The 72,089-nt window shown below is 35.2% G+C and overlaps 2 protein-coding genes across 2 annotated transcripts; one reads left to right on the top strand and one right to left on the bottom strand.

The window, feature by feature from the left end:
- Nucleotides 1-35,378: 35,378 nt before the first annotated feature.
- On the bottom strand, nt 35,379-61,550 carry LOC131029822 (uncharacterized). Its single transcript, XM_057960474.1, has 3 exons — nt 61,119-61,550; nt 57,597-57,651; nt 35,379-35,818 (listed from the first exon to the last, which is right to left on the bottom strand). Exons 1-3 carry the CDS (start codon nt 61,429-61,431, stop codon nt 35,656-35,658), a joined length of 531 nt encoding a protein of 176 aa, XP_057816457.1. The 5' UTR covers nt 61,432-61,550; the 3' UTR covers nt 35,379-35,655.
- Nucleotides 61,551-64,851: 3,301 nt separating this feature from the next.
- Nucleotides 64,852-65,732, top strand: LOC131029829 (photosystem I reaction center subunit psaK, chloroplastic). The gene is made up of 3 exons (XM_057960483.2): nt 64,852-65,056; nt 65,141-65,221; nt 65,375-65,732. The coding sequence occupies exons 1-3, from the start codon at nt 64,955-64,957 to the stop codon at nt 65,600-65,602; spliced, it is 411 nt and encodes a 136-aa protein (XP_057816466.1). The 5' UTR covers nt 64,852-64,954; the 3' UTR covers nt 65,603-65,732.
- Nucleotides 65,733-72,089: the final 6,357 nt, after the last annotated feature.

Here is a 72,089-nt window from a genome sequence, read left to right as displayed (position 1 = left end):
TGGTAGGGAAGGAGTTTATCATCTTTTGTCTGGTATTCATCATTGACTTGCTTTATGACGAGTTGGGAATCGCCATAGACTTGTAATTGCTTTATTTTCCAATGGATAGCCAAGCGTAAACCTATGATGAGGGCCTCGTATTCTGCTATGTTATTAGTACATGCAAAGGCTATCTTGTATGATTTGGGGATGCCATCTCCTTGAGGTGTGACCAATAATATTTCTGCCCCCGATCCATTTTGAGTGTAGGAGCCATCAAAATACAATTTCCATGTGGAGGATGTGGCAACAGTCATAATGAACTCATCTGGTAATTCTGTGAGAAGAGGATGGTCACCTGGAAGTGGAGCTTCAGCCAACTGATCTGCAATAACTTGTCCCTTGATTGCCTTTCTGTCTACATATTTGATGTCAAACTCATTTAGAAGCATGACCCATTTAGCCGTTCTGCCAGTGAGAGCAGCTTTTGACAGGAGATATTTAAGTGGATCAATTTTAGCAATTAATTTTGTCTTGTTGTTTAGCATATAGTGTCATAGTTTCTGTGTGCTGAATATTAATGCCAAACATGCTCTTTCAATGGGGGTGTAGTTGAGTTCATATCCTACCAACGTCCGACTGATGTAGTAAATGGCGTGTTCCTTCCCTTGATCATATGTTTGCGCTAGTAATGCCCCCAATGCCACTGTAGTAGCACATATGTACAAAATGAGGGGTTTTCCAGGGGTAGGTGGCATCAAAACTGGAGGTGATGCTAGATATTCTTTTAATTTTTCAAAGGCCTTTTGACAGAGGCAATCCCATTTGAATTTTGTGTCTTTACGTAACAAATGTGCAAATGGATGGCACTTGTCGGCTAGCTATGAAATGAAACACCTAACAGACTGGAGTTTTCCTTGGAGACTGCGTAGTTGTCTGAGAGTTTTTGGCGAAGGAATTTCCATAATAGCTTTTACTTTTGCGGGATCAACCTCGATGCCTCTGCAGGAAACAATGAATCCTAGTAGTTTTCCCGATGTGACGCCAAACACACACTTTTTGGGATTTAGGCGCAGCTTGTATTTTTCCAATCTTTCGAAGATCTGTTTTAGAATAGGGATGTGCTCTTGTCTTGTCTTGGATTTGCCTAGCAGATCATCCACATAGTCCTCCATAATTTTGTGCAAGAGGTCATGAAAAATTGTTGTCATTGTCCATTGATATGTAGCTCCAGCATTTTTAAGGCCAAAAGGCATGACCCGGTAATAGAAAGTACCCCATGGTGTTGTGAATGCGGTTTTATACTGATCCTCATCTGTTATCTTGATTTGGTTGTATCCAGAAAACCCATCCATTAGCGATAGCATTTCATGTCCTGCTGTAAGATCCACAATCATATCTATGTTTGGGAGCGGGAAATCATCTTTAGGACAAGCTATATTTAGATCTCGGAAATCTGTGCAAATGCGGATGCCCCCAGTAGGTTTGCCGACAGGCACAATGTTGGAGACCCATTCAATGTAGTCTATGGGTTTGATAAATTCTGCGTCTAACAACTTTTGAAGTTCTGCCTTGACCAAGAGAGCAATATGCGGGTGCATTTTGCGGAGTTTTTGTTTTACAGGTTTTGCATCTAGGCGGACGGCGAGATTGTGAACCACCAAGGCAGGATCCAACCCAGGCATATTGGAATAGGACTGTGTAAAATTGATTTTAACCTCTGTAAGGAAGTTGATGAAGTCTTGTTTCTCGATTTCGATGAGGGATTTGGCAATGAGCACATTTTTTAGAATGACTTCGGTGCCCACGTTGATGTTGTCTGTTTCTTCTATCAACAAATTTGATTTGTCCTATGGAAGGTAACCAATGGTAGGGAGGTCAAATCCCTCATCGTCAAGTGCCTTTTCCAAGTTTTCACTTTCAGATACGCCCTTTGTTTTTATTTCTTGTTCATCCAAAGGCGCCTCAGGGAGGTTTTCACCTAGGAAATCATATCTTTTTCTTTTATTATCTTTTTTGTGGATAAGGGCATTGACTTGACTACCAAAGTATCCCTTTTCGTGTAGTTGAATACCCTCAATTCTATTACAATCTTCCATATTTTGCATTGTTAGGAGAGCAATGAGAGCATTATCGTTGGCGTAGCTATCTAAAGTGGGTTTGTCTCGTTGGCCCCAGTCAATGAGTTCAGGATGGACAAGATGTAGCTCATGTGAAGTGGGAGGGGTTACGGGGGTGATGATATTGATGTAAGCGTCGAAGAAGGTATCTTTCTCATATTCATAAGGCATTTCGTGGAATTCCTCTTCGTCAACGCTTTCAATATCTGAAGAAGGACTAGAAGGGGTACCGACGATAGTAATCTTAGGCATCGGGGTGTACCCCAAGCCTCTGTTGTATCTGTAGGAGATAGGATTTATGGGTGCTTTTCTTCCTTTCTCCTCTGGTCCCAGACCGTGTCCTTTGTAACCCATTTTTTCAACTATGGCAAATGCTTTTGGGTACATTCTTTGGATATTCTTGTTGGATCGTCATCCTCTTCCCAGTACAGCCATGAAGAGATATCTGCTTCGAGGTTCTCATTATCAAGTGGGCCCCATTGCTGGAAGGTGGTGTTTTGGCATTGCATGACTGGTTTTGGGTCCTTTTTTAGCTCTTTTGGTTTGCCAAATGACTTAGGAGAGAGAGGGAGGTTGCCTATTAATAAGATGTCCTCCAATTTGTATTCTCCACAGCCATTGTCCAAGATCTTGATTTGATTATTTGGTTGGGATGATGTGGAGGCAACATTTGATGTGTCAGATGGAGGCATTGGCGAAGGTCTATTTAGTGGGCAATGATACAGATGCTTCCCCTCTAATAGTTTGCAATATTGAAAAGGTTGGGGATCACCTTTGATAGTGATCACTCTTCCATTATAGGGGAATTTGATGCATTGGTGATAGGTGGAGGGTACGGCCTGCAAGGAATGAATCCATGGCCTCCCGAGGAGAATGTTGTAGGGGAGATCAAGATCTAGTACTTGGCAAGGGGTTTCAATTGTAATGGGGCCCACTTGAAGAGGTAAGGTGATCATGCCTTTTGAAATTCTTTCTGCATCATCATATGCCTTTATTGTGATCCTTCTTGATGTGTCTATCAGATCCTCAAAAAGTCCCAATTGTTTTATCAATTTGTATGTACACAGATTAAGCCCGGATCCACCGTCTATCAGGATACGTTTGACCTTATGCTTGTGGATGAGAGCTTCGATGTGCAAAGGTTTATTATGGTCCTCATCTGCGGGAGCATCTTGGGAGTTAAATACAATGTGTTGTTGGGCAGCAAGGTTTCCAATGAGGGTTTGAAATTGGGTGGCGTTGATGTTATCAGGAACGCGTGATTGGAGAAGGGCTTGTTCCAAAATTTCTTTATGGACCAGAGAAGTCTTGAGAAGTTCCAAAATGGAGATCTGCGCGGGTGTCTTCCCAAGTTGATCAAGGAGGTCATATCGGCAGGTGGAAGACATGGGTGGGGGGTTTGGTGGGGGAGGAACTCCTTGGATGGTGACTCTTCCTCGGCAGGTAGTTGCATTACAGTCATTCTGGAAATGGGAGGTGGAAGGCGTGGCACCTTGAATGACTATTCTAGCCGGATTTAGTCTGCTTTGGGAAGAAGGAGGATTAACTCCTTGGATGGTTATGACATTGACATGATTGTCTGTAGGTTCAATGCGACTTACTAAAAAATCAAAACCGGTTACGTGATTAGCGTAGTCATAATCCATTGCATTAGATGATGAGCCTTTTCCTTTATCATGCTTTGGGAAGGGTTCCTGGTACATTTTGAGTTTGTCATTGTTATTACTAGGTTTTGCATTTGCTACCTCAATCTCACCTCTATCAATGAGATCTTGTATGTAGATCTTCAGTTTCATACACTTTTGTGTATCATGTCCCTTGATACGATGGTATTCACAATACTCATTTTCATTATACCATCTTGGTTTAGGTTGATTGGGATCAAACGGGCGAGTGATTGGGAAAACCACTATACCTGCTTGGACAAGTTTTTGAAACACCACTTCAATAGGCTCAACAAGAGGAGTGAAATATCTTCAAGTCCTGTTATTTGATCGGGGTGGTCGTCCTTGGATTGAGACATTGTTGTGAGGTTTTTGAGATTGATTTGAATTGTTTTGATTGTTGAATTGATGAATATTGGTGGTGGATTTTGGGGGAGCGGCCACGGTTTGGACCCGCTTTGCATCAGTTACACCATCATTGACCACGTTTTTATTTTTAGCCCAGAATTTTGGCTTGTCGTTATGATAAGAGGAAGAACTTTGTGATGACTTCTGGTAATGTTTCAAGGTTCCTTCCTCCAACAAGACATGTTCGAGGGTGAGGCCCTTATCGGTCAATTTTTGGAAGGATTTGATACTTTGAGATATTAAAGGTCTTGAAAGTTCAGGCACCAAGTTCTTTTGAAATAGTTCAATTTGATGTTGTTTTGGCATGTCCCACTAGAATTTTTTGATAAGATGTCGCCATCTTTGTAGGAAATTGGTGAAGGTTTCTCCAGGCCTTTGTTTTGTATTACATAGGTCCATCATAGAAACATCATTACCCATGTTGTATGCATAGTGGGCCACAAATTTTTCTGCCAAGTCTGGAAAAGAGACAATGGAACCTCATGGTAAAGATGAAAACCATGCCAGGGCGTCTCCCATGAGACTCTTGGGAAAGAGTCTACGAAGATAAAGGTCACTATAGGAGACTTCTTGGCATAACATGTGGAATTCTCGGACATGGTCGCAGGGGTCTCCTTTGCCTTCATACTTGGTGAATTTAGGGATCTCAAATCCCGGGGGATATGGTGCAACTGATATAGATGGGTCGTAAGGACAAGGGAAAAACTCTTTGAATGAGTAAGCTTTCCTTTTATTAGTCTTTTCTTTCATGTTTTTGATGATATTCTTCATGTCTTGAATTTCCTTGATGAGGTCTTGTTGTGGACTTTGATATTGATGAATTGTATTTGCCCCAAGAATTGGATGAACTAAAGAAGGTGCACCACCACCAATATATTGATATGATGAGGAGGTGGGAACGTGGGATGTGATGACTGATGTCGCTGGGGTTCGTGTGATAGTTGGTTGCGGTCCACCAACTGTTGTGACGGGATTGAATGCGGTCTAGATAAAATTTGCGACATTGTTGGGAGAAAAGGAAGTTTGTGGAATAGAAATATGTGGTTGAATAGAAGGAGGTGGTATAGAAGTTTGTTGGAGAATGGATGAGATTGGATTTGATATTGGTATGGATGGTAAGGAGGAAGAAGGCGGGATGGAGACCGTGGTGGGAGGTGTCGCGGGTGGCATTGATTGGGCTTGGATGATTGATGGGGCTGCAATTGATTGAGTTTGAATAGTAGGTGCAGCACTTTGTGTGGGAGCGAGGTCTCCTTGTGGTTGTTGGATGAGAGCGGATCTATTAAATTCAGATGGAAGTTGAGCTCCATGTTCAAGAAGAGTTTTCAGAAGTGCAGTAGGATTGTGTTTAATAAACTTTTCTATCATCTCTTGGTTATAAGAATCCGCTAGGAAAGTTTGCACTTCCGGAAAAAGTTCATCTTGGTTAACCATGTCAAGATTTTGGCTTTGATCTTGATCGCTAGGTTGCCCACTTTGTGTATGATCTTGCGTGGGATCTTCATATAGGACACCAATGTCTAGCATGCCATATTGTTGATCAGCCATCTTTTTCTTTTGGGATCAAGTTGCGACCATACACGATATTTGTGATGAAAAGACTTAGGAAAAATGTGATGAAATGACATAGAAAATTTGTGATGGAAGGATTTTAGAAACTTGTGATGAAAGGACTTAAGAAATTTGTGATGAAAGGACTTAAAAAATTTGAGGATGAAAAGACTTAAGAAATTTGTGATGAAAGGACTTAAGAAATTTGAGGATGAAAGGACTTAAGAAATTTGTGATGAAAGAACTTAAGAAATTTAAGGATGAAAGGACTTAATAAATTTGAGGATGATTGATGAAGAAGGTATGTTAGTGATGGTTTAGAAGAAAACTTGATGACTAAGTTGTGTTTGGCATGAACATGAAGGATCTATTTAAATGGCAAGTTGTATGAAGGGATATGACCACCCTGATTTGGACGATAGTAGGTGTTTCAAAGGAAAAACTTGAATGTTGACGTAGAGGATAAACTCTTAGCTTCTCTCTTAGGCTTATGAAAAATGGGACGGATGGAGTTTTGACGCAATTTTGGACTTGGTGTGGGTAATGACTTGGATAATTTGTTTGTGTCTTGACAAATATTTTTGCAAATTTTTTGGGGATAGTGATGTGTTTTTAGTCTACTCTTGGCAAGTATGTATCAAACAAAGCAAACACAATGATTAAATGCATATTATTTCAAAGACACTCATGCTCATATACAACATTCTTAAGGTTGGCAAGGACAATAGTCATTGAATCCCAATTGGTTTCCCATCTACGCTTACCCAAAGCGGACACTTAGATGTTTGACCCCACTGGCTCCCCTCCACGGCACTCACTTCTCCGGGCAGCTAAGCATCAATTCCCATGAAAACTCCTCATGGAAAACTTTGTGTCTCTACTAAGGGCCGTAAGAATATGGGCCGCTTCAGAGGTCCGACCTCTTGCACCAATGACTAGAGGGTTTTTGGCCACTATGAACAAGGTGTTTAGTAAGTCTTCCCATTAGGAGCTACCCTTTGAAGTTGCGCAAGCGCAATTGAGGCCTATAGCCCAACGAAGCACCAAAAACTTAGTAGTCACGCAAGCATGATTGAGATCTCTAGGATCCTACTAAGCACCCAATGTAAGAGTGAACTCTCATATAGCCCCAACCATTAACCCTTTCATAGTCAATGGCCTATTTATTATAGTGAGTTGGGAACCCCAGGTCCGAGTGTACTCACTTGGGTCGTTCCCCTCTTACCTTCTCAAAGAGCAAGTTGGGAGGGCAGGCCCACTAGAGGTAAACACATAATCAAACAAGAAAAGGTTGGAGGGTCTGGATTTCTGATCGTCTAGCAAGATGAGAGCATACTTTCCTACCTTTACGTTGTTCTTAAAGACACATAAGACAATGGTCCATTCCATTTTAATTAATATCTAGGTGCCTAATTTAAATAAATGCACAATATTTGGTTAAATCAGCTAGGCAACCTGCAAAACCACTTGATTAGTAGTTTGAAAAATGGAGTCTTCAAAAAGCGTCCTGCAAAACAACTTGATTAGTAGTTTGGAAAAATAGTCTTCAACAAGCGTCCTGCAAAAATCAACAAAATGACAAAAATATTAATTTTTTTTATTTTTTGGGAATGAATAGAAAAACATGAATAAAAACTTTTTTACTAATGACAAATGTGGATTTGAAGAAAGCTTTGATGGGTAAATGGGGTTTGACAAGGTTTTTACCACTTTCTAAAGGATAGGCAAGCGAAAAATGGGGATTTTGGAGGAGAGATGAAGGAATGGGAAAATTTGTCCAAGAGGGACAAAGAAGCAAAAGTTGAAGATGGATAATATGGGAAAAAATTGGAGGCGATTGGATGAAAGGGAAGAAGTTATGGCAAACCCTAAAAATAGAGAAATATGGGATTTTGGGCTTCAAAAAGTGGATTTTTGAGATAAGGCCTCCAAGGAAGAAAATGTGGAAAATAGCAATGTGGAGAATCTGGTGAAGTTTGAAGGGAAATGGAGTCAAGATAAAGAAGATATGGTGAAAAAACAGAAAAAACAAAATTAAAATTAAATTAACCCTAGATTTAACGGAATAGAAACCCTAAATTTAACAGAACAGAAACCCTAAATTTAACAAAACAGAAACCCTAGATTTAACAGAGCAGACAGAAACCCTAGATTTAACAGAGCAAATTGTCACACTAAACAGAATAAAATAAAAATGTCAAAGGTCCGGATTTCTGATTGTCTAGATAGACAAGAGCATACTCTCCTACTTTCACACTTTCCTGCAGGCGGACAGATTATATTTAAACAGAGCAGATAATAGGAAATAAATAAATTAAATGCAGACTACAGTTAGCACCTAAAATTTTCAAACAGATTAACGGAGCAGATAGTAGCACTACACAGATAGAAAAGTGTCAAAGGTTCGGATTTCTGATTGTCTAGATAGACAAGAGCATACTCTCCTATTTTCACACTTTCCTACAGTCAGAGAATACAGTCGTGCTAAACATAATAGAAAAGTAAAAGGTCTGGATTTCTGATTGTCTATATAGACAAGAGCATACTCTCCTACTTTCACACAGATTATACTAAAACAGAACAGACAACAAATCAAATAACAAATTAGATAACAGAGCTGTCGTGCTACAACAGAAATAGAAACATAAAAAAAAAAAAAAAAAAAAACAGAATAGAATAAGGAGGAGCTGTCGTGCAGAAATGCAGAGCCGCGATTATGGAACCTGTGAAAAATATATATATTCTGCAATCGCGCTATTTTGGAACCTGCGTCTCACAACTCACAAAAACGTAAAAAAAAAAACAACATTAGTTCTCAGGGACATGAGTCCCACCGGGCATGCCAAAATGAAGAGGGGAAAACAGATTTGAAAGGTAAACTTATCAAAACATAACGAAATAAACATACAGAATGCTAAAATATCATAAAAAGACCATTTCACCTTGTTATTTTACCTTCTCCTTCGGATTGAGCTTGATGAAGTGAAGGCGCCCCTTGATAATGCTCCACTTGATGTGCTCCTTTGATTGTTGGATGTGGATGGCTCTCCAATATTGTGCACAAATGATAAGGATGAATGATAAGGATGAGATGATCAAGTTGCCAAGATGATTACCTGGGCTCAAAAGGGCAGCATAAGCTTACTGGATTTCAAGATGTTTTTGAATGAAGAGATGGAACCCTATTTTATAGGAAGAGGAGAGGAAAACGGATGGCTAGGATGAATTCGAGATGAAGGGCTAAGATTTACTTGTGAGGTCACACAAGGTCCAAGAGAGGGTGTGGAGACCAAGAAATATGCCTTAAAGGCATTTCGTATCTCCACACTCTACAAGATGCATTGGAGGAATTAAAAATTCTCCAAAAACGGATATTATGGGGATTAGAAGAATAAAAAGGAATTAAAAATTCCTTGGGAGAGGGAAATGCCTAGAGGAATGTGAGATTTCGAAAATCTTACATTCATCTAGAAAAAGAGCATTTATAGCTAGTGGTTGGATGAAAGGACAAAGAGTTGACTTTGTGGCTAATCATGATGATTAGCCATTAACGACTCATTAGGAGGGGAAATAGAGGAAATGTTAGGTGGGATTTTTATTTGTAGGAGAATTTGACTAGGAGAGAGAATGAGTGGAGGGAATAAAAAATTAGAAGAATAATGTTAAGTGAGTTTAGGGAGTTTCTAGAAGAATTTATTAGGTTAATGATGAATTAAGAAGATGATTTGTAGGAATCGTGTAGGTTAACTAATTAATTGAGCTAAGAGGAAGATTTGTGAGGATTTGATTTTTTAGAAGAATAAAGAAAGGGATTGATTTATTAAATAAATCAATCATATGCTATAGTGACAATATTAATTATATTTAATTAATATTAAGAAGAATTTTAATTAACATAATTAATTAATTAATTATGTGAGGAATTAAAAATAATTAAAATAATTATTTTTAAGTGTCTACAATTACTATCAAAACTTATGATAATGCAAAGAAAAATTTTGAAGGCACAATTTCTCTTCCAATTTAGGTGAGTCTGGCATTACAACATATATTATGTCATGTGGTTGATCTTGATCTCCCATATAACATCCTCCTCGGACACCCATTGATTCATGCCATGTAGGTCATGCCCTCCACCTACTAAAAGAGTTTGAAGTTTCCTTACAATGGCATTGAAATCACCATCTATGCAAATCCCTAAACTTTTGAGTATTGTCATGCTCTTGAGGCCTCATTTCCCCATTCACATCATTGCCTCAAGATGAAGACTGTGAATCCTAATGTAACCTCCTCATTATCCTATATCAACCCTAACATCATCCTCTCATCCACCCAAGCCAAAACTATCATTGAGTCCACATTTTCTGAGATCAAGATCAATGACAAAGGTTGTGGAGAATATGAGCTACATGATGCTTTTATTGTGGGCATTATGTCCCTAGATCCTCACACCTATGGAAGACCTTCCTCCCAGCACAAATAAAAGGATCTATTGATAGTGAACTTTGGCTCTACCACATTTTAATCACCTATGACTCTAAATTAGGAAGTAATTAAGAAAGACATCAATCAGTGGATTTAAAAACATGAGTTTGAGAGTGATGATACCCTTCTTGAATATTTCAAGGAAACATATCCTAGATCACATCAAATTGCTACCAAAACATGGAATTATCATTTGAAGAAACGGTTTGAGACGTGAAGAATAAGGAATGACAGAACCCATTAAACCCATGGAAAATCTGAAACAACGAGGACTTGGGTATTTCTCCAAATCTAATGAGGCCTCAACTTTAGCTGGTTCTTCTCATAATGTCGAGATAGCTTTCATCATATGTAGATGATATTTCAAAATAGGTAATTAAGAGAGCCTTGGATGATATAGATATATCACTCTTTTTTTATAACTCCATCTTGACCATTGAACTCTCTGATGGTATAATGAAAGAATAAGCATCCGGTAGAATACTGAGAGGGTGGGGGTGAATCAGTATACTGAAAAATTGATACAAACTTCCCAAACTCAAACTCAATCACACAAAGTAAACTTATCAATAAAATATCACTGTCAAGATCAATACTCATAAGAATATTCAACACCAACCGGTTAACTGTTATAGCAATTTAACAGTAAACAACTTTAATCTTGTAAACATCCAAATGCTTAATCATATATCAACACACTCTATCTCTCAATGCTTCCAGCTATCACGCCTTATCAGAATTTAATCAAATCAACAAATAAGATCATAACCACAAAAACATTCACCACATGACACAAATGTTTATATGTGGAAAACCCAAATAGGTAAAAACCACGGTGAGATGAGACTCACAAGATAGCTATCTGAACTCTTATGAAGTTCGCCTTGTTAGGAGCCAAGTCTGTTAAATCTTTTATAATAAGTCATGTTAAGAACTGGTCCTGATAAGAATCACCCGGTTAAGGGATTTACAAATGCCTTGATAAAAAGCAAATACCCTATTAGGAGTAACCTCAGTAGAGTATTTAAGAATCCAAGCTAATGGACCACCTTGTTAGAGGATTTAAGAAGTAACCAAGTTTGTTAGAGCTTACCCGATTAGGGGATTTCAATTTGTTGTAATTGTTAGAAGACAATAGGTTTTTCTTGATATGTCTGAATAGCACTACATTTGCTTGATCGGATCCTTTTAAGCTTCAATCTGCCTTTACTCAAACTATAGATTCATTCTCCGGTTAGGCAACCACACACTCAACTGATTTTTGCCAACTCTTGCCAACACCTTTTATAAAACAACTTCATCAACCTTAAATACAAATCAATTAGGTCGGTAACACAACAAAAACCTAATTCTCTCATAGATATTACAAAAAAATCGGTTCAAATGTGACCATTGGATTTACATTGCAATCTATACACATTCTTCAAGAAAATTCCAACTGCTCCATGATCACCGCTTCATCGGACTTGTAACTCATCACACGCTTTGCATTAGATGCAGTCCACTTTGCTCATTCCCTAGACAATCAAACAAACGTGCCAAAACAATCTAAATTTATCTTCATACAATGACCACACATGTCACCATCATTACTACTCATCAGATAATAAACCAACATAACCATTTCAGCAAACTTAATCGGTTAGGGTTTAACAAAAAACAACTGGTAGGGTTTACCGGTTACATTGCATAGAAAGGGTTTAACCTTATACACCAGTTACCGATTCAACTCACATACTTGCATACCGGTTTACAACATCTTCCTCAAATCTCTTCCTACCGGTTACAAGACAATATCAATAACAACAATATCAGCAATATCATAAATACCATTATCGGTTCAAATGACATCAATGACAACACAACATATCATTAATGCAATCTTTATGCAAATGCCAACAATCTCCCCCTTTGGCATTGATGGCAATACAAATATCAATGCCTTTGATTGTTGTTGTGAATGGTGAATAGGAATCCTGGTTTACAATACCAAGTATTCACCATGCTTTGTCTGTCTTCATCTTGTCGTTGGTTTCCCTTTGCCATAATCACATAATTCTTCTCTTAATCAAATAATTCTTCTCCCCCTTTGACAGCAATGTCAAATTGAAAGTAAAACATGTAATATCAAAATTTTCACTGTGCATCAACAACATACTACAACTTGATGCTCCCCCTATGGAATACATCAACTTCTACATCAATCCTTCTAATATTTTGCAAGTAATTCAGGGACTGATGCAATCAGCATCACACTCAACTAACTTCATGAAGGGGTACAACCCCTAGTTGACTTCTAAGACACTCAAATGTAGTCTTAGGAAGAGGTTTAGTAAAGATATCTGCAAGTTGCTCCTTCGTAGAAACATGCTTTAAGATAACATATTTACTTTGAACCTTTTCCCTCAAAAAGTGATACTTCAATTCAATGTGCTTGGTTTGTGTGTGCAAAGCAAGATTCTTATAAATATCAATGGGACTTGTGTTATCACATAAAAATCTTTATAGGTTCTGAGATTTTCATCTTAAAACCTTCCAAAATGTGCCTCATCCAAATAGCCTGTGTACAATTCATATAAGCTGCAACATACTCAACTTCAGTAGTAGATTGTGAAGTGCAACTTTGCTTCTTACTACTCCATGAAACAAGCCTTCCTCCTAGAAAAAATACTGCACCAGTAGTGCTTTTCCAGTCATCAAAATTTCCTTCCCAATCAACATCTGTGTACACCTTCAAGTCAAAGTTTCCTCCATATGGATACCATAATCCATAGTCAACAGTACCTTTCAAATACCTAAAAATTCTCTTGGTTGCTATCAAATGTGCCTCCTTAGGATTCTTCTAGAATCTAGCAACTATGCCAACCGCATGGGCTATATCCGTTCTGATGTGAACAACATAGTGTAATTTGTCAATCATTGACCTGTATTCCTTTTCATCAATTGACTCAGATTCATCTTCCTTGGATAACTTACAACCTGTAACCATTGGTGTTCCAACTGGTTTACAGTCACTCATGCCAAAAAGTATTCAAAACCTCTTTCACATACTTAGATTGAGTAATGAAAATACCATTCTTCATTTGTTGTATCTGCAAGCCTATGAAATTTTTTATTTCCCCTATTAAAGATATTTCAAACTCATTTTTCATTTCATCTGCAAAATTGTTGCTTATGACATCATTTCCTCCAAATATGATATCATCAACAAATACTTCACTGACCAGTATTTCATCTCCTTCAAACTTGAGATAAATATTACCATCATCACTGATTCTTGCAAAGCCTATCTTCATCAGATGTGTATGAAGTCGTTCATACCATGCTCTGGGTGCCTGCTTTAATCCATACAAAGCTTTATGCAATCTGCATACCATTTCTTTCTCATATGTCAAAGCATAACCATCTGGTTGCTCTATTTATACCTCTTCTTCCAATATCCCATTCAAAAATGCAGACTTAACATCCATCTGGTATACCTTGAACTTCTTATGGGCTGCAAATGCAAGTAAAGTTCTGACACCTTCCAGTCTTGCTACTGGTGCAAAATTTTCGCTATAATCTTCTCCTTCTTCTTGCGCATAACCCTTGCAGACTAATCTTGCCTTATTGTGAACTACAACACCATCTTCATTTAACTTTTTTCTGAATGCCCATTTAGTACCTATAACATTCTTGTTTACCGGTCGGGATTCTAGGGTCCAAGTGTTGTTCTTCTCAATTTGATCCAATTCCTCCTCCATAGCTTTAACCCAATGATCATCACCAAATGCCTCCTTAGCACTTCTTGGTTCAATGGTGGAGACCATGCAAGAGTTCTCTCTTATTCTTCTTCTAGTTAGTACTCCAGCATCCTTATCCCCAATAATCTGTTTAGGACTGTGGTTCAATCTCACATACCTAGGAATAACATGATCATTCTCTCTATTGGTGCCCAAAACCGCAAATTGGAAAACCCAAAGACTTGCCAACTCCTTAGGAAATCCAATCAGCCTTGGCCAACAAACAGGGATGGTCGAAGACCAAATCCTGCTGCACTTCAGGCTCCACAAGACCTAGGCGGGTGTACCCTTCCCTCTCAAGCACAAAAGAGTTATTTAAATGTGGATTTAAGCCTCTAAGCAAGTTTACACAACTGGCAAATTAGCATTCTGCAACTATGCTATATCATGTGCTTTAGCTGAATACTTTGAAAACTTAAAACTAAATATGAATAAAAGTGTATGTTAAAGATATTGTATATTGAAAATGAAATGCTTTCAGGACTTGAATGAAATCTGCAAGAATTAGATCAAATAGGATATGGAAGAATGTTTCTCTGTAAGGACCTTATGCATACAAATCAAAATCTTAGAAATAAATAACAGACCGGTGCCTCTATCCAAGAATATGCATGATACTTTGTGGACAAATAATTCAATTAAACTCTTGAGACAGTTTTCAGGCAACTTGTAACACAAGACTATCAATACAGAGGTTCCATTAAGTGCTATAAGAACATGAAGAAGCAAATCTTATATTCAACTATAGCAACTTGTGGTGGCACACTGTATTAAACCCTTTATCAGATTTATCAAGAGGACAAAATGAAATTCATCAACACAAAAGTATACACGAATTCTGGAATTGAAACAACGAATCTTGTATATTAATTTTTGGAAAGTGAATGCATACAATAGCTACACTTATAGATACTCCATTACACAATGATTTCTCAAAATGATACTTCCATTCCTACAGACTTCTCCAATACAGACATCCCATAGCCCCTACTGGCAGTCTAACAGATTGTGAATTGTTCTGGATCACTTTCCTTTTTTAATTGAAAAAGACTCCCTATAAATACCTGATCCAAAAGACATATGTGAAAGGACACACCCTTTCGCATACAAGAGGGAGTTACAGACAATTGTTTTTCCAAAGGACACACCCTTTGGTTTACAAGATAATTACATTTGAATCCCTAAAATGCACACTAAATAAAGTTTTAATGATATTCTTTATAATCTTTCACTTTGATAAAACTCCACTTCCGCTCTTGCTTAAGCTCCTCATTTGCAAACTTTGATAAAAGTCCCTGCATATAAATTAAACCAATCAAGTTCCTTAGATAAAAAATAGATCATGACTTACCTTTGATTAAGTTTTGCATTAAAACTATAACTTTTCAGATACATGAAAATTTGATCATAATTCACTTTGATCCAAATATTTAACCCTTCTGGAAAATATTTTTGCAAAAATTCATACTTTGATTCCGCATAAAATCATCCCTAGTATATACATGTATCATTTATTCACTTAGGGTGAAAATATTTACAAGCAAATAATAATAACGTAATGTTAAAATATATTAGGTCATCATGAGTTAAAAACATTATTCATGGTAAGAGAACTTGCAAAATGTAATTGTCCTTATGATAAAATATATCCCTTTATAATTTCTCAAAAAAGGATAATATCAAAAGACTATCATGTCAAATGTTATAAATAAGTCTTTATTTACCAAAGTGCTTTTGCAAATGATGAATTGCAATATTAAAATATTAAATTAAAAATTTAAGTAAAGGATACTTCCTGTGTCCATGTAAGCTAAAAAATAAAATATCCTGCACAAAAAATGACAAAGTTAGTTTAAAATGAAAATATTTATATTAGAGATACATTAAAAATAGATCTTTAATAATATATAATCCCTATGTACATATTAAACGAAAATAATTTTGCCCTAACAGAAATATGATTTCACCTTTGTATATATACCGGGGCAAAATTATTCTTATGAAAATAAATAGAAAACTACATAAGGAAATAATTAATAAAATCATTTCAGTAAGGATTTTCAAGAATTAGAAAACATCTCCTTAATATCATTTATTGCAAATACTTACTATGATTTTCAAAAGTGAAAATACTATTCTGAATATTGCAAAAAATTTCAAAAAGAAAATAAAAATATTTACTCACTTTGGAAATTTAAAAAAAATATTACCTCAAGCTCATCCGGATAACTTGCACTATCGAGGAGGCATATTTTTAGTTACCCCGATGATATTCTTATGTTACCCCGATGCCCGATGGGATTAGGGTTGGGACAGTTTGAGTATAGCAACATTGGTTGTGTGTACTGAAGAAACAAAAGCCAACAACATACCTCTCACTGCACGGTCATTTTTCATAAATGCCTTCTCCCATCTAAGTCTGGTATCTACTAATAAACACCATGGATCCACTCTAATGGTAGAATTTTTATCAAAAATATCAGCTATCCAAGTTTTGGACCTTTTTGGGCTTGTCGGCATCTCAAAAACATGTAAATCTATAGCAAATTTATCTTTTAACCATGGGACAAGGTCTCGAAGCCTTTTTACCACCACAAACAATCATTTAGAGCCCCAAAACAGCTTCAAAACTCTGCTGTACAATTAAAAACGTGATTCGTCTTTTGAACAGCAACAAAATTTACTTACTTCCCTTTCTAATTACTTCACCATCATTTCGGTTATACTTTGTTTATTTAAATTATCGCCATGAAATAAAACTGATATATCAAACTGTAAGAATAGAGGAGCGACAAAGTTGTTCGAAATCCAATGGTGGATAACACCAAACTAATGGTAACTGGTCAACAAGAAAATCTTCCTTCGTTGGAACTTACCCATCCAAAAGCTTATGCCAATGTCTGATGTCTTTTACTCATTGGGCTCCAATGCATCTCAATCACTTTTTAAAAAAATTAATTAATATTTCACCTTGTAAGATAAAAACTTTTTACCTCCCTTATAATACTTTAAATCTTTTGTTTATAAGATTTGAATGTATACTCCAAAAGATGTTTTTATACTATATATTTAAATCATTTACTGAAATGATTCAAAAGTATATATTCTACCAATCAAATATTGGTACTTTAATCATTTGAAACAAACTCATTGATCCTTTTTAAAACTTTTTAAATCTTTTATTTCTTTTTGTAATAACCCTGCACATTATACAAGCTTAAAAATTGTGTTATTTTTAAAAGCATCATATAATTTCATGTAACACAAATAATTTAAATACTATAATATTAATTAGAGGAAAAATATAATATTCAAAATTAAAAACTTCCTAATTAACATTCAGCGTGATACTCCTGCAAAAGGAAATTTATTAGTATTCTACTATAATCATTTTGACAAAATTTTGAAATTGTATATTGCAAATTTGAAGAAATTGTATTTAGATTAGCCTTTTAAAACATATCAAACCATATCGTATGAATTTGAAATTTGAAACATAGGTCCTCATATATACATAAAATACATAGGAATAATTAATTTTACATAACAGAGTTCAGATGAAAAGAAGTTATGGTTCAAAAAGGCGTACCTGGCTTGATTCTGTATTTGCAACCATATACATACCTAGAAAAGTAAGTTGCAGGGAACTCGGAGTGGAATAGATATTTGATATAAATAATTGCAAAGAGAGATTTGCTTCCTGGTATGAATCTGGAACCTTAAAAGTTAAAATTTTTAAGGGTCCAACACTCTCCAGGTTCAGCTTCTTCATTATCATCTTCTTCTAAATTTATTTGTTCTGGTTGAATAAGTGCATCAGAATTTGCTTTACCGGTTTTTGATTTAACAGTTTCAGGTTTCAAAAGCAAAATGCAAGGATCTTCATCCTTCTTCTCTGAACTGGTTCCTTCTGCGACTTCAAGACATTCATAGGCCTTACTCTTGGTGGAATAGCCAAGAAATATGTCTTCATCGCTCTTATCTTCAAACTTGCTAATGTAATCACCTCTTTTAATAAAACATTTGCTACCAAATATCTTAAAATAGCTAAAATCAGGTGATCTTCCATACCAATATTCATAAGGGGTCTTGTCCTTACCTCTTTTCACCAGAACTCGGTTCATTGTGTAGACAGTTGTACTTACAGCTTCTTTCCAAAAAAAATTTGCTACACCTCCTTGTATCAACATTGTCCTAGCAACTTCAACCACTGACTGGTTGTTCCTCTCTGCGATACCATTCTGTTGTGGTGTCCTTGGTGCAGAAAGTTGTCGTTTGATACCATTCTCATCACAGTACTTAGTGAATCCCTCAGAAGTAAATTCACTGCCTTGATTTGTTCTCAGACATTTTATCTTTTTGCCACTCTCTTTCTTAGCTAAGGCCCTGAAATCCTTGAACTTACCAAAATCTTCATTCTTATCATTCAAGAATGTGACCCACATCATCCTTGAGCAATCATCAGTGAAGATCATGAAATATTTGTCACCTTGAATGCTTCATGTTCTTATTGGTCCACATAGATCTGTATGAACCAAATCTAACAAGCGCTCTGCTAAGAAGGATTGGCTCTTGAAAGTTGAAGAAGTCATCTTTCCTAACTGACATTCTTTGCAAAGAGCATTAACTGGTTTGTCTAGCTCAGGTAGACCTCTTACTATCTTGGACTTGCTCACTTTAACAATGTTATCAAAGTTTATATGACAAAATATCCTATGCCAAAGCCAGCTATCATCTATCTTTGCAATCAAACAGTTGCTAACTTTAGGATTAAGATGAAACAGATTACCTCTGGTTTGTTTCCCGGTTGCAATTAATCCACCTTTGTTGTCAAAGATTTTGCACATACCATTTTTAAACTCCTGTGGGCATCCTCTGTCATTAAGTTTTGCCAAACTCAGAAGATTGTGCTTTAGACCTTCAACCCAATAGACATCATCAGCACTGCTCTTCCCATTAAGAGAAATAACTCCCTTACCTTTAACCATATAGGGTGAGTCATTGCCAAATCTGACAACACCGCCATCAAATTCCTTCAAGGAAATAAATTTGCTCCGATCACCAGTCATATGATGTGAACAACCACTATCAATGATCCAATCATTGGATTTATCCATCCTGGATACCAGTACCTTATGATCTGATATCTCTTCCTTAATAGCTACAAACACTATATCTTCACTAGCATCATCATCTAATTCTTCGTCAATGATACCACTGTTAACCGCTATAAGACAATCTCTCTTGCCTTTACCCTTATACTTCTTGAATTTGTCTCTCTTGTGTTCATTTTCACCATTAGGACAATTAGTTGTTATGTGACCAATCTTGTTGCATGCAAAAGATTTTAAAGGTAGTTTACCCCTGTATTTCTCAGTGCCTCTAGGCAGTCGTTTTGCCAACAATGCTTCAAGCTCCACTAAGTTGTCTTCATCATCAGCATCTTTGTTGGATCTAGATTCATAACCATGACAAGAATCTCTACTTTTTCTCACAGGTGGGTTAGAGACAGAAGCTCTGAATGCAGATTCTGATTTCTGTACACTACCATCATAACTGTTTAATTCAAAAGCAGTAAGTTTGCCAATGATAGAGTCAAGAGTTACCTCAGTTTTGTCAATGGACTTTAGCTCCTGAATAGCTGCAACTTGGATAGCATAGACCGGTAGTAGGGTTCTCAGTACCTTACTGATCATCGTGGCATCTTCCACTTTCCCTCCTGCAATCTTTATTTCACCAACTATCTCTTTTATCCTTTGACCATACTGTTGGATATTCTCACCTTTGGACATTCGCATGTCATCAAACTTCCCTCTTAGGCTCTCCTCTTTAGCAATCTTAACATGTTCATCACCACTATAAATCTCTTCAAGTTTTTTCCATACTTCATATGCAGTTTCAAGACCATGAGCATCTACACATTTAGCATCAGACATGGAACCAATAATAGCCTCCAATGCTTGATTATTTTCTTGTTGTTCTTTCTTTTGATCATCAGTCAAAGTTCCAATAGGTGTAAAAATACTGAGTTTCTACATGATCCCAATACGGAATTCTCAGACTCTTGATGTAAATCTTCATTCTGTCGCTCCATATCCTATAGTTATCTTTGTTGAACTTCGGACCTTCCTTCTTCATCATGATCTACAAGATCTTTTCCTCAAGTTGTTAGGCTTTTAGATTTAAGAGGACCTGAGACGCTTTGATACCAATTGATGGTACGATGAAAGAATAAGTATCTGGTAGAATACTGAGATGGGGGGGTGAATCAGTATACTGAAAAACTGATACAAACTTCTCAAACTCAAACTCAATCACACAAAGTAAACCTATCAATAAAATATCACTGTCAAGATCAATACTCATAAGAATATTCAACATCAACCGGTTAACTGTTATAGCAATTTAACAATAAGCAACTTTAATCTTGTAAACATCCAAATGCTTAATCATATATCAACACACTCCATCTCTCAATGCTTCTAGTTATCATGCCTTATCAGAATTCAATCAAATCAACAAATAAGATCATAACTGTGTGTGTGAAAAGTGGACCTGTATCTGTAAGCACAACACTTCAATCAAGTCATTACATGCATGGTTAATCAGATATAATCAATGAATAATACCCCATAACAAATTGACCCATTGCCTTCTAAAAGATACGAGTATAAGATTGCTCTCAGATTATAAGCAATACCAGTGACTAGATAACATCAAGACGAAGGATTTTAATCTATATGAGCATGATGAATGCTAGATGGATGCAATATTAATCTAACAATATTTTTGCAATATTAAACTAAATGATTTAATCAATATGAAACAATTAATATGTAATATCTCAATGAATCTAGAGCAAAAACAGTATAATAACAATATATTCTCCAGTCTCTTTTGAATGAGAGATGATTCTAAATTTATAGAAAATTCAGAAAGAAACCAATGGCTAAGATCAACTGATGATGAGTGGTCAAGATTTTCCAAGAGGAAGCACAATCCAGGTGAATTGATGTGATTGGATGCTTTTATCAATTTTAAAAGGAAGTTGAACTAAATTTAAGATTAAAATCAGGAAAAAACTGATTTATTCTCTATTTCATTCAATTTTAATATTTAATTGTTTTAATTGCTTTCTTTGAGATTATCTATCAATTTTTAATTTGTTTTTTTCAAGATTATCTCCAATTGATTTCTTTTCTCAAATTTTTAATTCTTTTTTGTCAATTAATTCCTTTTTTGATTTATTTCCATTTTTGAAGATTTGTGCTCATAATTTCCAATTCCCCTTTCTTGATTTGTTTCCTTTTTTGAAGATTTGATGGCAAATTGATTTATTTAATTAAATTAATTCCTCTTTTTGATGATTTAATGGCAAATTGATTTATTTAATTAAATATGCTAGGATATTTAATAAAATAAATAAGATAATTGTATAAAATGATTTACTTGGAATGATTTAATTAATTAAATAAATATTTAATTAATATTGAATGATTGATTTTGCCATGTGACATTTGATGATTTTAGGAATTAATTGTGTGCTCAAGATTTATTTAATTGCCTTTGGTTAGGACCTTGGTGATGTTGTCGAGATTAGGGGCTCATGGTTTAGATGACCATTTTTAGGGTATTACATTTGCCCCTCTTTGAATTAATGTGCAAGCAGCATGTTGGTTCAAAGAAAATTTGATGTCTAGAAGATGTCAGTTATGAACTTGATTGATCACGAACTACATAAAAAAGCAAGGTGTTTAGTTTGATTCGAAGTGACAAAGCTGAATAAAGTCTGATTAACGTGATACCGTTCCAGAACTTGATTGAACTTGGGAACAATAGAAAACAAAAGATACCGAACTTGAACTTGATTGATCAAGAAGCAGATCTTACTGATCTAGAACTTGATTGAACTTAGATACAGTGAGTGATGATAAAAAACGATCTTGAACTTGATTGATCAAGATACGATGAGGATAAATAGTTCAGCTTGATAAAGAAACGAATACCGAACACCTGCTTAGATCTAGTATGATCGAAGATACTCTTTAAACCCTTGATTGAGTTTAAACGAAAAATCAGCTTGATGAAAAGCGATGGAACTGATTAACGTAAAGAGATTGATTTAGATAAAAGACAAATATTAGCTTGATATGAAGCGATGAAACTGATATGCCCCTAGAGATTGATTTGATTTAGATGATCAAGAAATCTCAACTTGATATAAAGTGATGAAGTTGAGATGCCCCTAGTGATGAGGTTTTATTTGATTGTTTTTCTTTAGTTGAAAAAGATTTTTGCTCGACTTTCGATGAAGATTTAAAAAATTTCTCGACATTTGAAGATGTGAGGTCATAAGGTCACAAGTATGCCCCCTCGGGAGCGAAATCGAAAGATAGTGAGGGTACATGATGATAGGCAATTTTGAGCGATGATAAGTTGTTTGAGCACAAATTGATTCAGAGGAATTTTTGAAAATTTTGCATTGATTGATAAGAAATTGAGCACAAAGTTGATTTGTAGAAATTAAATTGAGATTCAGTGTTGATTAATGAGAAATTGAGCACAATTAGAAGAGAGAATGATCTTTTGATGAAAAGAGCGCTAAGTGGTCCAAATTTTGAAATTGACTAGCAAAATGATCTCGATTTTCGATTTCGATCCCGAAAATGAACTCAGGACGGCCAATTTACAAGCTCGTGATTTGATTTCATCGTACTTGTGTTGATTGGTTATGAGATGTTGTTCTATATGCTTTATTCTATATGTATGCATTTCCTTTCAGTATAGATGAATGAATGCAAATGGAATATGGGTTTTTATTTTTGTTTCTTTTCATATGCAAATAAATGATAATGCAAATGAGTAATGAATAATGAGTAATGCAATTTTTTTCATTTTTCTATGCAATAAGATGAATGCAAATGAATGATAATGAATGTATGAATCTATATAAGATGCTTATGTATGCATCTAACATCTCAATACACAAGTACTCAATCGGAGAAATGATGAAAAGAGACCACTTAGCGAAGAAATGATGACACTCCAACTCTCATTCAAAAGATAAAGAGAAAGCATTGTTACTATACCGAAATCACTCCAAATTCACAAAATGCAAAATGAGATGCAACCTAAACCTAGTCACTGGATTTGAACAGCTTAATTCTCATCATTGAGCGTTTTACAATTATAGCAGGCAGATCAGAGTTCCTTTCTTTTCATGTGCAATATTAGTTATCTTGTCCGCAATGACCCTTTTTTCATTCATATCCTTGGACAAATTTCGCAGGGACCCGGATTGTACAATAGCAATTTAAGTGCCTAAGAAAATACTAAATGAATACACAATGTTTAGTCGATTCTCCTTAGGCAACCTGCAAAAACAACGCATCAATAGTCATTTTCTTCTTGATTCTTTGGCAGACGTATGTTTGATTGATAGATTCTTTGACAAGCATCATGCAAATATTAAAATACCAAAATTAGTTGCCAAAATAACATAACAAAAGATCATCAAAAGAAAATTTTATCATGCAAACTGTAAATTAAACTAATCTAACAAGAATTTCTATTTTTTATGACTATCCTAGTTGTGACAGTTTTGATAGTACTACATTCTGTCATTTATAACTTTTTAACCAACAATAATTTGCACAATCGCTTCGGTGAAAATGTGGAAAACGTGGTTTTACAAAACATATTAAAATTTTGGTTAGATCCAACGGTTATAAAAATTTATGCTCTATGAACCGAGACCATTTTTAACTGTCACAGAAAAATAAGTAAAATGACAGTCCTACATTCTGTCAATCATAACTTTCAAAATAAAAATCTTTAGGAAAATCCCTTCAGTGAAACTGTAGAAAACATGTTTTTACACAACATATCAAAAATTGGTTTAGATCCAACGGTTAAATAAAATGTTAAGTCTTCCAAACCGAGACCATTTTTGACTCTCATAGAAGAACAAACAAAAAGAAAGATTTTTATCTGCAAATTTAACACATGTTTATTAGTTATAAAAAACCAAACATTAAATTTGTTCAAGAAACATTAGAAATCTTGTAGTTGTGGGTTCAAGCCCCACGGTGGGCGCCATAAATGTGTGTGTGAAAAGTGGACCTGTATCTATAAGCACAACACTTCAATCAAGTCATTACATGCATGGTTAATCAGATATAATCAATGAATAATAAACCATAACAAATCGACCCATTGCCTTCTAAAAGATGTGAGTATAAGATTGCTCTCAGATTATAAGCAATACCAGTGACTAGACAACATCAAGACGAAGGATTTTAATCTATATGAGCATGATGAATGCTAAATGGATGCAATATTAATCTAACAATATTTTTGCAATATTAAACTAAATGATTTAATCAATATGAAACAATTAATATGCAATATCTCAATGAATCTAGAGCAAAAATAGTATAATAACAATATATTCTCCAGCCTCTTTTGAATGAGAGATGATCCTGAATTTATAGAAAATTCAGAAAGAAACCAACGGCTAAGATCAATTGATGATGAGCGGTCAAGATTTTCCAAGAGGAAGCACAATCTAGGTGAATTGATGTGATTGGATGCTTTTATCAATTTTAAAAGGAAGTTGAACAAAATTTAAGATTAAAATCAAGTAAAAACTGATTTATTCTCTATTTCATTCAATTTTAATATTTAATTGTTTTAATTGCTTTCTTTGAGATTATCTATCAATTTTTAATTTGATTTTTTCAAGATTATCTCCAATTGATTTCTTTTCTCAAATTTTTAATTCTTTTTTGTCAATTAATTCTTTTTTTGATTTATTTATATTTTTGAAGATTTGTGCTCATAATTTCCAATTCCTTTTTCTTGATTTGTTTCCTTTTTTGAAGATTTGATGGCAAATTGATTTATTTAATTAAATATGCTAGGATATTTAATAAAATAAATAAGATAATTGTATAAAATGATTTACTTGGAATGATTTAATTAATTAAATAAATATTGAGTGATTGATTTTGCCATGTGACATTTGATGATTTTAGGAATTAATTGTGTGCTCAAGATTTATTTAATTGCCTTTGGTTAGGACCTTGGTGATGTTGTCGAGATTAGGGGCTCATGGTTTAGATGACCATTTTTAGGGTATTACAATAACCACAAAAACATTCACCACATGACACAAATGTTTATATGTGGAAAACCCAAATAGGTAAAAACCACGGTGAGATGAGACTCACAAGATAGCTATCTGAACTCTTCTAAAGTTTGCCCTGTTAGGAGCCAAGCCTGTTAAATCTTTTATAATAAGTCATGTTAAGAACTGGTCCTGTTAGGAATCACCCGGTTAAGGGATTTACAAATGCCTTGATAAAAATCAAATGCCCTATTAGGAGTAAACTCGGTAGAGGATTTAAGAATCCAAGCTAATGGACCACCTTGTTAGAGGATTTAAGAAGTAACCAAGCTTGTTAGAGCTTACCCGATTAGGGGATTTCAATTCTGTTGTAATTGTTAGAAGACAACATGTTTTTCTTGATCTGTCTGGATAGCACTACATTTGCTTGATCAGATCCTTTTAAGCTTCAATCTGCCTTTACTCAAACTACATATTCATTCTCTGGTTAGGCAACCACACACTCAACTGATTTCTGCCAACTCTTGCTAACACCTTTTACAAAACAACTTCATCAACCTCAAATACAAATCAATTAGGTCGATAACACAACAAAAACCTAATTCTCTTATAGAGATTACAAACAAATATGTTCAAGTGTGACTGTTGGATTTACATAGCAATCTATACACATTCTTCAAGAAAATTCCAACCACTCCATGATCACTGCTTCATCGGACTTGTAACTCATCACACGCTTTGCATTAGATGCAATCCACTTTGCTCATTCCCTAGATAATCAAACAAACGCGCCAAAACAATCTGAACTTATCTTCATACAATGACCACATGTGTCACCATCATTACCGCTCATTAGATAATAGACCAACATAACCATTTCAGCAAACTTAATCGGTTAGGGTTTAACAAAAAACAACTGGTAGGGTTTACCGATTACATTGCATAGAAAGGGTTTAACCTTATACATCGGTTACCGATTCAACTCACATACTTACATACCAGTTTACAACATCTTCCTCAAAGCTCTTCCTACCGGTTACAAGACAATATCAATAACAACAATATCAGCAATATCATAAATACCATTACTGATTCAATTGACATCAATGAAAACATAACATATCATTAATGCAATCTTTATGCAAATGCCAACACTCTCCTTTCCCCACTTTGACCTAATAGATTGGGAGCAATGAGGGATCGCCCATCTTGATACCTTTCAAAGCAATGAAGCTATCTTAGAATTTATGGGAGTCTGTGAGCATACACCACACCAAGAGCATAATGAAAATTGTGTCTATAATCTTGATCCACAAGCTTACTTTGGGGAGGTGGAATTACTTAGTCACAAAAATGAAAATGAAAAGAAAAATCAAAGATCTTCTAGTGAAAACCTTTCTAAGGCGCTTCTAGGTCATGAAAAAAGTAAAAATAAAGGATGTATCTTCTAGTGAAAACCTTTCTAAGGTGCCAAAGGATGAGGATAATCCTCTTCCCCTAATGGACACCCAATGACCCAAGAGGTCCTCCATTCTCATAGAGGAGACATAAGAGATCAACTTGGGAACCGAATAATATCCTAGGATTACCCATGTTGCAACTTCATTATCCAATGAGGAACTTCAAATTTTTCCCCTCAAAAAAGTGGTCATTTTTGCATGGTCATATTCAAATATGCTTGGGTTGGACCTTCCTCTCATGGTGAATCACTTAATTATACATCAAAAGGCCAAACCAATCAAATAAAAGTTGAGAAAGATGCATCCCCAAGTGGCACTTCATGTTAAAGTAGAATTAGAAAAATTGTTGGAGGTTGACTTCATCTACCCAATAGACTACTCTAATTGGATATCTAACATAGTTCTAGTTCATAAATTGATTAGGCACATTAGAATATACACTGACTTTAGGGACTTCAATAAAGCATGCCCCAAAGATGATTTCTCGCTCCCCAACATCGATATCCTTGTAGATTTCACTGCAAACCATGAGATGCTTCTATTAATGGATGGATATTTTGGATACAATCAAATCAAGATTTTTGTTGAAGACCAACATAAAATAGCTTTACTACCCTATGTGTCACATTTTTCTATCAAGTCATGTCATTTGGTCTCAAGAATGCAAGAGCTACTTATCAAAGGGTTGCGATAGTTATCTTCATGACTTGATTCACACAATCATGAAGGACCGTATTGATGATCTCCTGACAAGACTAGAACATCCAACTATCTTAAAGCGTATTTTTTAACATTTGGAAATTATAAGCTAAGGTTGAATCCCAAGAAATGTGTGTTTGGTGTCACATCAAGTAAGCTATCGGGTTTCATCATGCCCAAATGAGGTATTGAGGTGGATCCTACAAAAGTCAAGGCTATCATGGAAATGCCTCCTAAGACCATCCGCGTATTCATAGCTCAGGTTGCTGACAAGTGTCAACCTTTCAATCACCTTCTCCATAAAGATACAGTTTTCAAATGGGATTCAAATTGCCAATAGGGCTTTGAGAATATCAAAAAGTATCTGGCCAATCAATCCATCTTGATACCTCCCATTCTTGGGAAGCCAATGTTACTTTACATCTTAGCTACATCAATTGCACTAGGGGCACTCCTTGCCCAACCTAATGACAATGATAAAAAACAAGCCATTCACTATATCAGTCACACTCTTGTTGGTTGTGAGCTTAATTATACACCAATGGAAAAGGCATGTTTAGCAGTCATTTTTAGCTCCCAAAAGCTTAGTCACACAATCAAGCTCATATCCAAGGTAGATCCTCTTAAATACTTGCTATCCATTACAACACTGACAAGGTACATGGCTAAATGGGTCGTGATTTATAGTGAATTTGGCATACAGTATGTGGATTAAAAAGCAATTAAAGGTTGAATAATTGCAAAACAGTTGGCAGACGCCCCTTTAGATGATGTCTAACCATTGGTTACTGTAGACACCTAAAACTTGCACATCTAATTAAATGAATTTTATTTGTTTAATTATTTGTTATTCACCTATTAGTTAAACTAAGGTTTAATTAATATCCTTTTTCTTCTATCTAGCCATTAATTAAATACAACATTTGATTAAATCTCCTTTCTTCCATTAACTAAATTAATTCTATTTATTTAATTAAATTCTCTTTCCACATTTTAATTGAATTTACATTTAATTAAAATTATTTCTTGCATATAAATAAATCAAATTTAATTATAAATTCCCCCCACTTGCATCTTCCTACAAATGCAAGTTACATTATTTTTTGTTGAAATAAATCTTTTTATTTTAAATAATATTCCTATTTATCCCACTTGCATTCTCCTACATTTTCCATTAACCTCCTAAGCATTCTTCTAGAACCCCTCTAATCCCACTTAACTAGCTTAATCCTTCTATCATGTCACATCCCTAAAATTGGGGAAGTCACTACTCCAAATTTGGAAGAAAGTTTTCTAAATGCATTAAAGACTTTATCTCTTCAACAAGTTAACTTGTTGAGTTCTCCCAAATTTGTAAGGCTCTTACAAATTAGCCTCTAAAGTCTTCTAAACCATTAAAGGCTATTACAAAGTCTTGAAGGTTTCTCCCTTCACACAAGCTAAACCTCCAAAGTCTTCAAAGGGCCTTTAAGGCTCTTACAAGACATCATCCTTTCAACACATCAACCTTAATGGCTTGTCCCTTTGACCGTCTTCTAATATTGCACAAGAGTTTAACTCTTGGACAATAACCTTCATCCTTGGGTAATAGCTTTATCCAATGGCTCATCCTCTTAAGGTTAATCCCCCAAGCTTAATAAGCATCTAATACTTACTTAACATCCTCTCAAACCTCCTCATGATGATATTTGTCAACCTAAGATTGGATTGAAAACCCCACATGGATTGATAAGTTTCAATCCTAACCCTTCTCGAGCCAATTCAATCTTGGTCATCCATTTGACCAATTCCTCTATAAATAGAGCTTCATTTCCTCCATTTTATCAATCCAAGTCTTCATGCATCTACAATATAGTCTCATAATACTAAGTATATTGCCTCTCTTTGTTAGAATAAGCATTTTTAGATTATTTTTATAGCATCATAGCATAGATTTTTATCATCTTGCACCATATCATAGTTCCATATCAATAGCATTCATTAAGATCTTAGTTGCATAGCATTTAGGTCTTTGATCATATATCCCTCGTTCTTTAGGTAGTCATCCTAGAGATCAAGTGCTCTTCGAAGTTGAGAGCCACCTTGATTTGAAGGATCCTTGGAGATAGAGAACAATGAGACACTTTTAGAGTTTTTGGTTGATTAATATGTTTTTCTCATTTTGAATCGTCTAACATAATGTTTCATTGGTATGCTTGATGTGTGCTTGTGTGTCTTTCATGTGATCACTCATTCTGGTGTACAATTATTGATTTTCCAAACAAGCAGATCTTTACCATCACATAACAATCTTCATGAAAACTATATTTTAATGGTTCTTACACATCATATAGATCAGGTGCAAGAGTCCCCTTTGTTACTCCTCAAGGGGATTTTATTTCGTAAGCATTCATGTTGGCATTATCGTGCACTAATAACATAATAGATTATGAGGCTTTAATAATGGGTCTTAGGATTTCTATTCAATGGAAATCACCCAGTTACAAGTCTATGGTGACTCCCAACTTATTATCAAACAATTCAATGACGAATTCCAAACTACAGATGATATTTTTTTGTCTTATAAATGCATTGTGGATGACTTCAAACAATACTTCCAATCAATCTAGTTCGATCAAAGACCTAAGACTTCAAAACAAGGCAACTAATGCTATGGCTACAATCGGGCCCCTATTGGATATGCCTCAAAACAACCACAAGTGTCAATTTCTAGTTGAGCAACTTCTAGCCCCCATTTACGAGGTCTCAAATACCAAGATGGCGTGTGAAATTGTTTGTCTTAAATCCCCTTTGTACTATGACATCTATGCCTACATAGAGGACAATGTCCTCCTACTAGATCTTTACACAAAACCAATGCCAAAATGTTATTCATTGTGTATCATGTTACTCAATCCTTGGAGATACTCTACAATGTCATGGTTATCACACTACCTTATTATGATGTCTAAACTCGATGGAAGCTAGTCTTCTGTTGAAAGAAGTACATGTCAAAACTTGTGGTCCTCATACTAGTGGTCTAGTCCTTACAAAAGCAACTTCTCAAAGAAGGGTATTACTGACCTACAATAGAACGAGAGATTTGTGATTATGTCAAATGTGTCTCCCTTGTCAACAACATGGGGAACTAATGCACGTGCCTTCATAAGATTTGTAGTCAATTGCTACACCATGGCCCCTTTCTCAATGGGCTTTTAATCTCATTGGCAAGATACACCCACCTCTTCCAATGAACACAAATTTATCATTACAGCTTCCAATGGAGCTTGAATTTTGTGCATGGTTTGGGTGCCTAAATTAGCCCATGGTTTTCAACACATGGTTCTAGAAACCATTTGTAATTTGTGGTCTTGATCTTTGATTATATATTGAATACTTGGGATAGAGTTATTTTCATATGTATTTGGTCTTTAATTATTATTGCTAGCAATACAATTGGTTCAAAGTTTTAGGGTTTCAATTTTTCCCAAAATCATTTCTTCAAGATAAACATAATGTAATGTGTTGAATTCTTTATTTCTTTCTACAAACTATGTAAATCTTTTTTATTTGGCACGTCTCTCATATATTAATAACTATATCTATCTTAATTCTTTTCAATAGGAAAATTGATTGAAGATATAAGCATGAGAATATCACAAGAGAAATCGCATATAAATAAAAGTAACATGTAAAAATAATGTTAACTATACCATATAAGATGTAAACATGTAGAAGTGTTGGTGTATTATAGATATGTAGTAATATGCATGTCCTCCTGAGAGGGAGAATATGATGAGAAAATAGGATTTACATCGCTTGAATACTAATTTCAATAGTTACCTCTATGGAGAAGCCAAATAATGTGGTTTGTACAAATGACAAGCATCAAAAGAAATCAAATCTAATATAAAAATTTATTAGAAGAAACATAATAAACAAGACGAGAGCAAAAAGTCTATGCACATCATTGAAAAAAAATTTGCAAAAGATCAATAAGGAGAACAATAATAGTAGCTCAATCCAGCAACTATTATAGCAACTATTATTTTGGTTAACATGAACACAAAAGTGTCTTAAGGATACATTATTTTGTGGCATCCTAGATCTATGGGAAAAAATAGAAAAGCAAATAGAAATCAGGAGAGAGGTCATGCAATCAAAAGAGTTGTTTATTCATGCAACGTGAAAGGTGGTTTTCAGTCATCCAGAGGAAATAAACAAAAGATAAAACATGCTAACAAAAAATAAAACATTTGAGAATATGTATACCAACTTATATTGTGATTGTATCCCTCATCATCCAATCATAGACATTATATCCCCATCATCCAGTCATAAACATTAACCAATATTGTGATTTTATCCCTTATCATCCAATCATAGACGTTAACCATTTAATGTCTTTAGCCAAGAAAGTGTAATTTGTGAACTTGATCTTGACTCTATATTGAATGCTTGAGATGAAGCACTGTCATGTATTTGCAAGTACCATCATGTTGAAATATCTCCAAATTTATATTTACTATGATCTTTTGTGAAGGCTCGAATATATGATTGTATTGTAACCATTGTTGCTTGGAATACAATTAAGTCAAAGTCCTATATATTGGGTTTTTTCCCCAAAATCCTAAATATTGGGTTTTTTTCCAAAAAGACATTTCCCAAAATTAACATTGTGTAACGTGATTGATGTTTTTCATTTCTTTCTACAAAGTGTCTTTTTACATTTAGCATTGCTTCTCTCTTAAATTAATAAGGAAGCCTTATCCAACTTCTTCTCAATAATGCATGTGTTCGCCAAATAAAAATTAGAAGCTTAAATAATATTCTCAATGCATTCCTTCAAATGGAGAAGCCAAGCAATGTGGTTTGTATGAAAGGCAAATGTTGTTTAAAAGACGCCCAAAAAATCCAAGCAAATCATATAGAAAAATAAAAGATCAGTAAGAAGAACGATAATAGCAGCTCAATCAATTAGTAAAGGCAATTATAGTCAACATAAATAAAATTTGTATTTAAGGGCAGTTGCATTGATTTGCGTCATCCCACAACTATCAAGGAAAAAAAGAACAAAAAAGAGAGGTCCTGTAATAAAAAGAGTTATTTATTCATGCCATGTAAAGGTAGCTTTGAGTAATCCATATAATTGGATTGAACAAGGCAAATGAATCAAAGAGAACACATGGACTAGATAATAAAAAAGTATATCACGTGAATAAAAACCAAGTCATATGAGCAAACCTATATAGTGATTGTATCCCTCATGGGCCCCATCATCAATATTGGACCATTCGACAATTTATCTGTGGTAGACCCATATCCTCATGTAAAGTACAGAACCCTTTATCAAATATGTGTGCTAAAGAAACAATCTCGTATTTTAGTCTACGCACACATACCTATTGATTAGTTTCATTCTTTGTAATGTTTACCTATTGATCAGTTTCATTCTTTGTAATGTTTTCTGTTTATCATTCCATGGTGGCGAAGCTTCTAGATTATCTGTGTACCCACGTTGAGGAACATAATACGTGTATGAGACAACATGATAATCATATGCAGCCAAGATACTATTATAGTCCTCAAAAAATAGTGTATCATGAAATTTTAGGATCAATGATGAAGATGCACTCTAGGACAATGAGCAAAGAACTCAACGATACTGTAAAACAGGTAACTCGTAATTCTAGATGTGAAAAGGGTGCTTGAGATATATCTTGAGAGTTCTACATTCTGAGATTTAAACACCACTGAAACTTGCACTGCAAGAACATAGGGATGTAGTAATCACATATTCCTGATTTTGCTGATTAGTCATTAGTTTGGCCTTATGGTTTTAAAATTGATCAATAGTTAATTTAATTTTAGACTCGTGGAAATATCTTTTTGCAGAAATATCCTTTTTATTTCAATCCACGTTTTTCTGCCCCATCATAAATGATAAGTATTCCACAGAGGCCACTACAATGTTAAGATAAACTCAATAGCTTAATGATTAATTATTGAAGCAGCTAAATGTCCAACAGTGCAAAATATGATCGAAAAAATGTGAGCACTGTCATCATCTTGAATGATAATTAGTTATGGCTGTGAATAGAATGAACTAATAGGCGGTCCAATGCCATAGCAAATGAAATGTTGAAGTGTATGATGTTTGTTCATGTTGAATCATGTGAACAAACATCACTCAGATTGGCGACACATTACAGCTTCAGCCCAAATTTTATGTGCCTTACTAAATCAAGGCTAAGTGGCGTAGCATATACCTTGGAACTATCAAATGACAAAAAATCACAATGTAATCGAAGCAAAGTGTCATTAAAAGCAGCCCAGCAGAGAAGTACAAATGCATATGTTGTTCCAAATCATTGGAGGAGGGTGGTGGACTATATCTGAACTTTGAGTTCCCAATCATTGATGAAGGGCAGACTATATTTGAACTTCGAGTTCCCAATCACTGATTAAGGGCAGACTATATTTGAACTTGGAGTTCCCTATTACAATCTGCTAACATTTAGGAGCTGTATCTTCAAGTACTTCAACTATACTTCCTTCGCAATCACACTTCCTCAATGTTTTATGTCTATCTTCTCAGCTACATCATTTAGAAAATAAAGTTTCAACAATTGTTACTAGCAAGAAAATAAAACTAAACATCTTTTGAGAAAACAATACCCTAATTATTATATGCTCAAGGAATGGAAAACGAAAGTGTTGGCTGAAATTCCAACCATCAAAACTTCAGCAAGGTTGACTTGAGAATGGAACAGTCTCGGTGACTAAGCATCGCAAATACATTCAGTGTTCATGCCACTTCAAAAACGTTTTTCACTATCAACATTAGGTGGAAAATTCACATTCAAAGGTAAACAACTCTAACAGCAGTGTGCCACTTTCTCATCAATATCTGTTGACAAAAACTCGACCTCGCCCCTAACCAAACCAAAGGCATAACTTTTGTAAATTTATTGGAATTTGACCATTGATAATAAAAAACTGTACAACATGCTTAAGTTTGATGATTAGATTACTCCCACAGTAACTAAAAATATTAACTATGATGACAACTTTTTCAATTAATATTAACATGCAACAAAATACAAATCCTGAACTCTAAAATGATAATAATTAACAAAAAGAGTTGGGCACATCCACCAAAACTTACATACACAAGGACGAACACTTTCCATGTAAGTACAAGCACCAATTACTCTAAGAAAAACTAATAGATATTGAAATCAAATATCACTACTTCCTGCATATCAAATCATCTCAAAAACCATACATTTTCAAGTATAACGTATATTGAGCACATGCTTCAGAAATTAGGAATCATTACACTATGATCAGAAATGAAAGATGCGTTTCTCACCCTCATTAGTTCTTCAAACTAACCTTCACATGGAGATGGCATAAGTGCCTCTGTCAAATAAAATTATGTGTTGGTGAATACAACAAAATATCCTTCAAACCCACATATAATTAGCACCTACACCATTAAGAAGTGCAGTGGGTTTGTCAATGGGCAATATGGATGCATGCAAATTGGACGTGCTTTGCTCTACTGAGAAGAATGAACTTTCCCATAAAGTGAGACATTTCCAGTCACTAAATAATATTTCCCCGCATTTTTGGTCTTTAAAGCCCACAGGAAAACCCTATTGGCTAACAAAGTGCCTCATAGCAAGCATTTTAAATTATTACTCTGGAAACAATAGAAGACCTTACACAAGCCCAAAAATATTTAAATAGCATTAAAATTCCTAATTGCACTCATCGACACACAAAATAATAAGTGCCCCTTTGTCAACCTCAGTGTCTCAATTAACACATCTAAACAGCTGTGAAACACAACTGACAATCGTAGCATTCTCAAGCAAAACATGATATGAAGCGGATTACCTGCTACAAACATAGTGGATATATGCTTAAAAAAATTGTCTTGATTATTGAAAATGGAAATTTGTATGGCAACACTAGGCAGCACAGAACTTCTATGGCCATCCCTAACATGTTAGATAAGATTCTCTTTCAGCCTTTGACAGAAACTTGTAGAACAAATATTATTTAGATGAAGTTGGCTAACTTGTCAGAAACCAAAGAAAGCAAGAGTAACGTGGTAATAGCAATTCAGTACACTTTATAAGGAGGCAACTTCTCTATACAAAAACTTTCAATACTTTTGAGTTTCTATGATGCTGCAAACATAGTTTATAATAGATAGACTGCAGTGTTATTGCTTGCCAAGCAGAGTTGTTAACAGCCTCTGCAACATGGACTTCCATGTACAGCTAATTTGGAAAATTCAAAGACAACTTTTCTTTCCATCAAATTATTTTATACAGTACTTATTGCATAGCACCTAACAACACCAAACTCTTGGCCTTAATTACTGTATCAAGCTGTCGCAGTAATTTGCTCATTCTGCTGGACCTCAGATTGCCCATTCCTCTTGGCTCTTTTTGCCTCATAATCCTTAACAGCAGCCTTAATAGCATCCTCTGCAAGCATGCTACAATGCAACTTAACTGGTGGAAGCGACAGATGCTTTGCTATATCACTGGAAGCACAAGACAAATTGGCATTAGCAATTACAAATAAAAAGCTTTTTAACTAAAATTGTGGATAGCCTGCAAGACAGATCGACAATCTCTTAGAATTTCATCACAAAACAAATACCAATTAATAAAAATAAGGATCCCAAAAAAATTGTGGATGTTTAAAGCCATTAAAGATTGTGGCTTGTTTAAATAAGTCCATATTTATTATCATAATTCTCTCCAAATGAGCAAAATTCAGTTGTTGCTTATTGTCATTCACTATAAATAGGAAATTATGATTTTATTTTTTTTAATATATCCCAGTGCCTAACAGAATCTAGTCTTCATTCCAAACTGAATCTAGTATTCCTTCCATTATATGTTTTCTTCCTTTCAGAGGGCAAACCCATTTTGGTGACTTGGCGACTCAGCGCACAATGAGTACACATGGAGCATAAAATGAGAAGTGCACGAGGAAAGATGCTGGCATGGATAAACATGCACTCACAAGAGCTGTTGAGCAGAAGCAAGCTACTGACTGCTGGATAACTGGTGATTCAGCTATTAATGAGACTGCACGAATCTCCACAGGTATTGAAGAGGTAAAATACAAGTAGGCCCACACGTTAAGGAGCTAGTTAAGAACACATGGAGATACACAAACAGGCAGAGGAATGCACCTAGAGATGCACAATGTGAGATTCTTAGAAGACAGTGCTTCATTGAGGCTTTTCATGGAATATTGTGCATGGGAAGGGAACCAACATTCTTCAAAAAAAGTTGCCCATGGTAAATGTTGTAAGGAGGCACAATAAAAGGTCTATAGGAATGTTCACAACAAGATTCAACTCTCAAAACTCAAACCTTAATTTGTGATCTGGCAACCCAGGGGAATGGTGAATGCATTAGGAGCACAAAATGAGAAAAATGTGAGGTATGCACATGTACATAGACGATGAGAAAAACAATTGAATCAAAGCAAACAACTAACTAGCAGGCAACAAATAATTTCTAAACTAATCTATACAATATTGCACCTACATAGAAGGCTAAACTGAGCAAGAGATGAGAAATGGGCTGCACTGCGAAGTCTGCTCAAGAACGGTGACCAAGAAGACAAGAATTAAAGGATACAGCATATGGAAAACTATGCTCAAAAACAACAAAGAAGCAGATGTGTCAGTTTGCATTAGACATATTATTGTCCCAATTTAGCATCTATAGCAAGTTATATCTCTCAGCACTCATGGAGATATAAGATATTGTTTTCACCTAAGGGGCTAATCTCTCTTTTCTATGACAAGGTGTAGTATGCATTTTTTCAGCCTTTTAAATAGACTATCTTCAAATAAATTTGGACCTTTGGCATAGTAGTTTCAACTTTATCAATTGAGCAACAGAATATCACTGGATTGTTATTCAGAATCAAATTGATATAAGTGGTAAAATAGTATAAGAATAAGCCACAGAGTACTAAACACTAATTCTATAAAAAGATTAATCAAATTTGCAGGAGGATGGAAAAAAAATTGACAAAAGCTTTTGAGAAAACATTTTATTAATGTCAAAGCCCTGCGAATAGGAAATTCTAAATACAGTAAAGCCTTGAAGCACATCAAGTTTTACAATTCTGGGAGCTTTAGCCAAATTCAAGAATTGCATGCTTGAAGCAGGGGAAACTATAGTCCTCAGGCTTTAATCTGCACCAAATAAATGGCTTCAAAAATAAGCTTTCAAAATCCTATATACAAATTGAGGATGGGTGAAAATTGCTAGGGAAACACATAAGGCAGAAAGTAAAGAATCCAAAAGCAAACATACTCTCTCTAAAATTCACGCTAGCACTCAGTCAAGAGACTACTAAGATGTAATTTCCTGTTTTGGGATTGCCCTAAAATCACAAATACCATTCAAATAAGAAATGTAAGATACTTGAGTTTATCATTAAAAAAATACCTTTTAACAAGATAAACACTGATTTAAGTACTGCAACCATAATAAACAATATTGGATATGTATATATAATTCAATTATTTCCATTAGGGTTACTAATCACACATAAGTAAAAATACATATAATTATCATAATTCATTAGATAGGTCTAATCACAATAGAGTTTGAATGAAAGAGCATGATAGGATCGGCCCAAAGCAATCTTCACACTAAGCCCAAGACCAGTTATATCATCCCCCTTGGCCCCAAGTGGTAGGCACCTTGGACATCCATCATGGGGTGGTCTACCTAGTGGGATGCTTGTATCTGCACCCCCTATCCATGTTTCCTTATTCATCCTCTATGAGGGTGTGATGGGATGCTTGTATCTGCACCCCCTATCCATGTTTCCTTATTCATCCTCTATGAGGGCATGATGGGTTTCAATCAATGGCTTTCCCTACCAGCCAATCCACACTATGGTATCCCTCGGAGAATCATATAAGACGCCGGGAGCTTGTCCTTTTGAATCAAGCCCAAGAGCACGGAATGAGCACCCAGTCATTCGGCCTCCTGGCCCCACCATAGGGATTGGTGTACCTTCTTATAATGTATTTCTTCCTTCACCCCATAATGGGATGGTTGGTTGGATCAAAGTATTAAAGGGATTCTTATTAATATAATTAATTATGCATGTATGAAAAAATATAATAACAGCAATATATATATCATTACTTGTTATGCCCAAGTATATCAAGCACCCTGTAATTAACAAAGTCTGCTGGCTTCCTCTTTATTAATTCTGAAGTCAACAATGAGGTTTGATGCTTCCTTGCTTGATCTCTTAGATGGTTCGATGCCTTGCCCCATCATGGTCTCCCCACTTTTATATCTTAATGTCTTCATGAAGAGGGACGACCCTTGGAATGTTGCTGCTCTTTCAGAAATGGTCATGCCTCTTCAAACCAAATGCTGCCTTGTTTTGTTTGTTTGTTAATTGCTGCTTTTTGTTTTATAAATCCCCCCTCCTAGAAACCGCTACTGCAGTCCTTAATTATATGGCCAATGTAATGTCCCCTAGTAGGAGGGCGACCAATTACTTATAACTAACATATATTATAATACATTCTTATGCTTCGATTCATATTTTCTTAAATTATTACATGAATTAGTGTTATAACACATTTAACTTGCATTACATTAAGTTCTATCTTATAGCTTATTTCCTAATCCTAATGAGGGAAGGGAAATTTACTCTCATAGGGTGCTGACAGCAATTGCTGATCTGCAGTAACAGTAGTTGACTGCCAATGGTGTAATTCAAACTTTGATAATATTCCTCCCCTTACTGAGCATCTAACTATATTTATATTCCTTATATTATTCGCACTATATGAGTTTACAGTATTACAACAATTTGTACAAACTGAATTTGATTACCTTTGATTCATTAACTGATATATATATATATATATATATATATATATATTAAACCTTTTATACTATATTAATGCCACTAATTTTATTAAATTCATGTAAGATTTAATATATAGATTATTGGCTGTTATATTCTGCATACAGACATTTTCAGGCTTCATATATTAGCCATACGTATTAAACACATCCCTTATGCATACCCCGAAGCACAAACTATATATAATCATTTCCCCATCTATTCCCTTCCTCCCATGATATCCTCCTGACAACAAATTAATATCTGTCTCCTTCGATGTAGGTGAAAGGTCGTGTCCCTTCAATGGTTATCACATTTGCAAGGTGGCGACCCTTCCTAGTTTATTATCTGCTCTTAACTAATAATCGTCTATCATTATCGCCTCTTGTCTAATAATCTTTAAGGAAGGCATCGTCCTCATTTAAGATTGTTTGCATCGATATATATATATATATATATATATATATATATATATATGGATCGCTATTATATATCAGATTATTATTTGCATATACAAGTTGCTGTTATAATTGGCTTCATTATAAATGTTGATCTTCAATCGCTGTCTTCTGCCTATTTATATTCGTTTCTTTACCCGAAAATCGGAGCATCATGAAATTATTGACTAAGTAGATGTTTAATTGCTGCCTGTAGTAATTGCTGAGCTCATGCTGCTCTTTCATTTATCTGTTCCTTTCCATTAATAAATCATGATTGCTTATGAATTTATTGATTTGTGTTTACAATAATAACCAATACCTTTTGATTTTCTATCATTGCCATTCACTTGATTCCTTTGCAATTATCAGTGATACTCTTGCTGGGTGAATCGTGAGGGATTAGAGCCTATCCATTGGGGCTTTAGAAATGATTTTGTTTACTAATTTTGTTAAGACTTAGAGTTTGAAGGTTACCGATTTGAATGTGTAAAGACATTCAAAGCAGCAACAGTCTATAAATAATGTTTATAATAATATTGATTTATTATGATTTGAATATTTTCAGAATATTATTATAAACATTATATTTAATAATTTCAATTAATCTTTCATTAATAATTATTATATTAATAATAATTATTTCATTTAGGTTTTATATATATATAATGATCAAAGAGGGGACATGTTGACGTGTATTTTGTACACAACCAAACACAGAATAAAATACCCAAGGGTACCTTATCCTCTCTTGAGTAAAGTCTCCGAATGCTGAAGATATCGCGAAAAGGATCAATCGGGATGACTTCAAGGTTCTTGTATGTAGGATCTCTACGTGTGGATAAGCTCTCTATGGTATGATGTGATTTGCTGGAATCACAAGGGGACTTACACTTGATGACTAAACTTCTGATTTGCTTTGAATATTGCTGGAACACGAGATTTTACTAGCTTCGATTTGAAAAAAGGAAAAAAGATGAGGGCAAGGAAAGGATCTAATCCTAACACTAAGAATGTAAGAGCAATGAATGATCTTTGATGAAATTCTAACTAAGTCTTGTTTTGACATCCTAGGACCATCTCCACAAGGTTAGTGCGATCTTCGAAGGAAAGCTTTATGATGTTCAAATCATCACTACAGGCATAGACACCATCAGGGTGATGCATATCAATGAAGAAGCGACAATTGAAGTTAAGCTTAAGCTGAATGATTCCAGTTGACTACACAAGGCAAGTCTGCAATCAACAAACTGCTAGTAGTATGGATATACGAATTCCACCATCAATCAAGCACATTTCTTCCACTCATCTAATAACATGAAATCAAATATGAGAAGTATAGAGACCATGCAAATTGTCGAATTGACCCATAAATTTCACCATTTCTTCAATGAAGTTTTACAAGTCTCTTACAACAACATCTTGGCAACAATCTTTGCCTTCTCTCTCTACTCTACTCTAATTGTTATACTAATAACTAGCTAATCACCTTCTAACTACTTTCTATCTGTCTTCTATTAACTGCCTTTACAAAATGAAGAGTCAGGGCTTATATAGTGCCCTGAATACAATTCGATGGCTCAGATCCATTTGAGATCAATGGCCAAGATTCAACAATGAAAACCCTAATTAGGGTTTGTTACAACCATTACATAACATTTAATGCTGGACCAATGATAAAAGTGCATCTTTAGGACACATGTCTTCTCTGGAAAATTCGACCAATGGATCGCTAGGGTACGTACATCGAAGTTTGTGCCACCTTCCATGAGTTAGGTACATTGAATCTGGACATGCTGAGGTGGAGGTGGACCACACTGACTGGAGAAGTGATGATTGGGATGCCACCTCGTTTGACACTTGGTTGATGCCAATTTGATGTTGCTGAGAAGCTAGCTTTAATTAACTCTTCTAAAACTATCTGCTTCTTCAACGAACCCTTGCTCTGACTTATTTTGTCTTTGATGTGCAAGATGATGATGTACCTCGCCTTGGAAAGCTGGATTGGAAGAAGTTATTCCTGATGATGCCGGATCGAAGAAGGCCGTCCTTGTCGATGCTAGACTGGAGGAGGTCGCCCTTATCCTTGCTTGATCTTCTTTGATGAGAACATGTCGACTTGTAGATCCTCTGGGCTCTGGAGTCGCCATCTTGATACCTACACAACATTTCAAAATTAGTTCTTAAGCATTATATCTTGAAGTGTAGAAATTAAGATTCAAGAGGAAGATTTAAGATTTTAATTTAGGAAACTTCATGATAAATCTTGAGTTATCATTGCCTAATTAACCATGCAATACTTAGACTTTTCTAAAAAATGTCTAAAAATCAAACCTTGAACAAGGGTGTTAAGATGATTTCGCCATACCTCCTCTTGAGTTTTAAACTCTAAGAAATGATGTAAAAAAAAAAAAAAATAGATTTCGCTAGGCAAAGTGTAGATCAAAGCCTTCTCTTGAACAAATTGCACCTCCTCTAGCTTGGAAAAGAATAAACTCCACTAGCCTCTTCAAAAATCTGGAAATTCGCCTTCAAATACCTTCAAAAAATCTGGAAATTATCCTCCAATCTAGCAAGAAATTCGCCTCTCCAATAGCCTTCAAGATGAATTTCGCCCTCCTTAGTCTCCACACTTAGTAGAAATTCGCTCCACTCCAGCTAGATTTCGCACCTTCAATTAGCTCTCCAAATTCGCACTTGAAAGGATGATTGAATGATTTGAATTGTGAAAAAACACCTCCAATATATAGAGCGCTCACCCCTTTGCTCCCTCTAGGCCGACTTGGCAAAAAGAGGTTAAAAATAAATAAATTTCCAAAAAAAAGGGGGGCCGACTTGGCAAAATAAGTGAAAATAAGGCCTTGTGCGCTCCACATTTAATTTTAATTTAATAAAAATTAATTTTAAATGCCTCCAAAGTAAAATTTCGATTTTCTCAAGGCCTAAAATTAATTTATTAAATGCCAAAATGTTTTTAATTTAATTATGATTTCCCATATGCCTCAAAATTAGCATTTTTGGCGATCTAATGCAATTTGGAAAATATTAATTTTTAAAACAAGGCTTAATGAGTTTTCATGAGGATTTCGCCCTGGGCCTTCACTGAGGGTCAGGAGCGATTTTTTATTTTTAAGATTGATTTCTTCACTTTTCTCGCTGAAACCTCTTTGTTAGGGAAGACTTCACCTTGTTTTGTGTTATGAATAGGTTTTTATATCCAACAAGGGATAACATAGTGTGTCCACAAGAAATTCGCCCTGGACCCTCAGAGAGGGTCAGGAGCGAATTTCTTTCTCTAGGCAAAACTCCTTCATCCTTTGGTCTTCAAACGGGTTTGGGGCTTCATCATGCTCATTCCACCGCTCTTCTTGCCTTTAATACCTCATCTTGACCACAACAATGCTAAAAATGACCTTCATGGAGAATTTCGCCCTGGGCCTTCAGTAAGGGTCAGGGGCGAAATTATCTTTGTTGCCCAAAATTCAACAATTTTCAAACTTTCAAATGCATCTAGTAACATCCAATCTTCACTCCGGGAAACCCTGCACAAAACAAGTTAGCAAAAATTAGCGAGAAATAAACTTGAACCACATTTTCGCCCTGGACCCTTAGCAAGGGTCAGGAGCGATTTTTACAATCTAGGCTAAATTGCTCAATCTTTTAGTTTCAAATCACTTCACAGGGCAAGGTAAGATCATTTTCAAGGCCAGGAACAAGGTTTCAAATTCAAGCGAGTTGGCATATGATGTCTACAATGAATTTCGCTCTGGACCTCAAGTGAGGGTCAGGAGCGAAATTCCCAATCTTGGCCAAAATTCATCATTTTCTTCAAGGTTTTCAATCAACTCCAAAGTCCAAACAAAATGCTTTGCAAATCAAAATTTGGTCAAATAAGGCAAGGAATGAGTCCTAGATTGATTTTCGCCCTGGACCCTCAGAAAGGGTCAGGAGCGAGATTTGCTTTGGACCTCCTGAAAGGGTCAGGAGCGAAATTCGCTCTGGATCCTCAGCAAGGGTTAGGAGCAAAATTTGACTTTTTGAACTCTCCGTCAGGATAATTTTATGGAATATAACATTTAAGTATAATTTCTTATACTTTAAGTTATATTCCATATATACTTTCAGGATGTTTGAGAGTGGTTTCAGACCTCCAGGGGTTATATTGCAAAATCTAGTTTTTGGAGGTTTTTCAGTTTCCAGACTTAGTCAAATTTCAGGATCAAGACATTCCAGACTTAGCCAATTTTCAGGATCAGGACTTTCAGACTTAGCCAATTTTTAGGATCAGGACATCACTCAAGCCGGACTTGCTATCCAGGTGATCCCCTTGGCAACACTCAAAAGCTAAAGGCTAACAGACAAAACCCTAAAAGACCTAAAAAGACAAACCCTAGAAAGCAAAAAGTAGGGGTCCCCATTTGCAATGGGGCGATGTGTGAAATGGTCACAACAGGACATGACAGCCAACTTGCTTTAGACTAAGAGGAAGTTGGCCATAAATCTTTCCCAATCATTGCCCTTTAAGAAGGAAGTCAGCCATGCCCTTTCTATTTAGAAATAAAGTCGGCCAGAATTAATAAATACAACCCTATCATAGTGATCCACATTTTTATTTAAACTTTTGCACTTACAATATCCTTAAATAAAATGTTCTTATTCTAATCTCCTTAATGTGGGTTGGCCTAAGGGAATGTAATTATCTTATTTCAATCGTCTAGGTTTCATTATAAAGCTGTAATCTGGGTGGGGGCATGACATTAAAAGACATTTTTTCAAAAATCCCACATTTTCTTTGTTCTATGCTCCTTTTATAGGCTTTGTTCTATGCTCCTTTTATAGGATGAATGATGCTAGTGTGTTGCATGTCCTCATTTTATATTTTACGTTGAAAGATTTAAAAGACAGAGGCTGCATATGAATGAGGGTTATTGACTTGGCTTGCAATTCAATGGTTAAAATCTTTGTTGGGGTCACACTCATTGTTAAAACTTTGCAGGCGAAAGATTGCTGCTTTAATCTTTAAAAACCTTTTAGAAGGGCAAGATGTGTTATTAGTCGTAAATTTAGTTTTTGATCCAATAATGAAAAGCTTTTGAGGGGTAAAAGCAATAGGAGTGGAGCATGGGTGAGCATGGACTGTGGATTGAACTTTTCCTTGGATTGTCAGCAGTGTCTCTCATAATATCTTAGGATGTCAGAACTTGAGGATAGTTATCTGTCAATCATAAGGAGATCTGATAGTCAGGAAAGCTTTTCATTTGCAAAGAATGTGTGCTTACAATATTGAATAGGGGTCGGGGACTGATCTAAATAGTAAAACCTACTATTCTTTCTTTCTAGCATTTTGAGTTGCTTGTAAACGATGGAGTGCCAGCCATTCAATTTGCTTTGAAACAACTGTGAGAAATAGAAATAATGAAGCAAAAAGCTAGGGTCAAAGCCGAATAACAACCTTCAATTTAGTTTTTAATAGGATAGTCAAGGCCGTGCTTTAAAAGTTTAGGAATTTTTGGAGAACAGGTAAGTGCTAGCTGTTGATAAAGCTTTGATCAGACGATCAGTGCTTACCCATTTCTGACATCTTATAACTAAAGAACTTAAAGGGCATTGGCAGTTAAATTGATAACAAATCAACTAACAAAAAGCTCTGAGACAAGATTAAAAGAAGGCACTTGGCTTTTAGTGAGATTGAACAGTCAATGCTGTCCTTTGAAGCTTCTGTTTTGAGAATTTTTTTCAAATGATAAAGAGTTGAAAAAACAATTAAATAAGCAGGTAATGTGGGCCACCAAAACCTAACAATATGTCTCTTTGCCTTCACATTCTGAAGATTGGAAACCTAATGGGCTCTATTGAGGTAAGCATCTTCATCACTTAAGCCTTGGCAAGTTGACATATCTTTTAAGATCTTGAGTTTTGTCGAAGTGACACAGAACTGGCTGTTAGATTGATCTAGATTAACTATCCTCTTTAGATTTCTTAACCTAACCACAGCCCAAATGCTATTATTAAGAACCCTTCTCTTGTTTATTAAACATTTTATTGCTCCTTACTACAGTATAGGTGGATAAGATGAAGTGAACAATATTTATCTTTAGATAAATTAGTTTGTTCTCTAAAATATCATGATAAACATTCTGCTGATTTAACCTTTTTCCATGCATCCATGCAAATAATGCACCCTGCTATTACTCAGAAAACTGTTTGAATGCTTCATCAAGCCTTACGATAAAATGCAGTTAACCAAAACAGAAATTGTATTTAATCTTCTTTTGTCTGACAACCTATCTAGTATTGCCAAAAATGTTTTCATTGCTAGCTTCCTCAACTAAAAACCTAAGTTGCCGGTACGGGTATGTGGGTACGTGTTGTGACGTTTTCACACATCACCCCATTGCAAATGGGGACCCCTGCTTTTTTGCTTTCTAGGGTTTGTTTTTAGGTTTTTTAGGGTTTTGTCAGTTAGCCTTTGCATTTTGAGTGTCGCCAAGGGGATCACCTGGATAACAGGTCCTGCTTGAGTGATGTCCTGATCCTGAAATTTGACTAAGTTTGGAAACTGAAAAACCTCCAAAAACTAGATTTTGCAATATAACTCTTGGAGGTCTGAAACCACTCTCAAACATCCTGAAAGTATATATGGAATATAACTTAAATTATAAGAAAGAAGAAAGATAGATGGAAATGTCACTTATACTTAAATGTTATATTCCATAAAATTATCCTGTCGGAGAGTTCAAAAAAGTCAAATTTCGCTCCTGTCCTTTGCTGAGGATCCAGAGCGAATTTCGCTCCTGACCCTCTCCGAGGGTCCAGGGCGAAAATCAATCGAGGACTCATTTCTTGCCTTATTTGACCAAATGTTGACTTGCAAGGCATTTTGAAAGGGAAATTGGAAATATTTGTAAACTTTGAAATGATGATTTTTCTTCCAAGATTAGAAATTTTGCTCTTGACCCTTGCTGAGGGTCCAGAGCGAAATTCATTGTAGACATCATATGCCAACTCGCTTTAATTTGAAACCTTGTTCCTGGCCTTGAAAATGATCTTACCTTGCCCTGTGAAGTGGTTTGAAACTAAAAGATTGAGCAATTTAACCTAGATTGTAAATTTCGCTCCTGACCCTTGCTGAGGGTCCAGGGCGAAAATGTTGTTCAAGTTTATTTCTCGCTAATTTTGGCTAACTTGTTTTGTGCAGGGTTTCCCAGAGAGAAGATTGGATGTTATTGGATACATTTGAAAGTTTGAAAGTTTGAAAAATGGTGAATTTTGGGCAACAAAGAGAAAATCGCTCCTGACCCTCTCTGAAGGCCCAGAGCGAAATTCTCAAAAGTACATTTTTCTTGCAAAGTCAAAGCAATTTTTATGATTGAAATGAATGAGGAAGGGTGTGTTTTGCCCATTGAAGATAATTTGGAGGGCTAACAAAAGATGGATAAGCTTGAATTTGCAAAATCGCTCCTAACCCTCACTGAGGGCCCAGGGCGAAAAACCTAATATCCAACCTTTTTCTCCAAAATTGAGCAAAGCTAAGCCTAGGCACAAGTTAGAAGCAGTGTTTGAAATGCCTTGAAGTGGAATTGAGATGCTGAGAGTGCAAATTTTGATGACAATAGGGAAAATCGCTCCTGACCCTCTCCAAGGGTCTAGGGCGAAATTTCCAAGAGTTCTCACTTCCCTTGTATTTCGAGATGGTATTTTGTTTCCAAGACTCAAAAGGGAGTCAAGAATGAATTCTATGCCTTGAGGGTAATTTGAAGTTGAAGTGATCAAGAATTTGTGCAAAAGACTCAAAATCGCTCCTGACCCTCACTGAAGGCCCAGGGCGAAATTTGCAAAACCAACAACTTCCCTTCAAGATTGCGTTAAGGCAAGGTTGTGCTAAGGTGGAGGGATCCTCCAAAACATGATGAACAAGGATTTACCTCCAAGACTTGATGATCCTAGCCTAAATTGCAAAAGTCGCTCCTGACCCTCACTGGAGGCCTAGAGTGAAAATCTTTGAAGCCCCTATTTTGCATTGCAAAAGCAAATCAATCATGCATGGAACGAGTAAAGGAGATCATTGCTTACCCCACAAGGAGAATTGACAATTAAAAGATGAAGGATTAAGAGCAAAATTGAAAAATCGCTCTTGACCCTCTCTGAGGGTCCAGGGCGAAAAAAAAACCTAAATACACTTTCCTCCTAAAGATCAAATGAAATCAAATTCAAAACTTCAATTAAAAATGCCATTTAAATGTCTAGATGAAGTTTTGGGCAAAAAAAGGGAGGTATGCAAGGCCTAGATTGAAAAATCGCTCCTGACCCTTGCCAAGGGTCCAGGGTGAGATTAGTGATATCCTTCATTTTTACATTATTTGAGCATGATATTCTTAAAAAATTCACCAAATTTGCTCACTTCGAAGCCTTTGGAAGATTAAATTAAATTCACATTAAATTAAAGGCATTTCAATTTAATAAATTAATTTTGTACCTTGAAATAATCAAAATAAACATCTTAGAGGTATTAAAATTAATTTAAATAATTAAAAGATTAAAGGTTGAGCGCACAAGGCATTATTTTGTCTTTATTTATCAAGTCGGCCTTCTTCTTGGTGGTTTTTTATTTTATTTTAAGACTTAATTACTAGGTCGGCCTCAACAAGAATCAAGGTAAGCGCTCTATATAATGGGAGAGGTTCTTTAGCAAATTCAAATCATTCTTGCATTATCTCTCATGCGAACTTGAAGAGCATATTTTGAGGAGCGAAATCCAGAAGATTGAAGGTGAGATTAAGCAAGTTTGAAGGTGAATTTCCAGATTTTGGAGAAGCTAGTGGAAGGTGAAGCTCTTTTGAAGGCTAAAGGAGGCGTACTTCATCCAAGGGAGGGCTATAAATCTTGCCCAACAAAATCCGTTCTTCCTTCATTTTTCAAGGTTTTGTACTTAAAGTACTCAAGGGAAGGTATGAAAAATTACTTTTTTGAAGATCTCATTCAAGACTTATTGTGATCCCATTGCAATTTTGTAAAATCTAAATCTTGAAAATCCAATTTCCATTCATGATTAATTTGAAAATGTATAGTTCTTGATTTATCATGACTTTTTTCAAATTAATATCTTAAGTTTTACCTTTGAAAGGTCTTAAATTTCATGCTTTGAGGTTTGATGCTCAAAAGACTAACTTTAATATTTTGTGTAGGCATCAAATGGAGATCCCGGAGTTGGAAAATCAAGCCAGATCAAGGACGGTCTCCTCCAAGAAGATCAAGCAAGGATAAGGGCGACCTCCTCCAGTCAAGCATCGACAAGGACGGCCTTCTTCAATCCGGCATCATCAGGAATAACTTCTTCCAATCCAGCATTCCAAGGCGCGGTACATCCTCATCCTACAAATCAAAGACAAGAGAACTTAGAGCAAGGGTTCGTTGAAGGAGCAGATAGTTCCAGAAGAGTTAATTAAAGCTAGCTTCTCAGCAACATCAAATTGGCATCAACCAAGTGTCAGACGAGTTGGCATCCTAGTCATCACTTCTCCAGACGATGTGGTCCACCTCAGCATGTCCAGATTCAATGTACCTAACTCATGGGAGGTGGCACAAACTTCGATGTACCTACCCCAGCTATCCATTGGTCGAATTTTCCAGAGAAGACATGTGTCCTAAGGATGTAATTTTATCATTGGTCAAGCATTAAATGTTATGTAATGGTTGTAACAAACCCTAATTAGGGTTTTCATTATTGAATCTTGGCCATTGATCTCAAATTGATCTTAGCCATCGAATTGTATTAAGGGCACTATATAAGCCCGGGCTCTTCATTTGTAGAGGATAATAGAAGACAGATAGTCAGTAGTTAGAAGGTGATTAGCTAGTTGATAGAATAGCAATTAGAGTAGAGTAGAGAAAGAAGGCAGAGATTGTTGCCAAGATGTTGTTGTAAAAGACTTGTAAAAACTTCATTGAAGAAATGGTGAAATTTATGGGTCGATTCAACAATTTGCATGGTCTCTATACTTCTCATATTTGATTTCATGTTATTAGATGAATGGAAGAAATGTGTTTGATTGATGGTGAAATTCGTACATCCATACTACTAGCAGTTTGTTGATTGCAGACTTGCCTTGCGTAGTCAACTGGAATCATTCAGCTTAAGCTTAACTTCAATTGTTGCTTCTTCATTGATATGCATCAGCATGATGGTGTCTATGCCTGCAGTGATGATTTGAACATCATAAAGCTTTCCTTTGAAGATCGCACTAACCTTGTGGAGATGGTCCTGGGATGTCAAAACAAGACTTAGTTAGAATTTCATCAAAGATCATTCATTGCTCCTACATTCTTAGTATCAGAATTAGATCCTTTCCTCACCCTCATCTTTTTTCTTTTTTTCAAATCAAAGCTAATGAAATCCTGTGTTCCAACAATATTCAAGGCAAATCAAACGTTCAGTCATCAAGTGTAAGTCCCCTTGTGATTCCAGCAAATCACATCATACCACAGAGAGCTTATCCACACGTAGAGATCCTATAGCAAAGAACCTTGAAGTCATCCCGATTGATCCTTTTCGTGACATCTTCAGCATTTGGAGACTTTACTCAAGAGAGGATAAGGTACCTTTAGGTATTGTATTCTGTGTTCGCATGTGCATAAAAAACACATCAACAGTACGGTACATTGGTACGGCAATTTTTTTGGGGGGGGGGGCTGTATACGTTTGGGTACGTCCGTACAAAAAAATGTAAAAATCATAAATATATACTGTATACATATATGCAGTCGAATAAGTAGAAACAAAAATTAAATTTAGAATCCCACATATCATCCATATGCTAAACAAAACTTGGAACTATCATATATGATTCATATAACTATAACAAAATTACAAATTTACTGTAAGTCTAATCTAATATGAAATATACATTTGTCAAACTTTGAATGTTATGATAGATATCGAATTCACTATATCCTCCTGCCGTGACACCTCTGTGCCTTCGCGCCTCCCGTCGCCTCCTCCTGTGTCGTCGCAAGATCAATCGGTTTTCCTTCTTCGTTTTCACTGTGTGTGGCGTGGAAGCAATGGTTCTGTTTTTTTTAACTTTTGGCTTTGCTTTAGGGTTTAAAACGTTAAAAGACGCGATTCCACCCGTGAAAAAAACCCTCGGAATTTGTGCACAATGCAGATTCGTCAAAAAACCCTATGGAATTGCCACGTCTACACCGGATGTGTTGGGATTCGTGACTTAAAAACCGGATACGTTTCAGGTGGAAAAAAACAGTACCCTGTCCGAATCCACGTGGATTCTAGGTCGAATCCGAATCCGATACGTATCGTATCCGGATTTGGGGGAAAAATGTGAAGTACCGGTAACTTAGCTAAAAACCTAAGCTGTTGAATCTTGGGATTTTTCGGGCATTTCCGGGTACTTAATGTACCGGAATCGGATTCTGAAACGAATCTCCTCTGGGTACGTCCAAGGTTCATGTTTTTAGATGCCGAAATGTTTAGTGATTCTAATTTGATCTTTTTGATATTCTTAAGACCTACACTGCTGATTAGTAAACTTAGAACTTATCTATCATGAGATTCTAGTTTGATCTTTTTGATATTGAAAGTTGAATTTAAATTAGTATGTTATGTTTCCAAATTTGAAATTTGTAATGGTTTTGTTTAGCATATGTATTGGTATATGACAAACTAAATTCTTATTTTTAGCTACATATACATACATATTACATATATGTGTGTGTGTGTGTACAGATATATATACATATACATACATACATTATATATGCGTGTATATATAATATATATTATTTTTGTATGAACATACAAAAAACATATCCAACCCCCAATAAAAAAATTTGCCGTACCGGTGTTTCGTACCCACGTACCCATCCCCGTTCCCGTACCCGATTCGGCAACTTAGCTAAAAACTCATATAACTTATTAACATATTACAAAACCATGGTAAACATAATCAAATCACTGCATATGGTCCAAGAGGTTGTGATCAAATGGTTAAAATATTGTGTTCTCATTGTGGGAACCAAGTTTGAATATACAAAGTAACATGTAAGGTAAAATACTAAGTGGCAGCCCTTGCTTGTTTGGCTTCTAGTAGTAATTTCCAAGTTATTATCTATTATCTAGATGTTAATACTCTTAAGCTAAGTCACAAGGTTCGAATTCGAATTCGAATTCGAACAGCCATGAAATTCGACAAGGGAAAAATTCGAAAAGAAAATTCAGATAAAATTCGCCTTTTATAATTTTGTTTATTTTTAAATATATGTATACTTCTAATAAATTATCAGAATAGCGACCCTTGTTGGAGAAAATCCGAGGGCGACCCAGCAGTTGCAGACACCCATGACCCAATAGATACAAAGCATATAGAAAGAATACCCACGACCAGCTGAGTTGTGTTTAGAGGCGGATAGCAGTGCTTTATAGAGGAAATTCGATTAAATTCGATTTTTTTTTATAGAAGTTTGAAATTCGATTAAATTCGAACCTCATCCATGAAAATTGCCGTATCCTGTGACTTAGCTCTTAAGGAGCTGAGTATTGTATTGCTTGTAAGGAACTAAGTATTATTATTAACTGGCTCATATGCTCTTGATCAAATGGTTAAAATATTGTATTCTCATTGTGGAGACCAAGTTTAAATCCCCTAAGTAACATCTAAGGTGAAATACTAAGAAGTAGCCCTTGATTGTTTGGCTTCTAGTAGTAATTTCCAAGTTATTATCTAAATCAAAATGTTAATACTCTTAAGGAGCTAAGTATAGTATTGCTTGTAAGGAACTAAGTATGTAATATTATCAACCAGCTCATATGCTCTTTTGAACTATATATTTGTAAAGTATTAAACAATATTTTTCAAAACCATTATTCAATAAAATATAAACCAGGATAAATTGTGCCTTTGGTTGACCACATTTTCAAACCATTTATGATATCACAATTGTCTTCTGAATACATTTGAATATTAGCTCATGATAAGAGACCAACACTCTGAAGACCATTGTCTCAACTTCACCAAAATTTTAGAATCTAAGGCTTTCAAAAAAGAAGCATATGAGAAGAACAACAAATGACCTATAATATTATTTTTTTAAATGGTTGTTGTTCAAAGCAACAACACATGCATTAGAAATAGAGGAAACTACTGTGTATCAGGCTTGTTGACTTATATATTGTAAGAGCCACCTTAAAACCCACAAAATATTTATGGAATAATTTGAGACCCTCATTGTAAACATGCTGCTTTAGAGAGTTGTAAGAAAAGGGACTTTTATGGCTGCCCGTGGGGTTCACGGCTGTGCAGAAAAAAGCAGGCCAAGAAGCTTGTATAAGATTTAACTTATATAACAAAACATTACAAATTTCAGCATCCTTGTAATATCCCAGATGCATGCATGTTGTTTTTAGAGTGTGTTCAATACATAGGACTTAGTAGGAGAAAGGGTGGCACACAAATGCTTAGCAGTATAAGCATAAAGAAATTGCATGCATGCAAGGTCTGCACTAGCTAGAGTTGCATGCACCATGCCCAAAAAGACAGTAGTTATTACTCATGAAACCCATACAGCAAGTTGAGCATGGGTGTCCTTTAAGCACCAATGAGTATGGTATTGAAAACATGGGCCATCCAGGTGGCGTTCCGTGCCCCAAGACAGCCTGCATGAATGCCCCTTTATCCTGCCTGTCTTTGCACCCATTGATCACATTTATGTATATTGAAGAGAATTTGTGACAGGGTACATATGATTGTGGTGCGAATAGGGGTCACGAGGCTAGGAAATATTTGTTGTGAGAAATGACCAATATTTTGCATGCATAAACAACCGAGATATGCATAAATGTACAGTACATCAAATGGCTGGATGCAAAAACATTGTATCAAAAAGATAAAATGCCTAAATAATTAGGCATATGTTTTAACTATGTAGGATGAAATGCAATAATTCAAGGACAAGCAAAAAGGACACTGATCAGCAGACAAAGTTAACAGAGTTTCAATAGAAATGTTTACTGAAAAAAGTTTTAGTGATAAGTTAAATCAACTTAGAAAATACACCAAGATCTTTGCCTAGCAATAGCACATAAATACCAATTCATGGGACAATGGATCTGAAAGGTGCAATGAAGTTTATGGAATAGTGTTCCCCAGCTACACATGCCTGGGTTTTTTCATCTATTCCCCAATTCATGAATGTTTCTTAGGCTTTTGATACAGAATTGAAATATCCTACCCCCATCCAAAAAAATATGAAATTTTGTGTATGCCCAAAAAAATGTGAAATTTTGTGGATGTCCTAGGGATAAACCCCAAATTTGCCATTGTCGAGGTGCTCCATCCATCCCAGGGATGTCAGGCAATCTTCAACACTATTTAAAAGGTACAAAGAAACAGTCGGATGCTTCAAAGATGACTCCCACAACTGTGCTCAATTCAAAAGCCTTCAATTTTAAGGTTGTTAAAGCACTTCAAAGGAGCTCTATTTTCCAATTCACACACATTTCTTCTAAATCTCTTATTGGCTCTGCTTTCATTAACTATTAAACAGCACAAGCATGATGAAATGTTAAGGTGCAAGTATCAAATTGCTTTTCCTTTATCCCCTGATAATAATAGGTGAATATTTTAAATAAGCAGTTGACAAGAAATTAACCTTGCAAGTTAATTGGCAAATAGATGTCATTGTTGTAAAGCTCTAGCCTTGTCATATAATTGGTGAAAGCATTTGAAGTGTTTTATTTGATTCATGAGCACTGTTGCACTTGCAGTCCTTCAATTATATACAGATCATGCAAATTGGAACCTAAACAGTGACTACTAAATGCAATTAATAGTGTGGGGTTTTTCCAAAACTCGTCTACATAAAATTGAACTCAACAATTTATTGGTGTGGAAACTTAAATTGTTGGTATAATAGATTTTAGTGAAAATATTTCTCCTTTTGCAGAATTGTATTAAGTCATTTCCGTATGTCTTCTGGGAAAACATTTCTCCCTACGTGGAATTGAATTAATGGAATGGAGTTACAAAGTTAGCACACTGTATATACGTTAAATTTTAGCTTCTTTTAGTTTACTTTTTGTTTTCTTTATTTCATTTCAAAAATTCAAAAATTTAAAAATTTGATATTTTATATTACTTCAATTGCCTTCCCCCGCCATACCCATAATCTGTAAAAGAAATTCCATATCCAAAACCCCATTCCCCCATCCCTGAAACTTGAAAAATATTAAGCTTTAACTGGCAGATAAATAACAATTCAAGGAACAATAACTTTTTACATAGACAAAAGACAAAAGTAATGTAGGATACTGATAATAATTAATAAACTAAAGAGAAAATGTTAGAAAAGCCGAACAACTGAAACATGACAATATCTAATACAGCACACACCAAAGACAGGATAAATCCATGGCACCATGTTCCAATCCATAAATGGTTTCTGCACTGGCTTAAGTGCTGTAAATGAAAATGAGTCCTTTACTTCAAAAGATGCAAAGAGCCAGATAAAAGAAAAACCTTCATAAAATGGCCTCAAACTTAGAATCAAACACTGTACAGAATTAAAATCGAAAGAAAGGAAAACAATTGATATTGGGAATAGAAAGCATTATTGGAATTAATGAACTGTATTGAAAGAAAATAAAATGTTTTAAGAAATTCCTAAAAAACCTAAAATGTGTCCAAAGAATGCTGGATTGGGTTAAGACTTGTAATATTTCACAATGTTAAAAAAAGCCTTTACCTTTTAGATCTTGTCAACTGTCTCATAAACATTGATCAAGAATATCATAAGGAAGAAATGGAGAAAAAAAAAACAGGTGTCAAGGGATAAATCGTATCAGCATCACGTTCTTACCTCTGGTAATATATTACACATGTACAAAACAGGTAGACAAGGCAACTACTTAAAACATTGCAATCCACAAAGAAACCAAAGTACATATAAAGGACAAGCAGTTTCCCTTAAGGTTAAGGTACCATAAATGAAAACAAAAAGACAAGCAGTTTCCCTTTAGGCAAAGCATAGTTCAAAAACTCAGTGAGCTCATGCCTAATTTGCAAGTTTCTGCATCAGACAAGTAACTTGCCTGCAACTTGCAAACTGGGTCTGTCGCAGAAATTTGAGTATTTTTCAATATTCTCAGTCAATTCCAACATGAGAAGTCACACACTAAATAGAACCCTTTATTTTTGTCATTTTTTCATTTTTGTCTACTACAATTGGACCTGAGCAGCATGAATTGATTATCAAGTGAATGGAAGGATTTAATGGCAGTTGGTTTTAATTGATAAAATTATGAAAAATAGGTTGCACCAACAAGGTACCAGTGGCCTTGCAGGCCTTAATTTGAGTCTGGTGGCAGGATTTCCACCCCTCAATGCCAGCTTTATCACAAGGAATGCCACCCCAAGGCCCCATAAGAGATGCTGCCTCTCAACTCCATTCTGGTTTTAAAAAGCAAAAAAGCAAAATTGTTTTAGGCTGTACCGAAGTTTATTTTTCCACTTTAACTTTTGCTTTGACAAGTGAAAACCTGATTCTGAATAATTGTACTATGATTAAAGTAGACTTATGTGATCTCTAAATTTTTTTTTTATGCTTCTAATTCCTAATGCATTATTTAAGTTTTCTTTTAGAATTGTTGAGATTTTCACCGATTCCAAGTCTCGGTCAAAATTTTGAGCTGCCAATTTGCCGAGTCTGAGTTTTTGATATATGGGATAAAGGACATATTGAAATGTAAAGGTATTTGAAGAATAAGATGTGTTCTAGGATTGTCCTTTATAAAAAGTTTTCAATAACATATACTGTGCACAACAAACAAATTGCAGTCAAAAGGGGACAGATACTTGTCCAGCAATGAATAATCTTATCAGGCGTAAGCTGCATATCCTATGAAACAAGATTACCTTTTGCCCCAGTTATTGGGGTAGATTTCACAGCATCACTGATACAAGAATTATGGGCACTCAACATCAACATTATGAAAAGCTCAGATAGAAAGAAGCATTGAATCAAGCTTACAATAGCAGCCTCATTCCTTGTTACTAATTTCTAATTTTCAGATTTCACTGTTAATATTTGCATCAAGCCATGGATAAGTTTGAACTTCTATGCTATAAATAACTGAATATGAAAGGTAATCCTAAGTACTCACCAAACTCCCTATCATCTGGAGAAACAAGATGATGAAAAAATAAATCACAATCTCTAGTATTCCACTTGCCATATACAACTGTTACACCCAACCCTGGTCATTGTAACTATTTGCATAGGACTTCTCAAACATTAGCCAACTTTTGCTTTTAAAATAAGGAACCTAACAACCCACTTCCATAGAATCCAAGACAAGATAAAACCAGAAACCCACAGGCACAAAACTCATTAAGAGTAAAGAATCTAAAGACAGCAGCCCGCAGCTGCAAGGTGGTAGAATTTTTGGCTGGGATCAGATGCAAATTGAAGAAATGAGCTTTTTAAGATGGTAAAGTTCTCTATAGTCTATAGAATTGTCTCTTGGTGGACCATAAAAGATGTAATATTCCAATTGTTTAAACTAGATGAATATAAATCAGCAAAATTATGTCACAGAAGCTGCAGTCCACTTTGCTATGAATACATAATACATAGAATAAAATATTCTTAAATGACTCATATTGCAGATGATGTGATTAAAGTGAACCAATTCAATGACTAGAAAACACACAATTACAATTGTTCAAGTCTAAAGAAGATGTGACCGATTAGTATCAGTCTCTAATTTCCATTTTACAATATTTCTTCTATAAGGCCAGGACACCAAAGCATACTGGTAACAATATTTGAAGAAATTCTATGGTAAAAACTCCTACAAAGACAGACTTTTATAATGTAAATTGTAACAGAGAAACATCATAACTTCTGCCGCAGAGACCAACTGAGAAATCAAGTGCCAAGAAAATCTGAATATTAATCACAAACCTGTTTTTGATAGACACGGCTTCTTCCATCTTCTTTCCTTTTATCCATTCACTTGCTGACAATGACCAAACCAAGAATTATAGTAAGCAAATGATCTGAGGCATATTGATGAGAACAGGGTGATTGAAACTTAAAGAATAAATTGGGAAACAAAATCACATTACTAGAACAAACTCAATTTCAGTCACTAATGGCTCATTAATGATATTCAATTGTGCATTTCAAACTACCAATACTGTCATAGTCATTTCTACTTTTGATTTATAATAATATTTCAGCTAAAATCCAGCATTTACGAACATACAAAGAGGTACCTCAGCTGTAATTCATTAAGCATTTTAAACTACTATAGGCTTCCTCCTTTTCCATAGATAGACTAACCTTTCTCTAAGTCACTGGAGAACAAAGTTAGCAGTCTGTGTTGGGTTAGGGAACAGGCTTCGAAGGCAGAAATTCACATTTCTTTTGGAACAAAGGTATAATACACAGCTTGGTAATGCAGTCTAGAACAGGGAGACTTAACGAAAGACTGCCTATTCTAGCAGCCAACACATCATTCACAGTATCAAACACAACAGAAGCTACAAAGAAAACCACAATAAATTACTAAAGTGCCGGTAGTATATTTCAAATTGCTTAAATTACATTGGCCTACAGGGAACTACAACAATTCTTGTAACCTGTCTCTTCTATCACTAGGAGGCTTCTCATAGCTTTAATCTCATTATAATCCCCTCTTCAATCTCCAGGGATCTACGCTCTTTTAACTATGCTAAACAGAGTCTCATTTATTTTCCCTTTCGATTCCAACTTCAACTGAGGTCCATTCCTCCTTTCATGCTAGAGATCAATCCACACCAGATAGATAATAATATAAAATGATTACTGCCCTGGCCAAAAAATTATTTAAGATCCTGTGGCCAGCCAAGAAAAGAATCAGCCACACAGCCAGTATAGCAACCACCCCTCCAAAACTGAAAGAATTGATCTAAGGATCAGAAGCACACAACCAAAAGAGCCATCCAAGGTCCCGTTGGAGCAAAAGAAGAGTCTAGCAGCCAAGAAAATGGCCAGCCATGGTAAAAAGAAAATAGAACGGGCACTAGGAAGAAGAAACCACAAACCACCAAACAAGAAAAGAGGCCCAGATTTCATGCTTCCCAGAATGGCACGTGGTCCCAAAGATGAAACAGTCCCCTTAAGATTGAATAAACAACCACTAGAAAAGCTGATTCAATGCTACACTGTCCAAAAAAAAATCGGGAGGAGGCCAGAAAACTGGAAATCTATCCATGAAAAAGGTAGATCAGTTTCCACCAAGAAAAGAATGTGAGAAGTCACAAGCCACCAAAAAGTTAAAAACAGAAGGATAATAAAATCAGGACCCCTTAATCAGATGCTGGATGTAAATAAGTGAGCAAGAAATCAAAGATATAATTTGTAAAATATCAACTATTGCTTTAGTAATAATAGTTGCATGAAATCAATCAACCCAATACTGTTAAGGATAGAAAACACAAAAGGCCACTTGATTTTAGCAATACAACAGGTAGCATTTTAAAAGCTCACAACATATTCATTTATACTCAACTATATTGCTTGAAGCAATAATAATTGCTTTATCTGATTGAAGCACAACACATAACATCTCAATTCAACTCTAATGTTAAGTTCTATAATGTATATGATGAATACATTATCATATGAATATTTGAACTTTCCTATAATTTTAAAATTTCACCATTTTTTAATAGTTGTCTCCTAAAAAATGGCCTCCCAAAAAATCCATCCCCATTATGTGTTCCCCCATCCTTTGTTGTCCTTCGTCCTGGAAACTTCGTGTAACATAGACTAGAATTGATTTTAAGAGAAAGACAATGAAAAATTGACAATCAAAGTGCAATTTTTACAGCAAAGAATACAATTTACCATGGTCATGCCAAACATGTAGATGTGCACTATCATTTTGTCACAGATGATAGTAAAAGTACAGAAGGTTCAAATAGAAAAAATTGGCAAACAAGGAAATATAACAAACTCTGATGAAATTAGTGAGCACCACAATGTTTTGTTGGTGCAAGGATGCAATGGGATTATCACTTTCTCGCTTCTCAATTTATGCTGCAACTCTCCTTCAGCAATATCAAGTGGGAGAATTTTAGAACTTTGATATGTTATTCACCCATAGAGAGTTCCTGAGTGAGAAGAATTTTGGGATTGTAAAATTTCCTGCTATGCAAAATGTTTAAACACAAACAACAAAATGGTGCTATTACCCTATGTGATAAAATGCAAAGAGCATCAGACTTTGCAGTATGGCATGAAGGTGTATTAGACCATGGGGAAACCATGGTAACAAATGCATGAGGTTTCGCAATGTTTTGGTCATCACATATTGTGCAACGTACATTGGAGTACACATTCGATTGCTAATGTATGGTGTGGCATTGTTGGAGTGCATGCAATGACAGCAAAGGACAGGTAGATGAAAATTCTTTAGAGTACCGCAACTCCTAATAGTGTTGTCTCTACAACCACAACCCATTGGATTGATCTTCGTAGTGCTATAAAAGACTGTTCAGTATTTCTTCATACAGCACGTATATTTGTCAACAATTAGTGATTTCTCATTGAGGGAGTATCTCGACTAATGAGTGGTTTGTCGATTTGGAGTGTGAGTGACATCTAGTAAGTATGACATCACCAGTACAGTCAGTGTTTATTTGTGTGACGGTTGCCACTCCTTAGGCGGTTCGAATGTTAAGTTGATTGGGATTCTAGGAAATGACTTGGTTTACATCTAGTCCTTGATATAGAAGAAACACGATGATGTTTCGTTGATGACTGATGATGTAATGATGTTGTATGCGTGTTGAGGCAACAACAAAAAAAAAGATTTCTGCAGATTAAGAAATGTGGAATAAGGAGACTATATGTTAGTTGGATTCTATGTTTATCAATACAATTGTTAACTATATTTTGCTGTTGGCCTTTTTATTGTAGAATTTCCCAGTTTAAACCTTATGTCTCGTGCATTACATGGACTAGTGTCAATCTTTTGTTCTTTCGTAATGTTTTGCCGACAAATTTGGAAACAGTAGGCTTAAATTTCTAATTTGTTTCACAAAATGTAAAGTTCAAGTCAACAAAGTTGTCAGTTTGTGGATTAATTTCCATCACTACTGTCTATTGTAAGAAGAGCAATTGCCATGATCGACAGGGTTAAAAAGTCTCTTCTTTTTGTTTCAGCTTTGGGATTTGACTTTTAATGCCATCGATTCCAACAAACTTGGATTTGATGTCCGTTTACGTAATCACAGCCTCGTGCACCCTGAGACTTGAACTTGGGATAATTACCAGGGAATTTATTGCAGAAAAAATAAAACCTAAACACACACAAAATTATAAAGCTACTGGTACCCCCCTCAAACTTCTCATCATGTGATGTTGGGCGAGGGCTGCAAATCACATTGATTGATAAAAGAAAATGAATTGACAATGAAAAGGCGTTCTTGTACATACCCAGAGAGGAGGAAGCAATAGCAGAGCCACAGCCAAAGGTTTTGAAGCAGGCATCTTTAACTTCCCCTGTTTTCTCATCCACTTTAATCTGCAATTTCATGACATCCCCACAGGCAGGAGCACCCACTAAGCCTGTGCCTACGTCAGGATCGTTTTTGTCGAAAGAGCCCACGTTGCGTGGATTGTTGTAATGATCAACCACCCTCTCGTGGTATCCTCGAACGCCAGCTGCGAGTGGTGCTCCGTTCGACGCCCCTCCACCTCCACCGCCACGAACAACCCTCCCCACGTTTCGAACAACGCTGCTCAACATGATTAATGATTTGCCAATCACAGGTTACAAAGAAAATTATAGAGTGCAAAAATGGAGGAAGATGTCACCTGCACAAAGGGTTTACTATAGGAGAACAACCGACTTAGCTCTACACGGAATCTATATATAGCTCTCGCTTATGACGCAATAAATAGAGATGGACGCGTGGTCACTAATTAGAGTTAAGAGTCATCCATTGCCTTCCCATAACGCTAATTAGGAAATAAAAAGTGGATATTCCATAAATTGAGGAATATCATGTTGTCAAAACAATTAGGTATGTGGAAAATAATCATATAATATCAAGAATGTCAAGGATATTGGATATTGGATATTGGATATTGGATATTTGATATTTGATATTTGATAAAGTCTATGTTGTAGGCATCTAAAAGGTGTTGAATTCAAATTATTTTCAATAAAAAATAAATAAAAGAAAAATTTAGGAATGTCATGGGGTCAAAATAGTTGGGTAGAAAAAAAAATCATATTATATCAATGTAGAAGTATGATGAAAAAGTTTATTTGAGATCTACAATAAAGGGGAAGGCTAAATTTTCAATTGGGTAGTTGAAGACTAGCTCTCATCATCTCAAATGTGAAATAGGTAGATGGATGGTTCCCAAAGAAGATTAGGATGAGAGGACTTGCATTTTTTGCGACAAGGGAGTGGTGGAAATTGAATGGCATTTCACCATGGAGTGTGTAGCATAAGAAGATATCAATAGTTAGTTTGATAACGACTTAAAGGTGGATAGTTTGAATGTGCTTTTTGAAGAGACAAGGCTTCACAAACATGTCAAGTTTTCTTACTCAAGATTCATAACAAAAGAACTAGCATGGAAAAGAATTTGAAAATGGGTTAATTTGGTGTCTCTTGGTCCCTTGGACCATTGGGTCTTGTGGACGTCATTAGAATTCCTTCATTCATTCATACCCCAGTCTCTATGCTCGAGTGGGGCAACAAATGGTGCATGGGGTTATATATGTTAGGTTATTATCAAGGGAACCTTTTAGACGTATAGAAAAGGTTAGGTGTGTACACATAAATGGAAAACTTTAAGAGAATTTTGAGGCATATTTTTTAGGATTTATATCATTTATGAATTTATTTTTTTATTTAATACGAGAGCACAAGTCTATGTTGATATCCTTCGAACTGATAGTCAAGTATAAATGGGTATTCATTTTGTCTAAATCGCTTGGGTCATGATCTTGACCTTGTCCCTTAGTTCATACCTTTGGGGGTTTGAACCTCGGTCAATGGCATAATCAAGGAACATACTATCACCCTCATCAATTGTGTCCAACCAATGAAATACAACCCTTTGGTGGTGTAGGTGAATTTGAAAATAAAATAAAACAAAGCATAAAAAATATTCATAGTTATTTTGTAAAAAATAGTACATAGTTCGCTTCAATAGTTACTACTAAAATACAAGAAATGAAAGAGCCCCCATGGGTGACATAGTTAGCTAAGGGCTTTAGGTTATTCCCATATAGGTCTCGAGGTCGATTCTCGCTGCTTGGAGTTATTTGATGATCGTGTCTTGGGAGCAATTGCAATCTTGCCCCAGCATGCCCCACTTTAAGCCCCAACTTGGCAACCAAATATGTAAGCCTGAGGCAAGATGGGTGGGTGTTGGGCCAAGACAATAGTGGGGATACCCCTTGTGTAACAATTAAAAAAAAAATACAACAAATGCAAAGAGAACAAAGGTTACAAAAACATTATGAAGGAAAGGAAAATATGAACATAGAGCCTCACATTGAAGCAAAGACAAAGCAAATTGAGGTTGAAACTCATCCAACAAATAAAGAACAAAAGGCATAAGATAACCAAGAACACAAGGATTTATATAGCCCCACAACAACATTAACTTGGTCCTCAAAATTATATGTTAGTGAACTAAAGATCATAAGAGACTCCAACTCTTAGAAACAAGAGGTCGATATGAAGACATCAAGTTGAAAGAAGCTATGGAATCTAAATAGAAATTAGTAAGGGAAAATAAACGACATGCAAAACACCATGGAAAAGGTAAAGCAAGAAATAAGTAGGATAAACCAAGCTCGAGATCAATTGGAAACAACAAAATAAAATGAGTCAAGTGTACAAGAAGAAAGAGGTGAAACACAATAAAATGATCTAAGTGACAATAGCGAACATGGAGATAAAAGAAAATCAACTAAAAGACCGAATAACTCACAAAGAAAAGAGTTAAAATGCAAATAAAGGGAATAAAAGGATAGAGTTGATAAGGCTATGACTATCATTATTAAAGTGTTAAAGGACAATGGCAAGAAGGAGATACTCCTCAAGCAAGCCACACTAGTTGGACTCTTCTTGGGTGGGCCTCCATGTCTTAATGAGAAGCATGGGTGGGCGCCTCTTCTTGGATAGGATGGGAAGTTTCTTTGTCTTGTATTAGCCATTTTATTTCTTCAAAAGATTAATAGATACTCAACAAATGAAAGGACCAAGAACCTATTGAAAACCAAATGATATTATTGATTGGGAGTCAATTAACCAATATCTTTCAAATAATGATTGCAAATTGAAATCAAATAATCAAAATCTTCTTACACTTATCTTATTCTTTGATTTCATGCTTAATATTGCACCCTTTCTTTTTCTTTTTTTCGGGGAGGTGGGGGGGGGGGGGGGCTGGCGACAATGGTGGGAGGGAGAAGGGGACAAGGCGAGGGGTAAACACTTTTGACTAGAGCTATGAAATAATGAGGTCACGTATGGAGGACCTCATCCCTAACATGAATTCTTAACAATATCATCCTACTAGAAATTCGAACCCTGATGAAAAGAATCACAATACCATGATTTAACTAGTTGTCACACTATACTATTAACAACAATCAACTAAGTGTCTTCGGACATGTAGTGTCATAGTTAAAATACTTTGTTGGGGAAGCGGCCCACCAAGGTTCAAATACCTGCTAGGCCACTGAGCTTGCATGCCTTGTGCTTTCATTGGGTTGTTGTGCTCGCAGATTTGATCAATTGAAGTGTGGGGATTAGGCCCCCGTTTGTAGCCTCACCAAATATCATGCCAACATCACCGTCATGTTAAAAAGTTTATTTTCAAAAAAAAAAAAAAAAAAAAAAAACTAAATGCATAATACATACACATAAATATTTACCCGAGAATTAAAAAACCAATGTAAGGGATGCTATGTTTAGTTGATGCAAATTTGGATCTTAAAGATTGGACAATTAAAAACAGACTTGTGGTACAAAATTATCCATAAAAATTGGTGTTTGAGACACACCACATATTTATTTTGTTTCAGCAAGAAAATAAACTTTGGCCACATAAAATCCACTATCCTATCCATGGAAATTGGTCCAATAGAAAACTGCCAGGTGAGCAACAGGTATCCATCTCTTTCCAATGACAGCCCATTAGCTTCATCACTGTATCATCAATCAACCTGTTATTTCCCATCATTTTTGGGGGTCTAGTCAAAGTGCAGTGCAATCAGAGTCTCCATTTTCTGTGTAAAGATGGCAGCAAAGGCAATGCTTTCAACCCAAGCTGTGTCCATTTCATCTCCTCGTTTCCATGGCGTCAGCACCACAAACAAACTCACAAGGCCACAGAGCTTGGTAATGCAGACTAACCCATTTCCCCATTTTCTTTTTTTTTCTTCACCCAAATGGTGATTGACATTTCTGTTTTCTCTGTGCCAGGGAGCTCTGCCCTCTAAGTCAAGGAAAGGCATGGGAGGCTTAAGTGTTCGCTGTGATTTCATTGGATCTCCAACTAATCTGGTGAAATTTTCTTCCATTACTTGTCTTCTCAGGAAGAATCAGTTTTTTTCATTTTCTCTCACCTACAGTTTGAATTCTTCCCACCTAGAAATGTTAACCCATCACCATGACACCATTAAAATGGGTTAACTGAAACTAGTTTTGATTTGGCAGATAATGGTGACAAGTACAACACTGATGTTGTTTGCTGGAAGATTTGGGCTTGCTCCCTCTGCAAGCAGAGGGGCCTCAGCAGGGTTAAAACTGCAGGACAGAGAATCAGGGCTACAGACTGGAGACCCAGCAGGATTTACTGGCACAGACACCCTTGCCTGTGGTGCTATGGGCCATATCATTGGTGTAGGTGTTGTTCTTGGCTTCAAATATTTAGGGGTAATATAAAACATTCATGGGGCGCTTCTTCTCTGGATATATGGTCTTTGTAAAGTAAAAGCGTCAGCTTTCAGTACTTTTTGGTATATGTAATTGTAATCTGTAAGAAGTTGGAAATCCTTTGGGTGCATTTGGATTATGATTTGGGTAATTTCAGCTTTTGTTGTCTTAAATCTGTTCATTGTTGTGGTTCTTTCTTGAATGCCAGTATTTTAGGCTGAGCAGGGGAATTTAACAACTCTGCCATTAATATGCAATCCTTGATTCTAAGAATTTCAATAAGGGAATGAAAGTGGTTTCTATTTCTTGTGGAAGATCGGCAGTATTATTTAGATGTTTTCATTAAATCAAGTTTATTTTGATCATAATAAAAATTTAAAAACAGGTTTTTTGATTTTATGATGATGTTTGGATTTATATTTTTAATGTATAATTTATTTAGGTTAATTAAATAAATGTAATTAATTAATTTAAATAATAGAAAATAAATTATTGAATTAAATATATAGAAATTAAATTAGTGGAAAAAGCATGTTTTTAAATGATATTGTTGTTGTTGTTTTATTAATTTGGATTGGCTTGTTTTAGCTTGTTTTGATGAATGGTCTCTAATGTTTGAATTTCTATAGATAATAATGCAATTGATTATGAGTCTCATTTGTTTGGACTAAACCGCTATAGACTTGATCTAGTGTGTAGAATTACTCTTAGATGCACACAATTAATTTGAAAAAAAAATGTGTCAAAAGATTTTCTTGCCTTCATCTTCAAGATATATGAATATGTCAATGTGGCATCCAGAAACACTATTGAAGTGTCAGTTGGCTCAAAAGATGAATGGGTTCTCCTAGTTCAAACCCTTTGGTGGACCGAATTAGTAGCGATGAGAAAGATCAAAGATTACATTCATAGACATGTAGATGGCCCATAGGATGATGTTGATTTAATTATATTAATTCTCTTCAATGTGAAAGTAAATGCTCTAGTAATTGTGCAATTCCATCATGAAGTATGTAAGTGCTTAAATGAATGTCCTTAAATACAATGACATAGAATGTGTGTTAGTTTTGTTCATAACAACTAGTTGAAGGGTGTATAATTTTGCCAAGATCAAGGGCACAATGAAAAGCATAAAAAGACAGACAATAGAATGACAAGAACAAAACTGTATTCTCATCAATATGCAAATGATCAACTGGATTAACCAATACAATGAATATAGGTCTGCTTATATAGGCAAGGCCATATGGATGTACAAGCACACAATCATGACATGTGGCTCAATGAGAAACAAGGGTAGGTAAGAAATACTAGGGGTTGGTAGGAAAAATAATATATTATTCCACAAGAGGTGGATGACCCACCGAATGTGGAGTGTAACAACAAAACAAGACCACAAAAGGTGGAATTTCTCCTACAAGCTCTATCCCTATGTGCACACTTCCCTAAGTGTCTTAAATCCAAACTACGAAGAGATGCATTATCCTAAGTTAACTTCAGTAAAGTGTAATAATATCCATAATGAATATTTATTTACACCAACAAAGGGGGTAAGAAATATTGAATTTGAATCTAATGTCTTGGGATTTAGAGATCATTCCCACTCTTCTCAAGATTGCCTTGGATAAACCCTAAGTTAGACATAAATTATTTTTAGAGATAAGATAGTGATCTCAAGGTAGAGAGCACTAAAATCAATGCCAATAGGGGTAATATAAAGATGCATAAGGGTTAGGCCATGAACCAAAATCAGCACAATCTAGTGCATGTCATCTAGCAAGATTTTATTGCACTTAGACATTCCCATTAAAGTTGACACAAAACTAAATGGAAAATGTCATGGCTATGCTTATTTCATGATTGCACTTTGCCCACTTTGATGTGCATGTCAATCTAAAATGAGTATGAATTTTAAAGTATTTGGGCATTCTCCACCAACATGAAAAGTAAATATTTCGACACTCACAAAAGATAAAAACTCTAAAACATTATACAATGGTTCTTCTTATACTCTCCTTGGTATGGACATTCCATCAAAACCTATATAACATAAAAGATGTATGGTGATTAGCATCCACCAAATGCAAAAAAATAATTGAAAACTACAAATTGCTTTAATTTTCTATGAAAGATAAGAAGAGGAGAATGGATAGGAAATCCCACCTACTTATATCATAAAAATCTATGCAATGTGGCAATACAATAAAAGTCCATGTGATGTCACAATGCGATAAAACTCCATGTGATGTTACCATGTGATAAGGTTTAACATAAAGTGGTAATATTATATATCTTTTTGTGATACATTCATGTATTACAATTGAACTCTACATGATGTGGATGTGTCTCTACAAAATGGTTTAACTCCATTTGGATATGGTGATAATTTTTATCTAGCACGATATTCCATCTTAAAAAATCCACCATAAAAAGAATTAGCAACAATATATGCCCCCTCCAATTAGTTTCATCCAATAAGAGGTAAGTATAATGGTGAAATTTGCATGCCCGTGTCATTTTTTATTCAGTTTTGGGCATGTTTTAATGGAATGCATCTTAATACAACTACATATCAACAAGTAAGACTCTTGTGCTAAGTTTGCCCATGGTTTGATCTTTATCCATGCCTCATTTATCCTAGATTGTACCCATTCCAGCATATTTTTCACATCCTCATTTACACCTACTCTCATGCATTAGTCATTTGTTAGCCTTTTTGTTAGGATAAGGCGCATAGTTGAATCCAAGGCTTACAAGAAAAAATGAAGACATTACAAGGAATGATGGTTTTGTATAGGTTGTTTTTTGTAGATTTAGAGTTTTGGGGTTATAGATTTTGTGATTTTTTTTGCAAATATAGGTTTATGAATCTAATTTAAAAAAAGGATTTTTTTTTGGTGTTCATTATGAGAGTTTTGTTGGGGGGGTTTCAAAGATGAACCCTTGGACAAAAATAGACCTTTCTATTGGATCTAGGAGGCTCAAGAGATGAAGATTGACATAAAATTCATCCTACGGCCACTTGAAAAAAAAAAGATAAAAAATTTTCCCCCTTGCTCTAGTTGAGTGGTCATATAGGTCACTAAGGAGCATCTACAAAAATAAAATAAAAATATTTTATAAAATTTTAGCCTACAATTTTTTATTATTATTTTTAAATTATAAAAATTATAAATTTGGGGGTAAGGGTTTGCGAACGCCCATGCCCCCTTACACATAGGTTGTGTAGCGATGAAAATAGTAGTGTACAGGATATGACCCATATCGATTGGTTGTTAGTCGCCTCCAATGAGTACCACGCTAATGGACTTAACCACCAGTCTTAGGCCCCCAATCATAGGTGCATGAGTTGATCCCCCCACTATTGGAGAATTTTTTTACTAAACCTTTTTAATTACAAATTAAAATCCATTGTTTGACTTTTGTGTCACCAGTTCCACTACGTAGTAAGTGGCATCACTCAAGTTGTTCCATTAGCATCTTATCATCACCAATTGGTCACCCGAGCACCAACTGTTAGCCAATCCTATTTTCTCTCTATAGCATAATTGTGCAACCCTTTTTAGATGACATTAATTTTGTCTAGAGTGTCAACTTTTTTACTTTTAATATTCATTGAAAAGGCGTGGTTTCAAGCAATCTGTTGTGGTGTTAGTGGTTTTTCTAGATTTTGTCATTTTGATAGTGAAATGCTTTTCTAGAAGTTAGAAGTTTTTTTCAACATACAAAGTCAAATTTTGGACTTTTATAGTCGACAAAAAAATTGTTCAAAGCACTACATAGTGGACCAAATTTGGAGATGTTTTGGTATGACATGTTTGTTGTTATTTTCATCTAAGTTGTTTATGGGTCCCTATTGACTATGGTAGTTTTACGAGCTTATGCCTAATCTAATCTTGGTGATTTGGTATTTGAATCATTGTATACTCACATGTAAATCTCTAATTATCATCATTTGACTTGGTTATCAATACATTTTTTAGTTTGTATGTTGCATTGCGAGATATATGAGTCGTGTAATGTTGTAGATTATCTATACTTACAGGTTGCATATATGACTCAAACGTGGACTGTTTGTACCCATAGATGTTTCACTGGTAATGCAAATTTAAATTTGTGACTTAGTTTAGTCACATGTTTAATTGTATTGTTTGTCACTTTGAGGTGGAGAGATGGTGTTACTAGGCATAGCCATGATGTGGGACTTATGCTTGTTGATAATGTGCATGATGCAAACATGTGTGACACAGTGGGAGTTTGATGCTAGTACATTTGATGGTGATCATGGTGTCATGGATGTCCCTTGTGCCTTTGGGAATTTGACATGATAAGATTGTTTATGTAGGTGCATTGTTAGTGGTGTTGGATAAATTCTTGATTGTTTTTGGTGGTGTATCTTCTTGTCTAAGTATCATAACTTTACTTTTTGGGAGCTCTTGATGTTGTAGTCGAGTTCTTTCATTATTTGAGGGCATTTGATGAACTAAAATATAACAAATACAATGTTGAGGGTTTGAAGAATTGAAAAATTATTAAATTTTAGTGGCATAATAGGTGGGTTCTTATTGTTGGGGTTTGAAAATAAAATAACAATAATAACAAAAAAGAAAAATAAATAATTAATTAAATCTTCAAACTATTTACAAACAGGCAAGTTCTCACAAGTCCATGAGTTCTTGGCAAATCCTATTGGGACTTGTGAAAACTTTCATCTTTTTCCTTGGTGAGTTAAACATTTGTAGACTAAGTTTGGCCAAGAAAATTTTGATTTTATCCACAAGTTTTCATGAGTTTCATAATCAAACATAGGGAGCTTTTTTGGAAATCTTAGCCATAGAAAAAAAGTGCTCGGATTTACTTATAAACTTTTTTGTTTTGTTTTATTCCTCCTTTTTGTATGTGGTAGATGCAAACACATCAAGGAAAAGTGATTGTTAATTAATTGAAGTTGATGATAATCAATAAGAGGGAACTTGTTGAAGTTACATGATAGGTCTACCTAGGCAAAACTAAAGGACAATAATAGTCATTTAGTCAAACTATTCATCGTAATGACCTTAAAATTTGAAAATAACCAATCCCATGGGGTGGTCATTCCTACTCGGTTATAATGAGTCGCAACAAATACCAAATTTACGAGAAAGACACATCCACAACCACAGTTTTCTTATTTTTATGTTCAAGGCAAAACAATAATTAGTTCTAAAGAAATAAGATTATGTTAATCTCATTTTGCTTTTAGTTTCTTCTTGTTGTCTATGATCTTTTAGTATGCTTATTTTGCTTGAATTGATATGTTATTTCATTTATCCTTTATACTTCACAATACCAAAAGAAATTTAAAAATGATTTTGTTTGGTCATCTATACCCAACACTTTGATTGCTTGACTCATATAAAGTGTTGGGTTTTGTAACTTGACTTTTTTATAAATATAAATATATATCTGTGATTATTATCAATATTTAAATAAAAATGAGAAACATTTTTAGCCATTGAGTGTTCCAATATATTCATCTCTCTAAATTACACTTAAGTTTGTGACTAGGATAAATTTGTAGAGTGATTAATCTTTTGATTAGTTCATTTAGAATCTCTAAAGCCAAACACAATGCTCTTGATGGAAATTTCTTATCAAGCATGGTTTTCTTTGGGGAAACGAGCATTGACTAGTAAAGCATCAACAATGTATACAATGTTTTGGTTAGTAGGTCATAAGTTTTATAACAAGTAATTTCATTGTAAATCATATTTTTAAATTGCCAACCATGGCCAGTCATTCAATGCTTTGATAAGATAAAATACTTTTCTAATACAAGTCCTAACAATTATCTCTATAAGGAGTAAGAATTTTGCTAGAAGTAACCTTGGAAGCGAGGAGAAATAATCTGCCAATGCATAGTTATATGGCCATTACCAATTATGGATTCAATTATGTCAATATTGGGAGCTTTTTTATTTTTTGCAGTTTTACTTACATTGATTGATGAGAGTTTAAGATTACTTGAAATCTGAATTATGCACTTGGTAAACACATGGATAAAAAATATTGATTATAACACAATAATATGGAAAATGATTTATTTACAATACTATCAATGTTGCAACAATAAAATTCATCTTTATTATAAGCATCAACACATGTTCACTATTTTAATGATGTTTATTTATGTTGTTTTTCATGCAAATTGATTGTTAAATGACATGGCATATTAAAAATTATTATTCCATTGTGATGTTGACTTTCCTTTTTACCTTCCATAACAAAAATAAATTAATTTAAGTGCACAACCTAAGATCGAGAACATGATTCATTCAATTAAGGACACGAAATATGTTTAATAATTTTTATTTAGCAATGTGATAAATGAATTACATAGTGCTATATCTTTTAATGTTTGTTGTAATTAACAAAAATAAATTAATATAAGTGCACAACCTAAGATCGAGAACATGATTCATTCAATTAAGGACATGAAATAGGTTTAATAATTTTT

This window comes from Cryptomeria japonica, chromosome 10 (assembly GCF_030272615.1).
Source record: "Cryptomeria japonica chromosome 10, Sugi_1.0, whole genome shotgun sequence".
NCBI classification, from domain to species: domain Eukaryota; kingdom Viridiplantae; phylum Streptophyta; class Pinopsida; order Cupressales; family Cupressaceae; genus Cryptomeria; species Cryptomeria japonica.
The sequence above is the reverse complement of the archived record's forward strand: the minus strand, read 5'-3'. Positions and strand labels throughout refer to the sequence as shown.

Bases quoted from the DNA above. Each gene is read 5' to 3' on its own strand.
- LOC131029822 (XM_057960474.1), bottom strand. From the start codon at position 61,431: ATGTTGAGCAGCGTTGTTCGAAACGTGGGGAGGGTTGTTCGTGGCGGT. The intron at 57,652-61,118 runs GTATGTACAAGA...GGTCATTGTCAG, and splicing joins TATTGCTTCCTCCTCTCTGG to CAAGTGAATGGATAAAAGGA. The intron at 35,819-57,596 runs GTTTGTGATTAA...TTGTGCTTCCAG, and splicing joins GCCGTGTCTATCAAAAACAG to TGATATAGCAAAGCATCTGT.
- LOC131029829 (XM_057960483.2), top strand. From the start codon at position 64,955: ATGGCAGCAAAGGCAATGCTTTCAACCCAAGCTGTGTCCATTTCATCT. The intron at 65,057-65,140 runs GTAATGCAGACT...TCTCTGTGCCAG, and splicing joins TCACAAGGCCACAGAGCTTG to GGAGCTCTGCCCTCTAAGTC. The intron at 65,222-65,374 runs GTGAAATTTTCT...TTGATTTGGCAG, and splicing joins TTGGATCTCCAACTAATCTG to ATAATGGTGACAAGTACAAC.